Here is a 72089-nt window from a genome sequence, read left to right on the forward strand (position 1 = left end):
CATAGCATTACCATTGGGCTAAGTTATTTAGGGGACTCCTTGCAAGATGGAGTCTCCCCACATGATCACATAGTACGTGCAGTTTTGATGCATGACTGGATAGTATAACTCATGCATCTCATATTTTATGTGACATGATCACTTTACGCCCTAGCGACATCAGAGCTGTGGCCTCCACAGGCATATCGTGAATGGCTAGATGGGACACCGAAAATATTTGGGACTCAGCATATGGGCATGTTTGATGTCCGTGGGTGAAAGCCCCTAAACTCCCGTGGCCAGGGGATGCTCCAGCGTGTAGACCGAGTGGATAGATGAGCGCCCGAGTGCTGAATACCAGTATGGGATATCTCCCACTGTGTCGTGGTTGGTTGTAAAGGGGGTGTAGCCTTATCTGCCCAAGTGAGGGGGCTGTAAGCTAGGCTGAGTATGACCAGGTCGCAAATGGGTCCGCTATCGACGAGCTAGGTAGGTATTGACAGATTACTAGCCATGCGGGTAATGAGGTCTTTTCCACTCGCTAGGTTATGTGGCTAGGGAGGCGGCAGCCAGTGTGGAGTGTACTAGATCCCAGAGATGTACGGTATTGATATTGTGACGCCTCGTCACTATTGCACATGTGGGTGAGCATACGTGGGCAGATGCTAATGCAGGCAGGGCTTGGTTGACCTACCAGTGGTTGGCAGGCTACTGTGCTGGTAGGCTACTGTGCATTCAGTGGGGCGGAATCTTGTCCCACATCGGAAGTGTTGTGGTGGTTATATGTGGACTTACTAAGCAGGAGTTGCGTACTCATCATTTGACTCATCCATTCATTCATTCACTATCCACTCGGGCTGGTGGTAGGCAACTAAATCATTATGTGTACCTTCGCAATGGCCAGGATTTCGGTTGGGCATGCGACCAACTTTAGATCAGGAGTTTGCCACATTGAGTCTAACTATCCAAATTTAGGTATGAGACTGGTTTGGATAGAAATCCCTTGTGATGAGCCCCACAGCTTGCGATACTATGTACTATCATCCCGACTATACACTCTAGCTTTGCATTGCATATTGCATTGCATCCTCTGTATATGACATTTAGCATATTATGTCATACATCACCTAGCCTTGTTATGGTTGATAGTATTCATGAACTTGCCAGTATCTCCACTTACTTTGATATTTATGTGCTTGGCACATGTATTGCGCACACACACACCACCCACTAAGCTTCTTAATAAGCTTATGCATGATCGTTATGTGCAAGTGACGTTAGGTCGTAGCAGCATTGAGGCAGGAGCTTGTGGAAGATCACTTTGGAAATTTTGTTATTTATGTATTTTCCTTTCAGTACTGTAATCTAACGTTTATATTAGTGGATATGTGGTTATGCTCCTTTATAAAAAAAAAATCACACTGAAAATCCTCCTTATAGAATCCCAGGATCAGAATCTGGTGTATGGACACCGGAAGCTGAGAATGGGGTACTACGGATGCTGTTGGCACCAGATTCAACAATTGAAAATTTTGTAAGCCCAGTTTCTGAGTTTGGGGCGTGACAGAAAGAGGAAATCCAAACATATCAAATCAACATTTGTAAAAAAAAATAATAATAATAAAAAATTAAAAAAAATTAAAAAAAAATCCATGAAGAGTGAACAAATCCATTAAGATTCAAGTATACAATCCCAATTCACAGTGTCAAAAAATGATATATATTCAATTATCAACTAATAAGTAAAAATAAAAAAAAATTAATTAATACAAGTTCAAAAAAGTCATTTTTCAATCAGTTAAATTATATTCAGAAGCCACCTAATAATGGATCATATATTAACATTTGTAAACGTTATCCCCTTGGTAGATCCTTATCTTGTTGCTCCTCAATGCGGTCGAAGATTTCCTCAATGCAAACATGAGCATAAGTTGGATTAGGGGCTTTACTATCAACTAAGTATCCCATAGAAAAAGTCTTAGTCATATGAAAGTTATTTAACAAGTACCTACTGCCAATCTCTAGTGGGAGGGAGGGAGAGGATGTTGGTTCTTTGCCTGCTCATCTTTCTGATCAATTTATCTTGATATTTCGGTGGTCTATTTTATGGATTCAAACATGATGGATAGTTAGATGATATGCTAAAAATAGAGAAACTGGATGGTTAGTATCCTGATCATGTTTGTAAGTGGATGTACGGTTGGTTTCGTAAACGGATCACCAGAAATGACCCTTTTTATTATGAAAACATCTTATAGTGTATTTAGTGAGAAAAAGAAGAAAAAAAAATTACATACGTAATAATCTGGACTTTCCTAGTCTCGAATATGAGAAATCTGGATTATTACACCTAATCATTCCATAATTCCAGCACTTTATATTGCCTTTTCCTTTCTACTTGTATCACGATTGAGAATTGCACTTCCCCTTTTACTATTCATTCCCCTGGCAACCAATGCATCCATAGAGTTACCTTCACTACTGTTATTCTTTCTCAATTGCCTCTCATGAAGGGCTGAGATGACAATCTTAACATCGAAGTATCCCTACCATGGATTAGTGTGTTTATCAGTTCTCAAAAAATGATAGAAATGATTTCAAAAGAATTAAAGCTTGATCTTCCTCTCCAATGTCAACCTCCATATTTGTCAGTTTATATAGTAATTCACTAAAAGTGCTCGTGTTCATTAATGTCAGACCCCTCTATCATCTTAAGATTATAGAATTGCTTCTTAAGATACAGATAGCTAACTAAGAATTTCTTCATGTAAAAACTATCTAGTTTCGTCCATACACCTGTGGCGGTCTTTTAATCCATGACATTATATTTAGAATGTTGTCCACTAGACAAAATTGTATCGAGGTTGTAGCCCTCTCGTCTAGCCTATCCCATTCTTCATCATTCATAGATGCAAGATGCTTCGCCTTGCCAAGGAAAGCATGTTGCAATCCTTGTTGAACTAGGAGGCCTCTTGTATTAACCTTTTATAATTCAAAGTTATTCCTCCCAATGAACTTATTCATTTCATACTTAATATTAGATTCCTTTGACGACATGTTTTCATATTCAAAAACTCAAAAGCCCAATGTTTGCTCTAATATCACTTGTTGAGGGACGCACGGAAGCAACACTAAGTTAGAATCAAACAATAAAAGATCAAATAAACTAAGCACACAAAGGATAAAAGGTTTTTATGTGGAATAACCCTCACAGGAAAAAATCACGGCAGAAAGCGACAATGAATCCACTATGATAAATAATGTTACAAGAGATTGAAGAACTTACTGATCCAAGAATTAACCTCAGAAAACATAAAAAAAACCCTAGCTTTACTATCCTTTTACTTAAAAAAAAAACCAAAAACACGTTCTCAGTACCCCAATCCTGATTACAAACCCTTAAATAGAGTTAAAACTAAATCAGGAATAAAAAACTATAATTATGCTAAACTACGCAGTCGATCAATAGGACAGACTTGGTTATAGACAAATTAAAGACTCTGACAACACGGTTTCCACCACAATGTTGGTGAGGCCCAACTTTTCAAATATTTGAAGACCATCTAGCATCGCCTAAGTCTCGGTGACCACCAAATGTCCAGCAATCTGATAAATTAAATAATCGAATAAAAGTAGCTTTGGTACATGATGCCTCTAAGCTGGTACCCATAATTTAGAGAGTTTATTTTGGTTTACTTGTATGCCAAGTATGCATTTTCTCAGTGATTTCTAATTGCCGGAGTATCATCAATCACACTTGCTTGAGTTCCAAAGTATTTCTTGAGAGAAAAAGCAGGCCCTCTACACTTGCTGCGGGTAAAATGCAATCCATCGGATGGCTTTAGATGAGAGAAATCTGAGCCACCCCCAAGCAGGGACACTGGCGATAATTTTATGTTTCTAAAATACCCTCATATTAACTTACAATATGTTTCATGTCGTTTGAATTTTCATTGTTTGGCGCCCTATAAAAACTAACTGTGATGGCAAAAATGTCCAAAGATTACTCATGTTATATATAGTATTAGATTACATATATATATATATATATATATATATATATATATATATATATATATATATATATATATAGTAGAGATATTTCAATGGTTGGCATTCAAAAGTAGAGAGTCCTTTGATCTTGTGGTCAGGATAGAATCAAGAAGGCATGACCAAACCAAGATCCGGCCACCAAAATGACCGGTCTTCATCAACAAAAAGGCGAGCCTAGCATGTAGGCTGCTAGTGGCTAAGAAAGGCACTGTATGATTTGACCATGGCAAGCGTCAATTAGTCAACTTAACTATCAAAACGTTGTCATTCATGGGGCCCACTAATCTAGGAAGTGGTACTCCCTTGTTGGACACCGTTGGATGAAGACCAAATGATCAAATGGTTGTAAAGATGTTGACAGACGTTTGTAAATCAATGTGGTCGACTTGTACCAAACCCTGTGGTGGTTGGACATGGTTGAGATCTTCCAGGTGCTTTTGGGTTTAAGTTCTCACCCCCTTGGACAATGGGTCAAACCCTAGGGAGCTTTACACCATAGCACTATGTATATCTTTTTAAGAATAAAAAAACAAATAATGCTTAAAGACATGGATTCATACGCAACTTGCTCTTGACTAGAATAAAAGAAGACCCCACCCACCACTCACTTTCATGCCAAAGGGGAGAGAGAGAGAGAGAGAGAGAGAGGTGATTCACAGCACAGTGCATGTTCCTACGTGGTCCTGAAGTGTTCATTAGGTGGGGCTGACCCTGAACATGCCCTGGCCCAAGAACTAGTCTGGTCAACTCATCAGGTAGGGGCCATGCGTGTGTTAGAGCCATCATAAAAGAAAAGAAAGCAAGAGTCTACATTCAATGTACACGTGCCATCCATTTGATGAGTGACCCTACCTCAAATTTGGGCTTGTGTATGTTTATGGGAGAACCCACCTGCTGCGTGACCAGGATCTCACACACACACATGCCATATTGGCATGAGAGAGAGAGAGAGAGAGAGAGAGAGAGAGAGAGAGAGAGAGAGTATTTGGGCAATTGATGGGAGCCTAGACTTAGTGGCCAAGCACCGACCATGACCTTCTTTACATGATATGTTCAATATTTAAATGGGACAAACGCTCATTACTTTCATATAATATAATCCACAGCCATGTGAGGGCCAAATCATTCCAATCATTTCATTTAAGTTAGAGATGATTAGTTTAGGTTTTGAGGGAAAATAAAAATATATATATTAAAGAGAATCAATGGACATTAGAAAGTTGTAACATGTCTTGGGTCTGCCATTCAATAATACTTAGCTATGAAACATGTTCACATCCAACTCGTTGGACAAAAGTTGCTGTCCACTCAGTGGAAACCTTCCTAACCGTCATGTTTGTGCAACATCCAACCAGTCCAATAGGTTGGCCCATCATAAGCATCAACTTGTGCAAAAATTGGCATGTTCCATTTATGGGGCAGGTCAGACCAAAGAAATTAATGCAGGGTCACTGGTAAAAACAAAATAAGAGCGTGGCCCACCCGATAGTTGGTGGGCCTGAGTTTTTCACAAGGTGATCCTCATGGTGTGTCCAACCTATTGGACAGGGTGGATGTCGTATGCACATGGTAGGCTGGAAGTTATTGTGTGGATGATAACTTATTGTCCAACCAGTTAGATGTGAGTTTTTCTTATCTACCTGATAATGGAATACTTAGGGGACTATAATGCTTTATTAAATATAAAGGAATACTTTTGAGGTTTAGTAGATAAGTTATTTGATATAAACCGTCCAAATCATAGGACCCACAATAGATAGGTCATAACCCAAAATCATATTAAGATTGATTGAAGTATTTAACCTCTTCTTTTGTTGACATTTATTTGATGAATTCAGACTGTTGACTGATTTTTCATTCTGTCCACTTGAAGTCCTTTATCAGCCAGTAAAATTATTGTGTAAAAAATTTTTACGTGCCATCTAAAGTGGGGGGATAATCTAGACAGCTTAATTTTATTTAAACAAAAAATCGAGTCAGGAGTATAAACCATTGTACTTTAATTTGCTGTGAAAAATCAAACATGCTCTTTGTTGAATAGTCATATTGCATCTTGTAATAAGCCAAGTGCATTAATTCAGTCAATGGCATTGAGAAACTTGCCTTTGTAGTTCTTGACAACAAAACGACTTTGCAACCAGAGATGTGCTTGAACAATACATCAAAGAAAAAGGTTGCTATTGTACTAGATGGTCATGAAAGTGGTGATTGGTTCAGATACTATCACCCACCTATTGAGGCGTTAATAGTTTCGCAGTTAGAAGCTCTTAGTTCATTAGTTTTCCATGTTGGGGTCCATAATACTGTCAGTTTGGATGATAGAACCATGTGGCCTAGTTATAGATACTATAAATGAACACACTGTTGTGGAGGTGGTATATATGCATGTACATGGGCAACGTTAAGTGTACAAAAGCACGTGTGTTTTTGGGTATGAGAGAATCTTGGTGAAAGTGAGGATGACAGAGAAATTCTTATATTTTGTATGATTCCTCTTGATTTAATAAGAAAGAAAGCTCTGTTTGTTGACCCATGAATGTAGGCAATAGTTTTACATCCATATAAACAATATTGTCTTGATTTTGTGACGAATAAATCTTTCTTTTTCATTTTTCTTTTTTTTCATTTTTTTTTTCATTTTTTTTTTCTTTCTTTCTTTTTTTTTTCTATTTTTTCTTTTTTTACTTCCTCTTTTTTTTTTTTTTTTTTTTTTTTTTTTTTTGCTTTTTAACCTAAAGAACCAAAAAAAGACATAAGCAAGATTGTCGAAATAATTATATCCTTTGTGCCTCCTCATCTCCTGTTTCCTCTTTTGCCACTTTCTTTTGCAGGATTGTTTGTTTTACACTCATGTGTGGAATTTTCCACAACATAAACTTAAGGTCTGAGCTTTACACAGTAATCTCTTCAAGCAATTATACCTGAACTGGACCCATTTACTTTATAGGCCAAGAGTTCCTGGCTAGACCTATAACTTATGATGCATAACTAGAATATTAGGTCACAAGTCCCAAATCATTTAAATGACTCTTAAAACCTCTAAGTTCATGTGGTGTCACCTTTGAACTTCATCTTTGAAAAGCTAAACCCCATGAATGGGTTTGATGAAAGATACAAACCATGGTAGCTCCACGCACAAATATGGTTGGCATTCCATCCCCATTGTTCCATGAGGTGTGGCTTACTTGAGTTGTGGATCTAGATAATTTTTGTATAACTCGGCGGATAGAGTGCGTGTCACACATATATATATATATACCTTATTAGACTCTAAAGAGACTGGTTGTTACAGGCATTATGTAAAACAGGTGTTGCAGAGGATTCCAATCCGATATCTAGGGTGTGCTTGTTTCCATTGGCATATGAGAAGTGATAATGGAACCCATGGAAAATGAAAAACAGTGGATTCCATGAGAAATGAGTTGTTTGGTTTGTAGTCAAGTTCTCTACAGTTTTATGTGGCATTCTTTTCCAAATAAAAAAGAGTTCTCTACAGTTTCCATCAAATGGCGCCCAAGCTGTAGATGTTAAAGATCAAGGGATCAAAAGTGCCTTGATTGTCGACGGACGTTGTATTGTCGGTAGCACATGATTCTCACCTCTGGCTAGTAATTCTAGTTTTACTTCCTCTTTTTAGCTGTTGATTGATACATTAATGGATACTTCCACACTAGCTATATACTCTTATTTATATTCACTTAAAGACTCTTACCCTTTAAGGTTTGCAAGTTGTAAATTGAAGATGCCAACCTCAGTTCAATTAGAGCAAAACCAGAGCAATGTGGCCCCATGATGCAGAGCGGGTCCCAGACACTTTCAACTAGACTAAGCGTTTCGACATATTATATCATTTTGGGGTAGGAGAACCTACTTAAACCAACCAAACCTGCTATGCCAGGGTTGCCCATGTTGAAATTGTGAGATTCCATCGGATCGACGGTCAAAAGTCCCATTTAATTTTGTTTTTACTAATAATGTTAAGTTTTACTTCTAGTATGACTTTTGATCCTTTGAGTCATAGAAGTCGTGCCCAACATGAAAATGGCTTAGAAAACTTAGGAGAATAAAGTAGTTGAGAAAAATTGGATACTTACTATTTTTAGCCAAAAACCATGAAGTCTAGTAGGAATAGAGGTTGTTTATAAATAGTATGTTTACTATTTATAGTAAGTCACATTTTAGGGTGTTTGAGTTGGATTCTAAGTCTAAGACTTTGTCCTAGGTTTGGGATCTTGATTTAAAGAGTTGTAATTTTATTTTTTTTATCATCAATCAAATTATTTCAAATTTATTAGGAATTATTCCTGATTTTATCCCTCGTAGATTCGAGGAAGCTCTGAGAGGAGTCCAGAGAGCTTCGTGGATTCGGAGTACTTATCCCCTGCGAAAGACTGTGATTGACCTCATCACATCCCTCCCTGCATCAAGTGGTATCGGAGCGAGGACTTCCCTCGGACTGATGGCAATTAACAACAAAATGGATCAAAATCTTATGGATTATGATACAAGGATTTGTTATCTATCAAAAAGAATGGAATCTTTCCACCAGGAGAGTCAGCTAACCATACAAGGCTACAGGAAACCCTTGATCGTATTGCGCATGTGCTAATTCCGCCCCAAGGCCAAGGCGACGCTCATCCGTCCGTAATAACTGTATGATACAACCCTGTTGTCCGTAGAGCCCTTCCGGAGGTAAATCGCAGGGTTATCCCAAATGAGTCGAGCTCTAACGATAAGGATGTCAGTGACGTCGTTGCCCGATGGTCGATCCATGAAGACAATTGACTATCGTGCTAAAAGATACTATCGACGTAAGGGTAAACTTCCATAAGTCTTATTGTGTGTAGAAGACTTCCTCGATTGGTTAGCCAAAGTAAAGCGGTATTTTGATTATATGGACGTGCCGGAAGAAAAAAAATATGTGAAGTTGATTGTGTTCAAATTGAAATCTAAAAGACCAAGGCGCTCATTCGATCTTGGCTGCGGATGAGACGTCTTCTTCGATCACAATTCATCCTCGGTAATTACGAACAGATGTTGTTCCAACAATACCAAATTTTTGGCAGGGGCATCAAACCGTAACACATTACACTGAAGAATTCCAATAGTTGGCAACGCGGAATGATTTATCAAAGATTGAATTGCATGAGGTAACACAGTTCATAAGCAGTTTATGATTGACAATTTCGGACCGAGATCAGATCCACTCGGTCAGGACTGTGGATGAAGCAGTTCAGTTAGCAAGTAGGGCGAAAATGCATCTTGCAAAAGTTCCTACTCAGCCTTATCCTTCGACTCAGACCCCATGATGGGTCTCACATAGGATTCAGTACTGGCTAAAGGAAATGAACTAGTAGGGGGGGCATCCTTAACCTCCTACAACCATAAACTGTGACACAAGAAGTAGTCCATCTCGACCTCAACGTGTGGCACCCACAATAGCGGGTCCAAGCAGGATTCTAAATCCTTATGGTCTACCTAGGCCGGACAATTGTTACAATTATAGCCAATCGAGCCACTTATCAAATACCTTCCCTCAATACCCCGTAACCTACTTGGCTATTAATAAAGGGGGCACTGAAGGTGAGGCGGCGGAAGAAGGCCCTAGATTTAATGAGGATGAATAAGCCACTAAAGGAGATGATGACGAAGAATGGTTGATTGAGGATCATGGTGAATCCTTGATCGTGAGGCAGTTATTTTACACTCCAAGGATGAAGGTGCACCCGTAGTAGCACAATATATTCCACACACGATATGCCATTAATAACAAGGTCTGTGAAGTAATCATAATAGTGGCGGTACCGAGAACATTGTCTTAAAGGTGATGGTGGACTAGTTACGGCTACCTATTACAAAGTATCATTTCCCTTACTCGATTGGCTGGATTTTTTAAAAAAAAGTGAACGAGACTAAGGTAATTAAATAATGGATGGTCTCATTTTCAATTAGTAAGAATTATAAAGATCAAATACTTTGTTCTGTGGCCGATAGGAAGCATGTCATATGTTGCTCGATCAACCATGGCAATTAGACCGTGATACAACCCATCAAGGACAAGACAATGTCTACGTCTTTATCAAGGACGGTCACAAGACGATCATTGCCCTTATAGCACCAGAGAACTACCCTGAAGCTTCTAAAGTGAATGAGAGTTCCCCCCTAACCATTCAGAATATTGTAGAGGAATTTAAGAAAATCGTTGAGGTGTACGTCGTGGTGATAAAGGAAGAGGAATCGGAGCCCTTAAACATTCCTCTAAGTTTAAAGTCGTTGCTAAAGGAATTCAAAGAAATCTGGCCCGAAGAGTTACTCGATGGATTGCCTCCTATACTAGACATCTAACATCAGATACACCTCATCTAAGGGGCAAGCTTTCCTAACCACCCTCACTATCAGATAAGTCTGAAAGATTGTGAGCTACTTCAGGGACAGGTGGATGAGTTGATCTGTAAGGGTCTTCTATAAGAGAGTATGAGCTCATGCATCATGTCAGCTTTGTTAACGCCGAAGAAAGATATGAGTTGGCGCATGTGTGTCAATAGTCATGCAATTAACAAGATTAACATTAAATATTAGTTCCCAATATCATGATTGGACAACATGTTTGATATACTAGAATATGTCAAGGTGTTCTCTAAACTATATCTGAGGAGTGCTCACAACCCTAAGTGTAGAGTCGCGATGTAGTAATAATCTCGGTAAGACCGAGGTCGAATCCACAGGGACTAATCTTGTGTGTATTCTGAAAGTAACAAGAACTAGAACTAGAAGAAGATGTGAATCTAATTCTGAAGTAATTGAGAGAGAAATTCTGATTAAGGTAATTAAAACTTAAGAATTCAAAGGTGGGAACTAGGGTTTCGAATGATCCACTTTTAGCAATCAAGGTGATACTATGCTTGATTCAAGGACACGACTGGAATCGGAGTCCTATCTTATCCAATTGGAACAAGAGACAGTCAGATCTCTGAACTTTTCATGAATTTAGTCATCAAAGAAGGAGAATTAGAAAGATTGGAAGGGATTCTGTCACCTAACCATGCCCATGGGACGATGGCAAACAATAAGATTTACCAATCCATCAATCTCAAAATAGGAAAGGACGATATTCAAAGCTATCGCAGATCTATTGTAATTTGTCACAACAAACCATTAAAAACTGAAAATATTCCTTATAATCAAACTAGAATCAAAGAGAGTTCAACATAAACACAAATCAAATCAATAGAAACATCCCATCACGCTGCAAGCTTCACCTCTTAAACCTAACTAAGAGGTTTAGCCAACCATAAACATGATTGAACCAAAGTCTCTTAAATAAAACATGAAAGCAACTAAGGAAGAAGAAAAAAAACTCTTGGTGACAACTTCTCCATCCTTTTGCTCCACTCCTCAAACCCTAAAATATGCTTAGGAACATCGTAGGAACTTCTATTTATAGTTGTACAACTCCAACTTTCGCACCGAGTTGAAAAAATCCAAAAATCGCCTCAAATTTATGTAGTTCGCGCAGAATTTGCGTAACCTTAGACTGGTCGAGGACAGCCTTCGACTGGTCGAGGGTTACCTTTGACTAGTCGAGGATGATAGAAATTTAGAGGATTTTGATCACTAGAATTCGAGTCGAAGTTCCTTCGACTAGTCTAGGAAGAGCTTACACTAGTCGAAGCATGAAGATTTTTAAGGCTCTTTTTCTTCACTTCGAGTCTTAAATTCTCTTCATTCCTCACTTGGTTTTCTTGGATATTTGGCATGTAAATTCTTCATTTTTAGTCTCATAAGATCCATCCTTGGCTTTGGTGATTCTTGAGCGTTAAATCTATACTTTTAGCATCCTTTTCAATCTAAGCTCTTAAATTTACCTTGCAACACAAACATGTAGATTTTTAAGGCTCTTTTTCTTCACTTCGAGTCTTAAATTCTCTTCATTCCTCACTTGGTTTTCTTGGATATTTGGCATGTAAATTCTTCATTCTTAGTCTCATAAGATCCATCCTTGGCTTTGGTGATTCTTGAGCGTTAAATCTATACTTTTAGCATCCTTTTCAATCTAAGCTCTTAAATTTACCTTGCAACACAAACATGATTAAAATAGAACATTAAGTATTATCATGTTCATAAAACCAAGTATTAATAAATGGAGGATAATATGCAATATTTGACCCTCAACAAGGAGCGGGTACTCTCAGATTCATATCTAGCCTGATGATGAGTGGAAAACAACATTCATGACCAAGGAAGGATCCTATGAGTGGTTGGTCATGCCCTTCGGTCTATTAAATGCACCAAGTACTTCTATGCGTCTGATAAATCAAGTGTTGAAGCCGTTCATTAGTAGGTTTGTGGTAGTATATTTTGATGATATCCTAATATATAGCCAGGGTGAGGCGAAGCACATGGAACACTCAGGCAGGTGCTAAAGGTCTTAACAGTTAACAAATTATACCTCAACTTGAAGAAGTGTAATTTTTTAACGGACAGCTTATTGTTCTTAAGATTTATTGTGACATCCATAGTGGATGATAAAATGTGTGAGCTATCAGGGAATGGCTAATTCCGACGAGCATTGATGAAGTAAAGAGTTTTCACGGGTTGACAACATCCTATCATCGATTCGTGTGAAATTTTTGAACTATGGTCGCACCCATTATAGATTACATGAAAAAAAATGGTCATTTCAGTAGACCGATGAGGCTGACAAGAGATTTGATGAAATCAAGCATCAATTATCCATAATACTAGTCTTGGTTCTTCTCAGTTTCGACAAGTTTTTGAATAAGTGAGATGCCTCATATGTTAGAATTGGAGGAGTCTTATCACAAGAAGGCAGTCTAGTAGCCTTTTATAATGAGAAGCTCAACGATGCTCGAAAGAAATGGTTGACATATGAGTTTGAGCTGTACATAGTGGTTTAAGCACTACAACATTGGTGGCATTATTTGATTCAAAGAGAGTTTGTTCTCTACACTGATCATAAAGCCTTAAAGTTTATTAATGGTCCGACTAACATGAGCCATGTATATACTAGATGGGTCACATTTTTTAAGAATTCATGTTCATTTTGAAGTACAAGTTAGGGTAGCAGAACAAGATGGTTGATGAACTTAGCCGTCGTGCATCACTACTGGTTACGATGAGCAATGAGCTAGTCAGCTTTGACTGTCTCAAGGAGCTGTATGCCAAGGATGGTGACTTCAATGATGCATTGATGAGGTTCCAAGAGGGTCATCCTAGTGACCTACATATGTAAGACGGTTTCCTCTTCAAAAGAAATTAATCGTGCATCCTCGAAAGTTCTCTAAGGGAGTAAATTATCCAAGAGCTACACAAAGGTGGCCTTAGTAGACACCTTAGGCGAGACAAGACATGGGATTTTGTTGAGGAATGGTATTATTGGTCACTATTGGTACTTGACGTGGGTAAAGCGGTGCAGTACTGTCACGTTTGTCAGACATCTAAGGAATAGTCTTTGAATATGGGCCTCTACACCCTGTTACCTTTGTCTGACAGCCCTTGGGAGGACTTATCTATAGACTTTGTGTTTTCATCTCTCACAAACACAATGTAGTATGGATTTGGTGTTTGTGGTGGTAGATTACTTCTCAAAAATAATGCATTTTATCTCGTATAAGAAGACCCTCGATAAAACACACATGATGAATCTATTCTTAATAGAGGTCATGCAGCTACACGGGGTTCCCAAGAACATTACTTTTGACTATGGTACGAAGTTCATTAGCCACTTCTAGTGAATTTTATGGAATTAGTTTGGTACGCGACTTCAATTCATTAGTGCCTACCACCTGCAGACCGATAGGCAGACTGAAGTTGTTAATCGCACGTTGAGGAACCTCCTTCAGTTTATTTCAGGTGCTAAGCCGAAGCAATGGAATTTTTCTTGTCTCAAGTGGAGTTTGCATTCAATAATATGGTGAACCGCTTGACAGGGAGATCCTCGTTCCAGATTGTTTATGGTCGAGTGCCCCCGCCACATACTTGACTTGGTCCCTTTGTCTAAGCTCTTGGGCATGAGCATTGAGGAAGAATATATGGCGAACCAAATCGTGGGCATTCATACGAATGTGTAAGCCAAGTTGTGAGCTTCAAACGACAAGTACATGGAGCAAGCTAACAAGCATCGGCAGCAAAATGTGTTCAAGGTGGGCGGCAATATTATGAACATCTACACAATGAGAGATGTCTAACCGAGGCCTAAAACAAGTTAAAGAATAAGAAGATTGGACTGCTACCAATCCTTCGAAAGATCAATATCAACTTTTACACTGTTGATATTCCAGATAACATAGAGATCTCATGTACTTTCAACGTTGCGGACCTGAATGAGTATCATGAACTGAAGCTAGATGAGAACTCGAGGTTGAGTTCTTTTGAAATTAAGGGGACTGATGTAGAGTGGGTCACAAACACTTTCATGGCAAAGATGGACAAGAGAATGCCTGATTGAAGGCGAAAGTGATCATGACCGTCATGACCTTAAATCAGTCATATCTCACAAATCAGGATGAGTTTTTCAACATATTATATATGATTTTTGGGGTAGGAGAATCTACTTAAGCCAATCAACCCCACTACATTGAGTTTCCCATGTCAGATTTGTGAGATTCCGTCACATCGATGATTAAAAGTCCCGTTTAGTTTTGTTTTTATTATAAATAGTAAGTTTTACTTCGAGTATAACTTTTAATCCTTTGAGTTGTAGAAGTGGTGCCTAAGATGGAAAGGACTTCCAATAGTTACGAGAATAATGTGACGGGCCAAATTGGACACTTGCTATTTTTGGCTGAAAACCATGAAGTTCAATTAGAATAGATGTCATATATAAATAGTAAGTTTAGTATTTATACTAAGGGCCTATTTGTTAAGGCTGAATTGGGAAAATGTTCCCTATTCAATGGTGTTTGTTAATGCATCGTTAACTCGGAAGAAGGAAAGTGCTAAGTGGTTTTTTACTGAAGTCTTTCTGTGACGGGAGTTTGGCTTAATGGTGAATGTAGAATGCACTCAGTGAATTTTGCACTTAACGTGGAATTGAGAAAATGTTCCCTATTTAGTGGTGTTTGTTAATGTGTCATTAACTCGGAAGAAGGAGAGTACTAAGTGGTTTTTTACTGAAGTCTTTTGATGACAGGAGTCTGGCTTAATGGTGAATGCAGAATGCACTCAGTGAATTTTGCACTTAACGTGGTATTGGGAAAATGTTCCCTATTCAGTGGTGTTTGTTAATGCGTCGTTAACTCAAAAGAAGGAAAGTGCTAAGTGGTTTTTTTACTAAAGTCTTTCTGTGACAAGAGTCTGGCTTAATGGTGAATTCGGAATGCGCTCAGTGAATTTTTCATTAAACAAAAATTTTCGGTTCCAAAATTACCCCCATTTAAGTTACTATGGCAATTTTTTCTCTTTAAATTGTTTGCGGCATAAAAAATCAACTTTTAACTTGTGAAACTTCTTTATACCCCACCATGATGTATGTGTTTCATCCATTCCATTCATCCATTTTTAAATATCATTTTAGGGCTTGATACCAAAAATGAGAATAATATAAATCTCAGGTGGACCATACCACAGGAAAACAATAGTGATTGGATATCCACCATTAAAATTCTCCTAAGGCCCAATGTACTATTTATTTGACATCCAATCTGTTGATTAGGTCATATAGACCTAGATGAATGGAAAAAAAAACAAAGATTAGCTTGATCCAAAACTTTTATGGCCCCCAAAAAGTTTTTAATGGTTGACGTTCATTCAACACTGTTTTCTTGTAATGTGGTCCACTTGAGAATGGGATATACCTCATTTTTGGTCTCATACCATAAAATGATTTATAAACATAGATGGATGGCATGGATGTAACACATACATCATGGTGGGGCCTACATAGCATCGACCATCAGCCATTGGTTGGTGGAAGGGGAGTAGCCAATCTATTTTCGCGGGCGCGGATTGGATACTGACAGGTTGATTAGCGAGACTCGCTACTGAAGTTATGTCACCAAGTTATATGGGCCCATCATGATATATGTTTTGTATCCATGCCATCCATCCATTTGAAAATATAATTTTAGGTAAAGATCCAAAGAATGAGTCAAATCCAAAGCTCCAGTGGACCTCACCACAGAAAATAATGGGGAGAGTGACGCCCACCATTAAAAACTTAAATAGGCCACAAAAGTTTTTGATCAAGCTGATATTTGTTTTTTCCCTTCTTTCATGTCTGTGTTAACTTGTGAATAGGTTGGATTTCAAATAAAAATCATGGTGAGCCTTAAGAAGGTTTCAACGGTAGGCATCAATCTCGCCACTGTTTTTTGTGGTGGGGTCAACTATGTATTTGGATCTGCCTCATTCTTTAACTCATGCTCTAAAATTAAATCTCCAAATAGATGTACGGTTTAGATAAAGCACATACATCATAGTGGACCCACATACATCATAGTGGGCCCATGGAACTTGATGACATCACTTCAGTAGCGAATCTCTATTCAACCTGTCAGCAGGTGATCCACGTCCAATCAAGATGCGGATTGGTTGGTGTACCTCACACCAGCTATATAGCTATTATATCGACGTAAGTAAGTTCTGTGGGTCCCATCATGAGGTATGTGTTATATCCAAACCATCCATCCATTTGGCGAGCATATTAAAGCTTGAGACGGAAAAAAATAAAAATAAAAATAAAATAAAATAAGTAAAAGCTACAAAAAGCAGCAGGGGATTGAACGTCTACCATTGAAACCCTTTTTGGGGTCACGGAAGTTTTGGATCAATATGATTTTATTTTATTTTTTCCTCTTCATGCAAGTATTTGTGACCTTGTGAACATATTGGATGGAAAATAAACTTAAATAGGCCATGGAAGCTTTGGATATGTTTTCACTTCATCCAATTGGGAATGACCTTATAAACGGTTTGGATAGCATATAAATATAAGGTGGCCTTATTTGAAGGTTTTGTTGCTACTGGTGTTTAATCCTATACAACATGTAGTAATAATCTTCCCTGCTAAGAGGAATTGAGGGCCTTATGATGATATTTTAGTTTTTTATTAAGTATTTTAGTTTATTTGAATCAAATATAATGATCTTATTTTCATATAATAAAAAATAATTTCTTTATAATGTAAAACATTTCCAAACGAGAGAGCAAATGCGTCAAATTAACATATTTCACACATTTAAGATGTTTGTTAACAAACAGTTTGTTTCAAATTCATTACTTAATTTTTAGACTTCAGCCATAATTATCAAACAAGTTTTTTTTACTTCTGATTTCATATTTAGGCTTTAGATTTTAGATTTTAGATCTTCAGATTTCAGATTCGATCTTTAGACTTCAGATTTAACAAACGGGGCCTAAGTCACGTTTTTAGGGGTTTGAGTTGGATTTTAAGTCTAAAGTTGTTTGAGGTCCTTATTTAAAAGTTATAATTATCATTAATTAAATTATTTCAAATTTATTAGAAATTATTCATTTGCATTCGAAAAAGCTCTATGCAGAGTGTAGAGAGTTTCGTGTATTCGGACTACTTATCCCTGAGAAAGACGTTGATCGACCTCGTCACGTCTCCCCCTGGGTCATCCCATTTATGTACACAACACGTGCACACATGCGCAGACACACAAACATGTGTCAAGAGATGCCCTGGTCTAAGAATCAGGCCCGTCCACTCAATTCGTTAGGACCCATGTTCAATAAATGTGGAGGTTTAGCCAACGTTTGAAACTGTCCATTTGTTCTCTGCAGTATGGCCCACTGGACTAGTCTGTTCTCGAGGGACGGCTTGGATCTTGCATGGACATAACACACTTGCAAATGTGGAGGCGAGTACCGGTTTGGGTCATGCATGCGTGTGGAACTAGCATGGCCCACTGGACTAGTCTGTTCTCGAGGGACGGCTTGGATCTTGCATGGACATAACACACTTGCAAATGTGGAGGCGAGTACCGGTTTGGGTCATGCATGCGTGTGGAACTAGCAAAACTCTCTCTCTCTCTCTCTCTCTCTCTCTCTCTCTCTCTCTCTCTCTCTCTCTCGTGCATTGTGCATGCCAGTCACTAGTGTGAATAGCAAGAATATCAAACCTAAATTCTTAGAGCTGGGCATGTCTAACCTGATCCGGTGGATCCGACCAGATCTAACCCGTTTTGAAATGAACCGATGGCCTGGATTAGTGCGGTTCAAGTAGGGTCAGTCTGATCCGACCGTTCATCGGATTGAGTTTGGTTCAATGCCAATCTGGACCGATCCAATCCGATTGGATCCGATCCGATCCAATCATATAGTATGAATTTAAAATAGATTGAGAAATAAAGGGTTGAGGTTAAAATAGAGCCATTAGATGTTCGCATCATCAGTGCTTCTACTTTTTCTGATGGTATGGTCCACTTGAACTTTGGATAGGCATAAATTTTGGGTTCAACCCCTAAAATGATCTAGAAAAATGAATGGATGGTGTGGATCAACCACATGCATTCATGGTGGGCCCACGTGCACGCTAACTATACTGTCGTGTGTGGCCTGGATAAATTTCAAATTAATTGCTTGTATCACATGCAAACTACTGACAAGTGACAAGTTGAGTAGCCAACTAGACTCCCTACTAAAGTGACGTCACCAGGTTCTGTGGGACCCACCATGATGTATATGTTGTATCCACACCGTCCATCAATTTGTAGAGATCATTTTAGGCCATGAGACAAAGGAGTCAGATCTAGATTTGGAGTGGATCTCATCACAGAAAACAGTGGGAAGAGTGACTCCTACCGTCGAAACCTTCTTAAGGTCCACTATGATGTTTATCTGAGATCCAACATGTTCACAAGTTAAGACAGACATGAAAGAAGGGAAAACACAAATTTCCGTTTGATCGAAAACTTTTCTAGGCCTTAGAAAATTTTAATGGTAGGCGTCACTCTCTCCACTGTTTTCTATGGTGGGGTCCATTTGAGCTTTGGATCTGACTCATTCTTTGGCTTCTGCCCTAAATTGATATCTCCAAATGAATGGACGATGCGGATACAACACATATATCATGGTGGGTCCCACAACACTTGGTCACGTCGCTTTAGTAGGGAGTCTAGGCTCTAGCCTCTAGCTACTCAACCTGTTAGTAGGCAGTAGCTAATCCACGTACCACGCAAGCTACACAGGATAGGCTGTTGTAGTCTTGTAGATATGTGTCGTGTGAAGATGAGCACGTACGTGCCTCAAGCTCCGAGTTGTACGAACGACTCAAATTAGATCAAAGTTACATGGGCCCCACCATAACATTTATTTTCCATCTAATTTGTTAATAATGTTAAAAATAACTCTGGCCTTCCAGCAACGGACGAATCTCGGTGCATTGATGGTCTTGGGCACACATGGTTGTGTTATCATTAAATTGGAACCGTTAATCTGTGTGACCCCGCCAATTTTTTTACTAATCTACAAAAAAAAATTATTGAAAATAAATATCTTGATGCCCATTTTTCAGTTAAAATATCGGAAAATGAAGAGAAAAATTTTGGATGGTCTAGAATAAAAGGAGAAAATGACTGTTAACTTGATCGATTGATACTTCAATTTGTGTGGATTGTGGAACCTGCGTCGTATGTTAGTAGGGCCCTACCTTCATCGATTCTATGATTACTTGCATTGCACGTTGAAGTGGAAACAGATCGAGACATATGAAATGCACAACGTTCTAGAAACTCCTCAATGAAAAGGAATTATGCTATTCCTCGTTGGAAATGTGATGAAGATGCATATACTTGTCCCACCAATATGGCATGCTTTCCCGAGATCCTCATCGTTCATCGGCCCCGAATAATTGACTGGTCCATTGATTAGGTGGACCACACAACTATGAGAAAATGGGTGGCTAAAACAAATCAACTGGTGTTCCATACTCATCATGTTTATGTAGCTCGATCCGAATGGTATCCAACCCGATTCGATTTGGTTTTCCTGACCGAATCAGACTCGGTTTGGGTCAAGTTAACAGTGCATCGGATTGGATCGAGTCAGATGACCCGAACTCGGTTCCGGATCAGATCGAGTTCGGGTCATGCCATGTAGAATCCGGACCGAGTCGAGTTGGACCCAATCCAATCCGACTCAGTCCGATGCCCAGTTTGTCACGCCCCGAACTCGGAAACCGGGCTCACAAAATTCCCGATCGCCGAATCCGGCGCCGACAGCCTCCGTAGAACCCCATTCTCGGGTCCCGACACCCATTTACCAGGTTCCGATCCTGGGATACTACAAGGAGGGTTTCAAATCATTAGTCTGATTCATAATGAGCATAACCAAAAGCATAACCCACAACAATAAGCACAAGAACACCACCACAAAATCCACTATGATCAAAAACTTTTTAGTACAATGCGACAGAAAGGGGAAATACAATGTAACAAAAGAAGCAAAACTCCAGAAGCTCAGCTGCACGCTCCAACTACAGTGAGACTATGGCTGCGGCTGCGTCCTGGCGTCACCTGCACGCATCAATCGTGCATAAGCTTATGGAAAGCTTAGAGGGTGGTGTAAGTGTGTGCGCAATATAAACGTGCTCAAAATGCAAGGTCAGAGTGATGCGGAATCATGGTGATGAGCACATGAATGCAATCAGCCGTACCAAGGCTATGCGGTGCAAGATATGAATGCTATCGGCCATAACACAGGAATGCGATGCGAGATGCAACTCAAGCATGCCAATCTTCATCATGTATCAGTACAGTTCTCATTCTGGATAATCACCGGGGTTCAATACACTCCAAATGGCACTGTCGCTCTCCTAGCCGCACAGTCCAAGTGAGCGTAAGAAACCTCACTATCCGCCTGGCCAATAGTCTGCCAATACCTATCCGGCACGTCGATAGCGAACCCATTCGCGAGCTGGTCAAACTCAGCCTAGTATTGCCCCCTACCCTCGGGCGAGTAAGGCCACACCCCTTTCCAACCGACCACGACACAGTGGGAGACGCGGCCTCCTGGTATTCGGCCCTCGTGCGCTCATATATCCACTCGGTCTCGACATTGGAGTCATCCTCTGGTACCATCGGGTTTAGGGATTTTCACCCAGGGACATCTATGGTGCCCGTATGCTAGAACCAAATGTTTCCGGTCTCCAATCCTGCCATCCACGATGTATCTGTGGAGGCTATGGCCCTGATGTCGCTAGGGCATACAGTAACTATAATCACACAAATGCAAGTGCATGAATCATACTTATCAATCATGCAACAGCCCTGTATATACCATGCACTTATATGAGGCAACTCCGCCTATCAGGGAGTCCCTAAACAGTCTATCCAAAGGTATATGCTATGATCGGTCATTCCTCACATCAGGCATACATATGGTGCGAATGATCATGACTCATGCATCTATACTAAACATGTAATAAGAGATGGGTTCTAGGTATAATGGAGATGGGCCTAGACGGCCTACTTACCACAAGTTTGGGCCTATCAGAGGGCCTTAGGGAGAGCTATAATGCGGACATTTAACCAACATTATCAATGTGGACGTCAAACCAACATCGCTCCCAAGGAATGGCCTTCCATGAATCACATATTGTAATGGACCTATTTACATCTTATTGGGCCTCGTCCCAACGACCTTAGGTTCATTAAGTGGGCTGCCTCATATGGGCCTTATATAAGTCAAGTGGGCCGCATCAATGGCCTCATGTACATTGCAATGGGTCATACTCCATGGGTCTTTGAAAACATCACAATGGGTCTCGTAACATGGGCCTCGACAACGGGCCACCAATACGTCGAATGGGCCTAATCTCATGGGCCTTATATATATATCAAGGTGGGCCTCCCTAACGGTCAGAAATACATTAATATGGCTCCATCACATGGGCCTAGGGCCCACCATAATATTTATTTGAAATCCAACCTATTCATAAGGTCACTTGGACCTTGGATAAGGCCCACTGAAATGTTCATTTGAAATCCAACTTATTCATAAGGTCACGGGACCAGGGGGCCCACCAGGATGTTTATTTGCCATGCAGCCCGTGGATAGGGTCACGTGGGCCTAGCCCACGGTAATATTTATTTGCCAGCCAACCTGTTTGTAAGGTCACGTGGACCTGGGGGTCCACTGTAATGTGATTTGTAAATCCAGTCCACCCATCATGTGTGTCCCACCTGGTTGACCATCCAAACCAAGTTTCAACCGTATCCAAATTTCAGGTCGGCCCCACCAATTAATTTTATATGTTTTAGGCATATATTCACATGAATTTTGGATGGTGTGGCCCACTTGAGATCAGTATACGGCCGATTTTTTTTGGGGACAGACCATAATCAAAGAGGACCCATCGAATTCTCGGTGTTGATGATCGAGACTCATCACCGTGGGGGCCCACAGCTGGAGCCGTGAGGCCCCAGTGACCGTCCGCTCGTCACTGCAGCAGCAGCAGCGCTGCTGCTTTAAAAAAAAAAATTGTTATATTTTTTTTTTTGTTTTGGGGCCCACCGAGATGTGATTCACAATCCAGCCCACCCATTATGTGTGTCCCACTTGAATGAGGGTTCAGACCAAGTTTCAACCGTATCTAAATTCCAGGTAGGCCCCACCAAGGGTTTTTATGTGTTTAGACATATCTTCACATGATTTTAGATGGTATGGCCCGCCTGAGTTCTGTTTACGGCTGATTTTTGAGATGGATGGGTGGTACGTGGGGACCCACCGAATGCATGGCTTTGATGTCCGAAACACATCACGTGGGGCCCACAGCTGGGGCCGTGAGCCCCAGCCCGGTCGTCCGTCAACAGGCAGCGCAGGCAGCGCCTGCATTCACTGACAGCAGCAGCAGCGCGGCTGCTGCTCGTTGACGTTTGCTATTTTTTTTTTTTTGATTTTATGATTTTGTACGGTTTTTAGTAGATGGGGCCCGCATCAGAAAGATCCACTCCATCCATTGGTCCCTGTGGCTCGATACAAACCCATAGAGTCCAATATTGAGCTTTTTCAGATATACAGGAGCATCAGGGAGTAAATCAAAGGTAGGAACACTGTTTCCTATACCATGGCCCGCCAGGAAACCAAATCAATCTCATTTTTTGGTTCAACGCCTAGAATGATCTGAGGAAGAGGATGGACGGCTTGGATCTAACTTATACATCAAGGTGGGGCCTACTTGAATGGCCTACCCCAAAAACTTCTCTTTTGCTAGCTCGTTAGTACACTCCATGTCAATTTTCACTGCACTGCTCGCCAACGTCCAGCGTCCAGGGACGCTGGACGGCATACATAATCACATCAATTGGTGGGTCCCACGCAAATGTGGCCCACCAACATTTATACATATAATATATATATTATATTATATTATATATATAATACATATTATATAATATAATATATAATACATATTATATTATATATATTATATGTATTATATAAAATATAACATATATTTATATATATAAAGCATTTGGCCCACTTAAACGGTGGATGGTGTGGATCATCACCTACAATAAGATGGGCCACACCGTCTAATGTAGATGGACGGGTAGATGCAACACGTATTGGTGGGATCCACACCATCACAAAGGAAGAGAGAGATAGAAAGAGAGATATACGGTGAGATAGAGGAACCCCGCCACTATGGGCCCTCTTGATTAGATCACATACATCCAAATGGGTCCCACCAACAAGTGGGCCCTAAAGTTTAAAATAATGGCAAATCACCCACCTTATCTTCCTTCTCCTTGCTCCCTTGAACTCCTTAGCACCTTAGCTTCAACTTTGATGGAGGTTGATGGACTCTTGATGGTGGGGATGAGAGATGGGAGGGTGTAGATGGATGATGGAAGGTGGACCACACTTGAGAGGGAGATGGGAGCTTGGACGTATGAGGCTTGGTTGCTTGAAGAGATTTGAGAAAATGAGAGAGAAAATGAGAGGATGGGAGTGATATGAGGTGATGGAGTGATGGGTGTAATTAATGAAGCATGGGTTTGTTTGAAAAGTGTGTAAAAGAGGGATGGGTGAAGAGAGAGAGAGTTGACTTTGGAGAAAGAGGGATGGGTTGTTGTACTTGAGATAAGGTTGTATTTAATGGTTGATTGATGGGACTTATTGCGTAGAGATTCCCTCGAAATCCGCAATGCGCGGTGTTTCTTCGGAATAAACGCTGATCGGCATCTTCTTGCCTGGGTATCGGTTCGGTGCGCAAGTCACGGCGTTGGAACCGCGGCGACGACGCGGTCGCTATGATACAACTTTCGGATCAAGCCGACGTCGGTGCGCGGGACCTGGCTTAGGATCGTGCGCAAACACCGAATACAGTGCGAAGGTTGCCGGAATTTGACCGGGAGAACCGCGGAAGCCAATGGAATGGTACGGATTAGGACACGGGTCTTACACAGTTCCGTAGATTCTTGTCATGGTTAGTACACTTGATATACGAGGCTTGATAGAATACATTCTGAGGTATTAAAATAGAACAAATCAAGACTTTAGTCTCTAGATCCCTGATCGTCTTTTGATGATCCAAACCGTTTATATGATGGGTCGCACGTTGGATGGGCTATAAAAAATAAATAAGAGTTCATGAATTGAATATCTCCGACCTTTGATTATTTGACTCTTTTCCTTTGAATATAGACGGTTTCCTTAGCCTTCGAACAACCTAACCTTCTTATATTTCAATCTGCAGTGTTTTTGGGTGTCAGTATGGCCCATCATGTTAACGGTATGGGTTATTGGAAAAGACAACGGTCCGTCCCACTAAAGTCCCTACAAGTCCTCTGCGATAGGTTGGTATGTGTTCCAGCAAATCTCAAGATACACATGGTCGCCCATATATTTGCACATTATACACGCATTCACAATTCTAGAAACTAAGGCTGCTTGTTCGCTAATCCAGGCCATTGATCTGTTTGAGTCTCACTATTTATGAGAAATTCTTAAAATAAATCCAGTGTTTAAGACCTCTGCGATCAATTTAGGGTCTTTTCAGTTGAATATGGACCTCCGTTGTACTTTTCTTCTTAGCCATCTATCTTTCTTTTTCTTTTTCTTTTTTTCTTCTTTTTTTTTTTTTTTTTTTTGAGAGATAAAATACTTTTTTCCATTAACAGTCAAAACGACATAAGAACATCTACCATGATTCGGGAGGGTGACCACAAAAAACGGGCCTCTCCTATCATAAGCTCTACACTATGCACAAGGAAACCCAAAGGAAACACCCCCATTAATTACGAAAGGATCTCAGGGCCCCCAATCCAGTCCTGTCCAAACAGATCAGACCCCGCATATGCCAAGGGAGGGAATTCTGATGAACATGGAAGGAGGCCTCTTGGGTCTCGCTGCCCATGCGGGCCATGGCATCCGCAGGTCCGTTCCCCTCCCTAAAGATATGGGAAAAAGAAACTGAACAACCCTTAAGAAGGGAAAGAGACCGCAAAACCCAATGTCTCACATTCCACGGGGTACGGGCTTTCTGGTGGATGAGATTTAGGGCGAACTCAGAGTCAGATTCGATAACAATATTCTTTACTCCCCTCGATCGACAGTAATAAATTCCGTCATGCATAGCCCTCACCTCTGCTATATTATTGGAGCACACCCCGCAGCCAGCAGAGAAAGCGAAAATTAGCTTTCCATTTTCTCCCTGGCAAACACCCCTTCCTCCGGCCAACCCTGGATTGCCTCTCGAAGAACCATCCACATTAAGCTTTACCCACCCTTCTGGTAGTTTGATCCACCTGATTAGCCATCTATCTATGGGCATAGACCGTAAGTCAGAAAATTAAGATTATACAATCAATAATATTTCTAAGGAATAGCTCATCTGCTGCAGAAAAGTGCATACTAATGGTGTGGATTACTAAACCATGGGCCCTACTCATCAGAATCGAAAAGACAAATGTGTATACTGTGCAAAGATGCTGAGCAATGTAACATATAGTTCCTGTAGACATGATTTTGGCACTATAATCTATTCAAAGAAGTTAGGTTCATGTCATTCATGACGCTGAATATTCTATAAAATGTCTAGGGAAAAAATAAAATAAAAACTTTAAAAGAGGAAAAGATATAAAGGTGGCATAGGAGTGTCCAACATTTTCTAAGGTGGGCCCATCAGGATCTTTCTTATCACTTCAAATTCAATGGTGTATCATGTCAGTAACTGTAACAATGATATGATAGTCATGTGGAATATGCAATACATGCAAAAGAGAAAACTGGCCAAAATCGCCGAAAGGACGAACGTTTCGATCATGGGTTGGTCCCAAACCAAGTTGATGCTACGGCAGGCCAATCGAAACCAGCACATGAACCCACTCAGTTGGTCATGGCCTAACCAAGTACTAGCCATGTAACGACGCAGCATTAGATTGGAGTGGTTGTGCAAATCTAGCATTAGATGTTACTTGCAACCAGGAAAATCATTCCTAGTTGATAAGCATTTCATGCTATGACGCGGGACAGACGCGGGATGGGCCCGCTTCGAACCAAGTTGACTTGGCCTCATCATGGCCCATTTCACCCGGTGATGTGATGTTGGGAGCGAAAAAGTCAGTCCAATACCACAAGCTTTGATGGGTTAGTTATTAGTTCTCTATTTGGAGAAATTTTCTCATTCTAGTAGTATGTTAATCAAGGTAGTTTAAATGTTAAGCTAGGTTGGAAATGCGGGGGCACTTTCACAACAGGATCGAGTGGGGTGGCCTATGAGATGCAGGGGCATAATCGGGATGGGTGGCCTACAGAACTCATAGATTTGGGGGTCGTGTGAGACAAGTGGCTCGTATGAGGTGAAACTAATGGATTTGGGGCCCACAAGGGAACGAAATCCATAAATTTGGGGCCTACGAGGAGGGTTCAGCCAACGACCTAACCCATCGATTTGGGGCATAGGCGATGATATAAAGGGATTAATTCACCATGATCTATCAATTCAAGCTTTTAAAACAAGTGATTAATTGTCCTGCATCAAGGCCCTGTACTAGACTTGAGGGCCACTAAGGTTCCTTATCCAAAGCACGCGTCATGACAAATAGGGGTGCAACTCAGGTGGGTTGGCCAGGTTGATGGTCAACCGAAGCCCAATCCAACCTCAATAGGACCCAACCCATTATCTCCACAGGACGGAATTACTCTATATACCCAACCCTAAACTGACATGTTGCACTCAACCTGAACTCAACCTGATATTCAAACCAGGTTGGAGTTTTCCAACCCTAACCCAACCCGAGGACCCTAATAGTGGGATAGATCAGTTAGGTTTGGTTAACCTGAGCCCAAGTTGCAGCCCAAATGGCAAATAAGTACTAGGCGCACTAAAAAAATAAAATATAAGACCACCCAGGCCCAGTATATTGAGCCTTAATTAGGGAATTCCCATATAGAGCCCATTAACTCTCTGGCTTTAAGAAGCCCAAGCCCAACACACAAGCTCGCTACATCAAGCCAAAAGCTATGATTTTGTATGAGAGGATGGTTGAATGATGTAAACTAGTGTAGACAACGGTATGGGCCCAAATGTCTCGAATTACCCTTCATATTTTCAATACAAGTGGAAGTAAGTGGGACCATGACTCAGTGATATCAACAGTTGATATTAAGGGCCCACAAGTAGATGGAAGAAGTAGCCGATCCCCTAGATTAGCACAATCCTAAACCTTTGATAGGTGTTTAACGAATCATGGTTTTAAGACAGAGAGTCCGAGACAGCTTGACTCGTCCGAGTTGACTTGGACTCGGACTCAGTGGACCCGTGTTGAGTCAACACTATGGTTCGACCTAACCTTTTCTTTGATTTTATAAAAAAAAAATTGTTACCTCCACATAGATCTATGTTTTCCATATTGTAATCATGAATTTAATTTTGTTTTTAAAGAGATTTAAATAAAAAAGAAGTAAGAATATGTGAAATATCCAATTTAGTATATTCTTTAAATTATTAGGACTATTTTAAATTATTATTATTATTTTTCATTAAACTTTCCAAAAGGAGAATAAGGGATATTTCAAACATTATTATTTAGTTAGACATTGTTCGAAAACTAGGAATCCAACTCAGCTCAGTTGGTCAATGAGTCAAGCTTGGAAAAATAGACCAGATGACTCAGATAATTAAATCAAGTAATTAAACTTAAGTGACTCGGTCAAGTTTGATCTGGTTCAGCCATGTGAATCAGGGTGAGGCATATGGGGTGACTCGGCCCAACTTGCCGACTCAATCAAGTCGCTGCTTGACTCATGACCAAATAAGTTGGTCTGAGTTGTGTCTTAAAACCTTGCTAAGAAGAGGAATGGACCATTGGCACAATGGAATAGGTCCAACTGCAACATCAATTGTTCCAAGCATGAAGTATGTTTTTAGAAGAGAAGATCAATATAGTAAAATAGTCAAGTTGTATATTTCTCTTTGGCCATCCTTCATCCAAAGAGCACAATGGGGATTAGATATGAACCATCCATCTAATGAGCCCTACGATAGAGTGTCCATTCTGTGGTTCAAGGTGGAGAAGGGGAAGATCAACATCTTCTTCCTCTATGAGAAACCTCAAATTTATAAGGAAAACTTGAATCAACAAGTTAAAAAGTCACTAAGGGAGTGTTTGGATCATAAGTTACTTAAAATAAGCTACTTATGCCTGAAGTAGCTTATCTTGGTTTCTACATATTAAGCAGATGAGTAATTTTGCTATATAATATAGTTATCAACTTCTCCTCTCTTTTATTTCTGTTGATGCTTCTTTTCAACAACTTATGAAAAGTAAAAAAGCTATTAAAAAAATAATTAAAGTGATTAAGTACTTTTAAGTATAAAAATAAGTTACATATAACTAATCGTAAATCAAATTATCTGAAATAAGTTACATACTACTGCAAGTAGGAAAAGTAACATATTTGGTGGTATATATCCAAATGGGCCCTAAAGGAGACATTATTATTGAAATAGTAAATAAATTTTGATTAAAAAGACCCTTAATATAACTTATATAAACCCTAAACCCTAAAATAGTAAAGTATTTTTTTCAAAATAGCAAATTCTAAAAATAGTAAATTTATTAAAAATAGTAATAATATAAAACATTTAAATTAACTCAAACTCTTTCTCCTTATTCAAATAATAATTTTAACTATTCAAATCCTAAAGTATCTTTAAAATAGCAAAAATTAACTAAAAATTCAAAATTAACTCTTAAAATGACTTACCTTTTAAAAACTGCTTCGAAGTCAATTGCCTTTGACATTGACACAGCATGTAAAGCTTTTCAATAGCTTTCAAATGACATATTATGTACATAAAATAAATAGTTGATCACAAAGTTATAATTATCCGGAGGTATAGTAAGCGCTAGACCCTTGGATCCAACTCTTTAACCTAATTTCATGTGATTTTCCTTGACCTTGTCCTACATCTATCCATCTCAAAATTCACAATAATTAGGAGCCCATATGTATTTGATGTGGGACCTAACAATTGACATTATGGAAAAGGACAAGAAAAGCAATTGATGTTCAACACGAAAACTAGCTTTGTTATCTTTTTAATATTTTATAGATATTTTAATTTTTTCCTCACAACCAACTCAGCCAAATCACCCAACTTGTCCGATATGACATATGACTCAGCTTAGGATCAAATGAGTCAGTGAGTCTTAAAACCATGGAACAAATAGATGGTTAAAAAAGAAAAATACTTCAATGGTTCACATGCAACTAAGAAAAAAGGCCAAATACCATGCAATATTCCAATTGTGCATAGTCCATCCATGATGAGGCTATATGAATAGTTTGGATCATTTAACCATGGGCCCTACTTGTATAAGCTCAAAAGCCGAATGGGACAATAGGTGTCAAAACCACTGTATGGACACCCAAGTTGGGGTGGGCCAAGATACGTTAATACCACATGATGAGTATTTGTGCAATAACTTGTTCATGGAGAGCCATGGAAATCTATTCTAGTGTCCAATCTCCAATCAAGCATTGACACATCCACCATGTTACAATGTAAAAAAGGTCCAAAAGGAATGTGATGTGGGTCTTCTTTTCCCACCCAAAAAGGTAAGTTTGTGAACTTGATAAGATAATGAGATAGTTGTAATCCAATGCTCATGGCTCTCATTGGTCCACAACCCAAATAGTCTCACCACTACTCTAAGGAGAACAATAGTTAGGTAAGTTCATGTTAATGAGGCTTAGGGTCCTGATGCACCAGAACGTGTCCCACCATGGATGGTGAGCATCCCTAGACCTTTGCAGTCTAGAAGATCATAGGCCATCAATGGGTGGCCTTTTTCTTGGACAATTGTTATCTATATTATATATATTCTAGGTAAACGAACAAAAGGTTAGGAAATTCCAACTTGGGGAGATTTTTGGAGGATATCCTATCCATGGTAAGATCCATCAGATCAACGGTTCGGATCACCTAAACATGGTGCCCACTTGCCCTAACTTGGCACATCAGTGAATAGTAAGTTTGTTTTTAGTAAAGAGGTTGTGATTTCACAACCCTTGATATTCTCGTCCAGATGTCAATGGATGGGTTTTCGTGTTGAAATGTGATAGAAAATTCACAAGAACTTTTAAGGGGTTAAGAGAGCATATGGTCGCAAAAGTAAAGATGTGAACAGTTGAAAGTTACTTTCATGATGGAGTGGGCCATGTGTTTGATTATTACATCCACCACTGTCGTTGAGAGGGACTGAAAGCTGTTTGGGAAATGCTTTCATGTCTCTAAGGTAGGTTGAGGGGCTACTCTTAGGTTCATATGGTATACTATTTGGTGCCCTTGGAGGGTCTCTTGTTCTTTGGACATGTGCGTCACACCCTTAACACAAGTATATATGTATTTTCAACAAGGGTCTCAAGTAGGGCTCCCTGCCCTGAATGAGGTGGGACCCGCTAGGGTGGCAATGGGTCTAGCCCGTGTAGGCACCCCAACCCTGTAGGGTCAGTGCCTGGGCCCCTTAATTCAGCCCGATGAACAGCATGAGCTTGAAACCTAGGTCCTTGTTTGTGCCAAGCTGGGCCGAACCAATGATGAATGGCCCAACCCAGTCGGTTGTCTCTGTCCAATCATCAAGTGGACCACCATGGTAAAAAGGAATGGATGGTTAAAGAAACTTGTGAGTGGATTCTATCAATGCACATGTACATGTAGCGTAAAGACATAAAGCCACTCATGTTTTAATGTCATGATTCAGATGATGTCCAAAGAATATTCAAAGAAAATTCTTAGATTGAACTATTTTAACATTTGTCTTATAACTCTTTTCCTTAAAGGGGAATAGTCCTGACTGACTGGTCTTCTATGCCCAGAGCCTTTCCAATGATTTGGGCCAGGGGATAGGTAACTAGGCTGGGCTAGGGCCAACCCTTGCCTATTGGCACCCCTACGACCAACCTATAGATACCACCTTGGATAGAGTTGGGCATGGGATAACTTGACTCGGCAGACTCGTTTAGACTTGACTCAACCTGAACTGAGTGAGTGAGTTGATCGAACCAAATAGACTTTGTCCAATTCAAACTCAAACCATGTCAAGTTTGGGTCACCCAGTAACTCAACTCAACTGAACTCGACTCGAAATCCAACTCAGTATTGACTCAATCCAAAACCCAACTCATACAAGTTGTGATTTCAGCCCGTGGATACCTGTTACACCCGACCCGACTTGGTGCTAAATTGACCCAATGCGGTAACTTTGACCAGGTCGGACTCAATCCACATCAGTCCAGGCTAGACCAGGACTCGGATTGGGTCAGGCATGTTGCACTCGGTACTGAGTCAAGTCAAGTTCAAGTCAGGTCTATTTCAAAACCGGGTCAAGTTAGTTCAGCCCCAACTCTATCTGACTCGACTCGATGCCCAGCTCTAACCTTATACATGGCTTGGATTTTCTTGCCCTGTGGGTAGAGGTGCTTGTTGTTGGGCCAGTCTGGGCCAAGCCTACACTTGTCCATGCCTGGGGCATGAGATAAATACCCATGTCTAGGTCTGGTCAGGACCATTGGATAACTAGGCCCCGACCCTCTTGATCAAGTCCAATGATAAAATACCCATCTCAAGAGTGTTAAATTAGATGGGACAGATCTGCACTTCCCATTGGGCCTTTAAGCATGCTCAAGCCCAACTCCATCTCAATTGGTTATCACTCCTCATAGCCTAAGCCCAATATGGGCCCAGCACAAGAGGCCGAAGCTCAAGCTAAAATCTATCTATCAATCAAGTAGGCCATACATGCATAAAGAAATAGACATTTCAGAGCTAAACCCCACAGTTTGCATTCAAGATGGATGGGTTGTTTAACCGCGGAATCGAATGGCAAATTTGTAAGACATAAGAAACGTGCATATAAAGCCAGATTGAATTGGGCTAGGCTAATATGATTTTAACCCAAGCCCAACCCTAATATTGATTGAAAGATGAATGTGAGGCCCAAGCCCCACCTACAAGCCTAAGTAGGTCCAAGCCCACCCACAGGCCAAGTAGGTCGTATTGCAAGCCATGAGTATTGTCATGACTGCAAATTGGATGACATCTGACTGCTTAGCCCCTTCAAAAATCAAACTTCATATGCTATCACTGTGGTATAGCCTCCTAAAATTCATTGATGATCCACGTACAAACAAATCAAACTTCAGATCTTTCAAATACCTGAAAGACATTCTTCACCTTTGTTGTATTTGAACTCATTTGACATCACAACTTAGAATAAGTTTTTTGTGCCACTGCCTAGGGACATGCGTAAGTTTGTATAAGGACCTTAATAGCCTACATATATATCTTATATTACTGCCTAGCACAACAGGCATTCAAGTTGGTCTATATACATTGTTTGTTATCCAGTCCACCATTCATAAAAGTGGCTGTAATAACCATTTGATGAATTTAAAATTTACATATAGAAACAATGCAACAAAATATGAACGGATATCATTTTTTAAGTGAGGGAAATTGTGTCAAAGTAATCATTTCCTTCCTTATGACTAAACCCATTACCCACAAACCCAACCATGCATGCTCTATAAAGCCATTATCCTTGTGCTTCTGCTTAATACTTACACCTAAAGAGTTTGATAATGAGAGATAGGTTAATTAATATCGAAGTGTTATTGAACCTTATAGAATGTATCTCATTGCTGTTATTTTCCAAGAGATAACATTAGGATTGTCTAGGTTTGGAGTGATTGAACTAGTAAGATGATTAATCCTACTATAATGACCTCTAAAGTTCCTTTACTAGATTATATTTTGACATTATCTTTAGTACGTGGTTGGTAATTTATAGGCCTTGCTATTTATCTTTAGTGTCTGGTAATCTATTGGCCTTGCTATGAGGCATAGATCCTACCAAGACCTTGGTCTTTTAAGATATGTTAGTCTTACATAAGCTAAACAACTCTAAACTCTAAGATAATAAAGGCTTGATTTTACCTTTCCATAGTTCATATTATATTATAATAGATTTAGATGTGAGAACTCTATTGAGCATATAACATGTAAAATAAAGTGTTTCCCTCGAAACTAAAAAAGAGTTAGAACTGAGCACTAAAAAAGGGTTTGGCCATGTTACTCCTCACTCCCCTCTTTTTCCTACACTACATAGTTGCCAAGCTCGTAGGGGATATGCTTGTAGAAGTGAGTAGCTTCTGAGTGTTTTGCACAATATGGATTGGTTATTAAATTTAATAAGTGGGATCATGGTTCAATAACCTCACTATAGAAGGTCTCGTGCTTTAAAAATCTCCTCGATAGAAAACTAATAACTTTTTCAAGTACGAATGGTCTATTGAGCCTCACTATATTTGGAGATTTTTAAAGCACGAGACCTTCTATAGTGAGGCTCAATGGACCAATGGTCAAGATTATTGAACCATGATCCCACTTATTAAATTTAATAACCAATCCATATTGTGCAAAACACTCGGAAGCTACTCACTTCTACAAGCATTATCCCCTACGAGCTTGGCAACTATGTAGTGTAGGAAAAGGAGGGGACAGAGGAGTAACGACCCTAGTGAGACTCACCACTAAGCGTGGCCCCATGTATGGGGACCTATATAACCCCTCCAACCTTCTCTCTCATTCTCTCTTTCTCCCTCACATTCTCTCACTCTTCCTTATTTTAAGCTAAAGTAGCTCTTTCCCATGAAAAGGTAAGGAAAAGTCGCTCTTCCTTGCAAAAAGGTTGCTCTTCCCTGTTTTAAGGAAAAGCAACTCTTCAATGTTTTAAGGAAAAGCTACACTTTCTTATGAAAAGGTAGTTCTTCCCTATTTCTATAAGAAGAAAAAAATAAAGACCGCACTTCCCTATATGTAAAGCCACACCATTTTATAGCGCGGTTGCACTGACACCTAAGGTGAGGGAACAAGGGGATGAAAATATATGTTGTCACGCCCCAAACTTAGAAACTGGGTTCACAAAATTTCTGATCGCCAAATCCAGTGCTGACAGCCTCTGTAGTACCCCATTCTTGGCTCCTAGCTTCCATACGCCAGATTCCGATCCTGGGATCCTACAAGGAGGATTTTTTTTTTCAATGTACATTTAACTCGTAACAAGCATAACCATGAGTTTACCCAAATCACAAAGGCAACATCATCATCACATATCTACTAATATAATACATTTGAATACAGTACTGAAAGGAAAATACATAAATCGAAAATTAAAGCTCCAAAGGTCTGCTGCATGCTCCAAGCTCAATGCTGCTGCAACCTGACGCCACCTGCACGCATCTATCGTGCATAAGCTTATAGAAAGCTTAGTGGGTGGTGAAAGTGTGTGCACAAGGTAAGTGCTAAGTAAGCAATATCAGAATAATTAGAGTAAGCAGAAAAACTGACAAGCTCATAAATCATACAATATCAGAAATAATGGCGAGTTCATAAATCAGACAATATCAGAGTAATGCGAAAACATACTGATAGGCCCATAAATACCATCAGCCTTATCCAGGCTATGCGATACTGAAATATAATCAAAACAATATCATATACTAATGAAGCAATGTAGATCAGCTATGCAATGTGGAGACAGCAAGCCAAATATCAGATGCCGATGATGCAATGCAATATGCAAATCCTGATGAGTCTACGAATACCGTCAGTCGTATCTAGGCCATATAAATGCAGAAATGTACCAACCCAAATTGTCATATGTCGAGGATGTAATGCAATATGCAATATGTGGTGCGAATCGTATGACCAAGCTACAGTGTAAAGTCAGGATGATAGTATGTAGTATCGCAAACTGTGGGGTCCATTATAAGGGACTTCTATCTAAACCAGTCCCATACCTAAATTTGGATATTTACACTCAATGTGATAAACTCCTGATCTCAGATTAGTTATGTGCCCCAACCGAAATCCTGTCCATTACGAAAGTACATGTAACAAATAGTTGCGCACCACCAGCCCGAGTGGATAATGAATGAATGAGTATACAACTCCTCCTCAATAAGTCCACATATCAGTATTGTACATCTCTGGGATCATCACCGGGGTCTAGTACACTCCAAGCTGACTACCGCTCCAGCCGGCCGCATAGCTCAGCGAGTAGAAAAGACCTCACTACCCGCTTGCCAATTATATACCAATGCCTACCCGACTTGTCGATAACGAACTCATTTGGGAGCTGGTCAAACTTAGCCTAGCTTACAGCCCCTTCACTTAGGCGGATAAGGCCACACCCCCTCCCAACCAACCATGATACAGTGGGAGACGCGGCCTATTGGTATTCGACACTCGGGAGCTCATGTATGCACTCGGTCTAAACATTGGGGCATCTCCTAGCCTCGGAGGTTTAGGGACTTTCACCCATGGACATCCAAAGTGCCCAGATGCTCGAACCCAAATATTTTTAGTGTCTCATTTGGTCATCTACGACATGCCTATGGAGGTCACAGCCCTGATGTCGCTAGGGCGTACAGTAATTACAATCACACAATGCAAGATGCATGAGTCATGTAGTCCAATTATGCATCAATCCTGCACATACCGTGCGCTCATGTGGGATAACTCCACCTATCAGGGAGTCCCATAAACCATCTGTACTATGGCATATGCAATGGTCAATCACATCTCATAATAAACATGCATATATGCGAATTGGCATGTATCATGATGCTATGTTATCTCATACTCATAATCAGTATCAATAACCAGCATCAACAATCGGCCTCGACAAGGTGGACATTTAACTAACATTGCCCCCAAGGAATGACCCACATAGAGCCTAACATATAGTAGACTCATGGTCTCACACAAGGGCCTAATATACAATACCATGGGCCTTACTCAAGAGCTTAATACATATCACGATGGGCCTCTCACCTGGGCCTAATATACATCGCAATGGGCTCCATCACCTGGCCCTCAAATGCACCACGATGGGCCTCATCACATAGGTCTCATATACATCACATTAGGCCTTCAACACGGGCTGAATACATCACAATGGGCCTTAATTACAGGCCGCATATACATCATATGAGTCTCGACAATCAGAATCGGCCTCGACAATTAGAATCGGCCTCGACAATTGGAATCGGCCTCGATAATCAGAATCGGCCTCAACAATCGGCCTAGACAATCGGAATTAGCCTCGACAATCAGAATTGGCCTCGACAATAGGAATCGGCCTTGACAATCGGAATCGGCCTATACAATTGGCTTCGACAATCAGAATCGGCCTTGACAATCGGCCTCGACAATCAAAATTGACCTCAACAATCGGCCTCGACAATCGGAATCGGCCTATACAGTCAGCCTCGACAATCGGAATTGGCCTCGTCAATCGGCCTCAACAATCGAAATCGACCTCGACAATCGAAATCAGCCTCGACAATCGGTCTCGACAATTGGAATCGGCCTCGACAATCGGAATCGGTCTCGATAATCGGCCTCGACAATTGAAATCGGTTTCAACAATCGGAATCGATCTCGACAATCGGCATATAAACAAGTCATCAACCATAATATAAAGATCGGCCCTCGACCGTGGTCATATCAAATCCGATAGCATGGAGCCATCCGTCTAGGGCGAATGGGTCCCACTAATTAAGGTTAACCTATAAGAGAATGATGAGAATGAGACTATCAAGGCCTAAGGGAAGGTCACAATGTGGATATTCAACCATCATCGCTCATCAATGTGGACATTTAACTAACATTACTCCTAAGGAGTGGTGCACGTAGAGCCATACGTACAGTAGACCCATGGCCTCACACAAGGGCCTAATATATATCGCCATGGGCCTCACTCAAAGGCCTCACATGTATCACAATGGGCCATGTCCCATGGGCCTAATGTACATCACAATGAGCCACATTAATGGGCCTATATACACATCAAGTGGGTCGCATCAATGGGCCGCACCAATGGGCCTCATACATCACATCGGGCTTCACCACTTGGGGCTGATATACACCACATATGGCCCTCACATATGGGCCTTAAATATACATCAAGTAGGCCGCATCAATGGGCCATAAATATATCATATGGGCCTGATTTAAAGGCCATAAATACATCACATGAGCCTCTCCATCTGGGCCTCACATATATCACAATAAGCCACATAGCAGGTGGGCCCTGCACAACCAGCAAGGGGGCCTGCACTTCCTAAATGGGCCCACCAGATGAACAACATGGATGTACAACACATACATCAAGGTGGAAAGATCATCTGGACCATACCACAAATAGCAGCGGAGATAATGATTTTCACCGTTTAAAATTTCGGGGCCCACCATAACATTTATTTTCCATCCAGTATGTTCATAAGGTCACAAAGACTGGAACTAAGAGGAAAACAAATTTCATATCCATCCAAAACTTCTGACCCCAAACAAGTTTCAATGGTAGACGTTTAAATCCCACTGTTTTTTACAGTGTGGTCCACCTGATCAAGGGCTGGACACAACACAGTGTGGCCCGCCGTGATGTATTTTGAGATCCAACCAATTCATAATTAACATAGAGATAAATGAAGTGAAAACAAATATTAGCTTGTTGGGAAACTACTGTGGCCTTTAGAAGTTTGAATGGTGGATGTCACTGTCCCCCACTATTGCAAATGGTGGGGTCCACTTGAACTTGAGATCTGACTCATTCTTTCTCTCGAGCCATGAAATGATCTCTCAAATGGTTGAACGGTATGGATACAACACATGCATCATGGTGGGTCCCATAGATGGACGACATGGATGAAACAGGTGGGGCCCACAGAACTTGTTGCCGTCAGTACAGCAGCTATGCAGTTGCTGCTGCTCCACGCAGTGTAGGTGGGTCCCACGTAGGGCCCACCATATCATTTATATTATATTATATATATATATATATATATATATATATATTATAATATAAAATATTAGATCAACGTCCAGGCCTTGGACGACCTGGACGGATACATACATCAAGGTTTAGCCCCACACATGGGGTGGGTCCCACCATCCAAGGACGGTGTGGATAAAACACATACATCAAACTGGCCCCACCGTCCATGTTCTGGATGGTGTGGATATAGTACATGAGGTGGGTCCCACGTGTTGGGCCACCCTCCTTATAATAATATTATATTATATATATTATAATAATATTATATTATTTTTACTTTGTAGCTAGTTAGTACACCCCACTGTCAGTTCACACTTCTCTGCTAGTTCACACTACGCTGTTAGCCACGTCCAGTGGTGTGGACGATGAATCAAGGTGGGTCCCATGTATGGGGTCCACGGCTGGTGGGTCCCACATGTGGTTGTATCACCTCATCATGGTGGGTCCACATCAGTGTGGCCCACCCGTTGGGATCAAGCTTATATGTATGTTTTCCCATCCCTATTAAGGTAGGGCCCACATGGCCGGGATGGTGTAGATCCAATACGTCCATCAAGTGGGACCTACGAAGGTGGACGACATGGATAAGTTACATACACATGGGTGCCATCAACAAGGGAAAAGAGAGAGAGAGAGAGAGAGAGAGAGAGAGAGAGAGAGAGAGAGAGATGGAGGGGACCCCGGCATTATGGGCCCTCCCTTCCATGCTTTACAACATACATCAAGTGGGTCCCATTACTTATGGGCCCACCGATCAAAATCAACGGTAGAGATCCCTTCTCCACCAAAAAAAAAAGATTTATATGACCCTTAATCATACAAGAAAATTAAACATCATGATGGGGTCCATGGAGAATGACCCCATCATGGAATGATCATGTGAATCATGGTGGGCCATCGGCCACACCTAGGGTCCAAAGTGGGATCCATATCATCAATCGGTAGGCCCCACTTGGCCCATCATCAAAATATGAAATCTAGGCCTATAGAAACACCCACCTTTGATCTCTTCTTCCTTCTTCCACTAATGCATGATAGAGCTCCAAAGGGACAATTTCAACGGTTGAGATGGGCTTAGGATGGTGGGATCGGGTGGTAGGAAGGTGGGCCACACTAGCTCTCTCCCATTGAGCTTAGAGAATGAGAGAGAGAGAGAGAGGTGATGGGAGAGAAGTGATGGGAGAGAGGGATGGTGAGTGATGGATGGGTGTACTTGGTTGTAAGAGAGAGTTGACTTTGGGGGAGAGGTGGTTGTACTTGGGGATGGGGTGATGTGTACTTGACATGAGATGTGATTGATGGGACATGTCGTAGAGATTCTCTCGAAATTCGCAACGCACGATGTTTTTCTCGAACTGAACGCGGCGCGGGTCCACATCTCCTGGCCTGGGTATCACCTCGGCGTGTAATACGCGGCGTCGGAACCATGGCGACAGTGCGATCGCTAGGGTATAAGTCTTGGGTCGAGCCAACTCTAGAATATGGGATATGACTTAGGGTCGTGCACAATTACCAATTACATCTCAAGTTACTGGAATTCGACTGGAGGACCGTGGAAGTATACGGAACAGTACGGGCTCGGATACGGGCCTCAGATGTGTGTTATGTAGGACCCGTCCACTCACAAGTTAAGTAGGAGCATGTTGTCGACATACCACTTTCACCATTAGAGTATGAATGTGAATTAGCTTCTCTTCCTGCATGTGATTTATTTGAACAGGCCATCGGGTGTCATATTTTCACTCCCTGAATTGGTTGTCCGCTTCCACTAGCGTTCATTCGCTCCCAACATGTAGAACATCTAGGGTGCATAAGGTGGACCTTGTTTTGACGAGGAAATTGTTCACAATGATGTATCCCATGAAAGATCCAAGTGAGATAATGTGAGATCCGGTTGATAAGAAACACAAAATCAAGCTTAAGTGGTTCATGAAAGGCCCAAGTGAGATAATATGTTTGATAAGAAGCTTGAATAATAACTTCAAAAAAATATGCATGTTGAATTGCTTCAGAAGTATCTTGATATGAAAGTCTTGATATCAAATACTATTAAGATATATGGAGCCTAATCATTAGAGGTGTATTGTTCATCCAGCCAGCACTTTTGTGAGTCGAACTCTATGTTGAGTTCGATGGGGGTTGTTAGGGGCAACTCTCCCTTGCTTGGGGGTCCGAGGGCGTGCCCCCAATCGAGAGAGAAATTTTGTAATTTCACATGGAGTTTTATGTAAACCCTGGTTCTTTTAGGGTAATATATATTTTGTCGTAAGAGAGAGAGTCATCACTGTATTGAGAGCTGCTTCTTCATTTTTACCTTTGAGCATAGTGGATTGATGTGAATATGTGTACGTATCGAAAGGGAATCACGTAAATCTGTGTTATGCTTTGCTTCTTTCTTTTCTAATTTATTTTTATTCTAATATTGTCGTGTGTGGTCGAGAAGGGATCTCTTCTCTCAACAAATACCTATGAGAAGTTTGGAATCATCCAAAAAAGAATCGACTACAAACACTCATTATGAGATGGCTAATGGGCCCACTCATTGTTATGCTCTAAGAAATGCTTCTGGTGAAAGGTTTCGATATACCAAAAACATCTGTGAAGCATAAAGCTAACCCGATGAACAAATCATGTAAAAAAAAAAGGATTGACTATAGGTACGATGACAATGGGGACCGCTTCTTTATTTTACTTTGTGAAATGTAGCATATAAGGATTTCTATGTAGCAAAGGCATGTATAAAATTTGGGATCAATCTCAAGTCTAAATAATGAGAAATGGACCAATATGACTCAAGATATTAAAACTGTTAGGGATTTGTGCTGTGGAATGACACAGATCTAGATCTAGGATAGCAATCTAATAGCACCAAGAAACCACAAGAGAACACACAGATTTAACGTGGAAAACCCTTGCGGGAAAAAAACCATGGCACAAAGCAACAAAATTCCACTATGAATGCATAAATTACAAAGAGAAAGGACTTACCCGATTCGAACAACCTCGAATCTCACCCTTGTTATACCCTTTAGAAACCCTAAAACCCTTTTAGGAACCCTTAGAACACCTTTAGAAAGCCTTAGCATGCCCTACAATAGCCCTAGGGAACCCCTCGATCGGTTGAGCAACATGGTAAGATACAAGATTTAAGACATCTGTTTACAATTTCCACCATGTCTTCAATCTTCAATTGTGTAGCTTCTTGACCTCTTCTCTTATCTCTTCATCACATCATAGCTTTAATCAACGCTTCTCATGCATACTCCGTCCTTCTTTTACGCCATCACTAAGTCGAGAGAAATTGCACAGAACTTGAACTTCTCTATAGGAACAACCTTGGTGATCACGTCTTCTGGATTCCTGCTAATGTGAATCTTCTCCAGAGTTACGCCTCCTTCCTCAAGCACCTGTCAGATAACATGAACATCCAACTAATTGCTCCACTCGCTAATACAAACGAGTAACCTGAAGTTAACTTCCTGGAATCCACACTGCCTACGTAATCTGAATCCACATACCATACCAACTTTGTTCCTGTCTTTCTAAAAGAAAGGACGCAGTCTTCTTACCATCCCACCGCTACCCAATATTGCTTGCTATGGTACTTACTCACAACACTGATAACCTGTGAAATAACCAGTCTAATCCAGACCAAGGTAAACACTGCCAACCTTATTTGAATAAGGCTCATGAGATATCCTATTTTTTCTCATCTGTTTTGGGACATGTCCTGAGGAAAACTTAAGGAAAGACGCGTAGGGAACGCTCTCTGGCTTTACATGGTCATTACCTCCTTGATTAATACCTACCCAAGGTATTCTGCCTGAACAAACTAAAGCCTACACCTTTTTCAGTCTCAATGCTGAGAACCATCTTTGCAGCCCCCCGATCTTTTGTCCTGAATGTCCCACTTAACCGAGTCTTTAGTACATTGATTTCAGACATGTCATAATTGGCGATCTACATGTCATCAACATATAATTCTTGACTCACCATGAAGGAATTAAACCTTTGCCTAGGTGACAGGTCATACCACGACCTCTTGCAAAGTTTTTTCTCAGCCCCTTTAACTTCGAACCACTCTGGTTGCTAGATGTAGATCTGCTCTTCCAATTTCCCTTACAGAAGTGTAAACTCCACATCCATCCTTCCAGCTCAAGATCACTTTAACCAACTAGCACCAATTACGGATCTAATAGAGACCTGTTATACCGTCGGCGCGAATATCTCTGAGAAGCAGATCCCTTCTCTCTGAGCATAACCATTTGCTACCAACCTCGCTCTACATCTATGCCCTCCTGAAGATCCACTTGCATCCAACCGCTTCCCATCCTACTAGAAGCTCCACTGGCTCCTATGTGTCGATCGGTACAATGAGTCCATCGCATCACCCATAATCACCTTCCACTTCTCAGCACCAAGCTCATCTAGAGCTATCTGAATAAAAGATGAATCCCTATAATATTGGAGTCATCCATGTACCTCGCCGATATCCCACGATTATGTTGTGTGATTCTTCCCACAGGTGGCTGCTCCACCTACTCTGTATCCCTGTCTGCGAGTCTCAGCCTTCCTGTCCTGCCTACTTATGTGGTCATGCTTAACATGCTACACACGTGTAGAGGTGGAATCCACTACAACAACTGCAGCTTCATCTTTTGAAGTGCTCCCGATCAACCTATATGAGTTACTGAGTCATTGCGCTTTCATGATTACCCGTGCCCCCTTGGATACCTTAAGAGCACCATCAATACCTGTGAACTTGTAGCTCATTACCTTAAGTACACCAAGAGAAATCAAATTCTTCTTCATATTAGAAACGTGCCTCACATCATTCAGGGTATGCTATCCCATCAAACATCTTGATAAGCACTATACCAACAGCCACAACATTACAGGCGCTGTCATTGCCCATAACTACCTGTCCACCATTGCACTTCCTGTAGCTGGTGAACCAACTCCGATGAGGAGTCATGTGAAAAGATGCCCCTATGTCTAGAATCCACTCGTTCTTTTGATCATCGTAAAAGTATCTGATCGTAGACACAGACAAAATGTAAGCCCCACCCCCACAATACATGATATTGTCCGCTTTGCCGAAGCTCACGGCTTTAAAACGCGTCATGTCTATTAAGGGAGGAACCCAACTTATAGCCACCATAACTTCGGACAACTCTTCCGATGTAGGACAAAGTTTCACCTTCAATGTGGGTACAGTAGTCTGCCAACCACTTGTAGCTCGCTTAGGCCTGTTAGGCCCCGCCCACATCAGCGTCCACCCATGTGTGCCCCCCACATGTGACCACACAGTGATGGGGCATCACAATATCCCCCACTGAGGGCAGAGTCGTTCTCGGCTCTGATACCACCTGTAAGGCCCACCCCCACAGCATATGATATTGTCCACTTTGCCAAAGCTCATGACTTTAAAACACATCATGTCTATTAAGGGATGATCCTAACTTATATCTACCACAACTTCGGATAATTCTTCTGATGTGGGACAAAGTTTCACCTTCACTATGGGTATAATAGCCTACCAACACAGTAGCCTGCCAACCACTGGTAGTTCGCATAGGCCTGCTAGGCCCCGCCCACATCAGCGTCTGCCCACATGTGACTACGCAGTGACGGGGCATCACACAAAATATTACCATCACATCCACTCGATCCATCTGACGTGGCAGCATTGGCCTCCCTGTATGAAGCCTTAGAATCTTCTCTCTTTGATTTAGGATTTTCACAATCCTTCTTCACATGTCCTTCCATCCCACAATTCCAGCACTTTACCTTTCCTTTGCCCTTGCCCTTGCCCTTGGATTTGGATTTAGAACCTGTACCTTGTTCATAATTCCTATCCCCAGTAAATAGTGCATCAGAAGAAATCCCCATGTCGACGTTAAACTTTCTCATAGCCTTTCCCTGAAGGGCTTAGCTAATGGTATCAACATTCAGGGTTTTATTCATGCTACAAATTGTGTCCTTGAATGACTCATACGACGCCAGAAGAGAATTCAACAACATACATGCTTGTTCTTCCTCTTTCATCACTTCCTCCATATCCAGTAATTTGCAAACTATTTTATTAAAGTTGTTGATGTGAGCTCTAAGTCTCCACCCTCTATTGTCTTGAAGTTATACCATTGCCACTTCAAGTGTAGACGATTTTCAAAGGATTTTTTGCATAGACATCCTCTAATTTCACCCATAACTTACCCACAGTTTTCTTCCTCATGACATTGTAGAGAACCTCGTCCGTGAGACATAAACGAATCGATAATAAGGCCTTCCTATCAAGAGTATTCCAATCATCATTAGTCATAGTAGACTTCCGCTCCTCAAGAGCACCATCTTCTCCTTACTTGATTAAGGAACTGATCATCTTGATCTTCCATAACTCAAAATTATTTTTCCCTGAGTACTTCTCAATCTCATACCTAGTGCTTCCCATTATTACTAGTCCCTCATATTCAGATCTGTGCCCCAACGATTGCTTTGATACCACTTGTTGGGGATTTGTGCTGTAGAATCACACAGATCTAGATCTAGGATAGTAATCCAACAGCACCAAGCAACCACAAAAGAACACACAGATTTAACATGGAAAACCCTTGTGAGAGAAAACAATGGCACAAAGAGACAAAATTCCACTATGAAAGCATAAATTACAAAGAGAAAGGACTTACCCGATTCGAACAACCTCGAATCTCACTCATGCTACAACCTTTAGAAGCCTAAAACCCTTTTAAGAATCCTTAGAACCCCTTCAGAAAGCCTTAGCATGCCTTAGAATAGCCCTAGGGAACCCCTCGACCAGTTGAGCAGCGCGGTAAGATGTAAGATTTAAGACATCTGTTTACAATAAAAACAAGCCTAGCCAACTAATTCATAGCGGGTGCAATCCGATTGGACCTGTAGACATGCGGAAACCCAGCCAGATTCATAATTAGGTTGCAACATAACTAAACCTCTAGCTGAGATGCAGTTATTTTAGAAATAATAGCCAGATTGATGCGCTTTTGAAAAATCAATCATTACTCAACTGGAATCAAAATCAAAAGACTGTAAGCTCACTGGTAAGCTTTTAAAGGAAACTAATTTTACTTCCTTCAAACATTGTTTGGTATAGGAAAAGTGAGTCACATGATAAATGACTAGAAACTACAACTAACTATGACTTGGCTAGCTCTACTGCAACCAGAAATAGACCTAGTCAATATAGCTTTGTTAGATATGGGTCAATGGGACCTACTTGTGGGCAAGCACCCACTAATGAGTGGGTCCCACATGAGTTACCCTCTAATTAATTCTTTACTTTAGTTTTCATATTTTGAAGTTGAATTTAAAATTCAAAGTTGAGACCAATAACCCGGGCCACCCCTAACACAACGATATAGCTATATACAGCCACCATCTTACCCAAGCCTAACCACAGGATGATCCAAGAATTCACCAGGTGCACTAGCCGCAAGTTAAGAATGTTGAGGACCTGGACCACCTCTTATGCAATGGAAACATTGCAACAAAGGTCTGGACTCACTTTGCTCGAATATTTCATGTTCCGCTTATACATGATCAATCTATCGAGCATCGAGTCATCCAGTGGAGCTCTCTCACCAACCGCTTCTCGAGATGGCATCCTCTTTCATTGTTTGGGAGATCTGGCTAGGCTAAAACTTTCAAAGGATCTGGTGATCAACAAAGTATCAAGATGGTTGAAAGTAGTAGGAAATCTCCTCATAAACCTGGACAAAAATTCTTTTCTCCATGTTCTCACATTGCAGTCCCTGGGAATAAATGCTAACACAAAGGACATAGGTGGTAAGACCCAAATCATGAAATGGATGAAACCAAATAGGGGATGACTGAAATCAAATGTTGATGGGTCAGTTAGGGGCAACCCGGGGGAAGGTGGAGGAGGGGGAATGTGCAAAGCCCACTGGGGTCGATTCATTTTTGCCTTCCATAATAACTATGGTCCGGTCACTAAGACTGTCGCAAAAGCTCAAGCAATGGTAGATAGGCTAAAATACTGCAAAGCGATGAGTTTATCAAACATCGTAGTTGAAACTGACTCCCAAATCATTATAGAAGTGGACGCTAACCCCCAAGTCATAGGATGGTGGAGTATATGGTACTGTATGGGTATCATTCAAAGAATGATTCGGCCACTCTACATGCTCTTTTTTCGCACCCTCTTGAGAAGGTAATTCGCTAGCAGATATTTGGTAAAGATTGCAAGCGACGGGTACCTACGAAAGATCTATCAGGACAAAGATGACCTTCTAAAAAATATTAGAGGCTCTCTAGTGCTGGACAATGCTAGTGTGGGACTGATTAGGAGCAAGACAGCTAAGAAGGGAATGGACTGAGAATCTTTAATTCTTTTTATATATGGGCCCCTATTTTTTGTACATGATATAGGTTGAGACTGTACTACCTGGGAGTGGTAACCACAAGAGCTATCAGCCACCTCCCACCTGATGAGACGAGTTTGGGCTGTTGATCATACATGAGGCAAATTGGGTAGCTGGGGTGTGTGCTGGATATGGCTTCGTGTGTTCATTGCCTGCTTCCACAATTGCAAAAAAGTATACTGAAAGCAGCCTTTTGAATGGCGGGATACAAACCTGCTACTACTCTTATAAAGACCTTATTTTTAGGCCTATCCCAGTGGGACTGTAGGACTGTCTGTCTGAGATGTCATTGTTGTGGATGACTGGCTATAACAATATTTTAACAAGACTAATGCTTGACTAGGTGTGTGCTGCAAGGCTGATGGTTGATGAAAGTTTGGTTAAGGCTGAAGATTGAGGTGGGATAAAGCTTTGCAGCTAGAGGCATGTAGGAATGTGGCTATCAGCTATGCAACAGGTCCAACCAGTTGTCTTAGTTTCTCCAATTGATGCTTATATGGGGCTATTGTGGGTCCTTAACTTCAGTGAAATTTAGATGTTCCTCCATCTCAACGCTTGAAGCAATTCCCTCTCCTCTAGTTTCTTCTTTTCTTTTTTCTCCCATTTTTGGTTTACCAATTAGGAAAAATGATAAGTGAGGCCCAATGTTATTGTGGAGCCCACTCGAAAGTTCAGACTATACATCCTCATTTCAAATTAACGAAGATACAGGGGGCTAGTCCACATTTTTTTAAAAAAAAAAGAGAGTTGAAATTGAATAGAAACTTTAATGTAGATACAATTGGCAAAAGAAAGAGATCTGATGACATGGGATACCCCCCACCCCCTCTTCCAAGCTCTCTTAAGCCCTCCCTTATAAATTGAGGAAGCATGTTCCTGTACAAGATATATAAATTTTGAAAGAAATACCCAAAGGATAAAAGAGATGAGATAATACTCATTTGTCCATCTAGCCTACTTTTGGACAATCTAAGCCATTGATCATTATTCAGAGGCCATCTAAACTATACAATCAAGGGGGTGACAAGATCCTCTCTACTCCTATAGTGATTAAGTTGACCTCTAGATGTTTATTATCCATCTTTAGTTTTGTACAAAGGTTCCAAGATCGTGTAAACCTTTAATTCTCACAAGCCCACTCATCTAGACTGACTTTTAGTGGTATCATGGCATCATTAGATAGATATTTAATTTAATATAGGAAAATTTGCATTAAGGTAAGTTCTTACCTGTGGAACACGAGAACTACGTGCAGAATGGGTTTGCTCACTTATGCTCTTCTTACTCTTTATATAAATGGGAGTGGTATTAGTTCAAAAGTGATAGTTTGTTTACTCCTATAGTGATTAAGTTGACCTCTAGATGTTTACTATCCATCTTTAGTTTTGTACAAAGGTCTCAAGATCGTGTAAACCATCATTTCTCACAAGCCTACTCATCCAGGCTGACTTTCAGTGGTATCATGGCATCATTAGATAGATATCTAATTTAATGTAAGAAAAATTGCATTAAGGTAAGTGCTTACCTATGGAACATGGACTACGCGTAGAACGGGTCAGCTCACTTTTGCTCTTCTTACTCTTTAAGCAAATGGGGGTGGTGTTGATTCAAAAGTGATAGTTTGTTTGTTGGAGTCATCACTAGCCAATCAAGCTTAGCATTTATGTCGACTAAAAACCATTGAATCGCTTAGGAATTGAGGGATTCAAAGATCCTTCAACCCAAGTGACTCCTACGATTAGTCTACGACTAAAGATTCTAAGGGCCTCAGTGGTGAAAAATGAAGGGGTTAAGCACCATTTTCTACCTACACAGAGTGCGGTCTCTACTTTACAGGATTTTATATTTTTTAAGGATTTGAAAAAGTTCTAAAAATGGCTACATCTAGGGACCAAGTGGACAAATGCCAGAGTAAAAATAAGAAGTAAAAAGACATAAGAGTATGATGCTTGGATGTTATGTGTGGGATGCTAATATGAACTTATGGGGATGTGAAAGTGAAAGGTGAAAATAGAGCACTCTTATATGAAAAGAGCTAATAGGGTGTCCCTGATTATAATTCTATTCCATTAGTTGATGAACTTTTTCTTAAAACCGCAGCATTTTGGCATGGAGGGGATCTCTCCCGCCAAACTTTGCTAAGTGCACTCCTCACCCAAAGAGAACCATCTTGCCAACTTACTTCTCTGTACTCTTTAAGTATTAAAAGGCTTTTAGGCGACAACTTAAATATGGGTTAAACTTTTATTGGGCTTAACGAGATATTTTTTTGGAGCTCTCCACCCATGAGAAATGAGATAAATGAGATGCATTTTTATATACAATATTGGAGTGAATCGGATTCTTGTCAATGATGGTATGGCCTAATTTAGCATTTTTCAAGGTCCTTTAGGTGATAGGAGTTATCGTGCACTAGTAAGTGGACTTTTTGAACCTGTCAGAATTGGATTCCCACCAGCACTTTTTCATATTTTAAAAGGTAAATTCACCACTTCGGTTGTCGTCAAGGCCCACTTGAGGGATTCGGTGGCCACTATGTCACTGATGGGAATCAAATTCCTATCGGTGGCTTTTAACTAATTTGGATCACTGCTGAGCTCCGGGTGGTCCCCAGTATCCCCTCGGTGCAATTTTTTTTCATTTGTCATACTCCTTTAGGCCAATCCAACACTAATTCTGGAAGTTTGCTGCGATCATGCAAAGTATTATCTATGATTTTGGGTGGGGTGCCTACAGATGCCCATCTTTAGTGGAGGTTGCCTGCAGCCGAACACCAAAGTTAGTGGACACCCCACCCTCCTAGTCAAACATAGAAATGATCTGGTCTATTCCCAATAGAGTGTCTTTGTTGAAAGTTCATCTAGCTAAAGAACAACTCAGGTGTCTGAAGAGTTGAGGAAAACATTGTAATTTGTCCTTACACTTTATGTGTACAGTCCATTAAATCACAACCCTTTCATGTCATGGTCAGCAATACACATTGAGTATGTCAAGGATTTTGGATTTTGGTTTATTAGTGCCCCTACACCTTCTGCGAACTTACATGGATCTTCCTAACATATTTTGATTAAGAAAAGTAGTTCCCAATGCAGCAGGATCCCCTACAATCTCCTATAAGACTAGTCATTTGAAATGAGTAGTTGATTTGTGCTTTCTACGGCTTCACACGTCTATTGCACTGCAATCAGTTAGGCTTGTTAGGTTGTGATCCGGTTTATCCCAAGTAGAGTGTCTTTGTTGAAAGTTCGTCTAGCTAAGGAATAACCTGGGTGTCTCTAGGGTTGAGGAAAACATTGTAATTTGTCCTTACGCTTTCTATATATAGTTCATTAAATCACAACCCTTTCATGTCGTGGTCAGCAATATACATTGAGTTTGTCGAGGAGTTTGGATTTTCATGTATTAGTGCCCCTACACCTTCTGCGAACTTATATGGATATGCTTAACATATTTTGATTAAGAAAAGTAGTTCCCGATGCTACAAGATCCCTTATGATCACTTACAAGACTAGTCATTTTGAAATGAGTAGTTGTTTTGTATTTTCTATGGCTTTACATGTCTATTGCACTATAGTCAGTTAGGCTTGTTAGGTGTCCTTGACTAGAGTCACCAAAATTATGGTATCAACTATAAAATCATCTTGGGCAGCCTTCAATATCTTACTTTCTCTCAGTTTGATCTTGCCTTTTCCATCCATCAAGTTTCTCCATTCATGCATTCTCCAACCACTATACACTGGCTCATGGTTAAACGCATACTTCACTATTTGGAAGGCATCCTTTCGATGAGGATTACCGTCATATGCGACTGCTAACCCTTAACTCTCTAAGCATTTTGTGATGTAGACTGGGTTAGATGCCTAGTTGATTGTCAATCTACAACCGAATATTGCATTTCGTGTTTCTCCACTAAATTTGAGTATTGGGTGATTGCTCACATTGTTATTGAATTATCATAAGTATAATCTCTACTTAAGGATTTACATGTTTATTTGTCTAAACCACCTCTCATTTGGTATGACAATATTAGCATTCTCTCCCACGACAAATTCATTCTTTCATGCACGTACGAAACACGTGGAATCTTACTATCATTTTGTGTAGAAAAAAAGTTTTCAAACATTTTTTAAATATTTGTTATATTTTAACTCTTAATAACTTAGCTGATTTGTTCATTAAGGGCCTGAAATCTTCACTATTTCTTCTATTTATGATGCAAGGATGAACGTGATTAGGTCGATCACCATTTTCCTTAAGGATAACTACTCCGAATCCACGGAGCTTCTCTGGACTCCTCACAGAGACTTCTCAAATCCACGTTGAAAGAAAGAAAGAACATATAAATAAATTCTAATAAATTTAAAATTGATTAATTGATTGAAATAAACGAGTTCATAACCCTTTAAATAAGGATACCAAGAAATGGGAGAGAAATCAGAAGCAAACTACAACTAAAACTCCTAGAATTCGTAACTTACTATAAATAATAAATTCACATTTTTTATAGTAAGTTTCTTATGTGGCTTAACCACATTATTCTGTTAATTATTCTAAGCACTTTTCATGTTGGACACAACTTCTAAAGCCCAATGGATGAAGAGTTATAATCAAACTAAAACTTATTATTTATATTAAAAACGGAATTAAATATGGAATTTGACCGTTGATATGATGGAATTTCGCAAATTCTATGTGTAGGAAATCTGGATTTTCTAATATTGGTTGGCTAAAGTACCTCGTCCTACCCCCAAAATCATATGTTTTATGCCTGATAACTCATTCTGGATTATGAGATACACCCGATCTAAGGTCCGACTGTCTGAATCACTTTTGTCATTGACCAGGTCTTTTCTGATCCATCTTGGCCATGAAACTATCCATGACCCGCTCTACATCAATCCCCTCCACTTCAAAAGAACTCATCCTCGAGTTCTCGTCATGCTCTAGTTCATGATACTCGGTTAAGTTTGCGACGTTGAAAGTCCATGAGATCATCATGTCATCTAGAAGATCAACAACATAAGCATTGTCATTGATCTTTCAGATGATTGGGACGGGTCCAATCTTCTTATTCTTCAACTTATTGTACGTCCTGGTCGAAAATCTCTCTTTGTATAGATGGATCATAACGTGGTCGCCCACCTCGAATACTTTTTGTCGCCGATGTTTATCTGCTTGTTCATTGTACTTCTCGTTGGAGGCATGTAGCTTTGTCTACACTTTCACATGGATGCCCATGATCTTGTCTGCCATATGTTCTGCTGTCATGCTCGTGCCTAGTAGCTTGGGTAGAGGGACCAAGTCAAGTGTGTGGCGAGGCACTCGTCCGTGGATAATTTAGAATGGTGATTTCTCTGTCAAGTGGTTCACCATGTTGTTGAATGCAAACTCTACTTGAGATAAGCCCAAATCCTACGACTTCGGTTTTTCTCTTGAAATATAGCGAATGAGGTTTCCCAACGTACGATTCACAACCTCGGTCTGCCCATCAATCTGTGGTTGGTAGGCGCTGCTGAATTGAAGTTGTGTATCGAATCGAGTCCACATAGTCCGCTAAAAGTGGCTAATGAATTTTATGTTACGATCAGAAGTAATAGTCTTAGAGACCCCGTGTAGCCGTATGACCTCCTTGAAGAATAGATTCGCCATGTGTGTTGCATCGAGGGTCTTCTTGTATGAGATAAAGTGTGTCATCTTAGAGAAACTATCTACCACCACGAACACCGAATCCATGCCGTGTTGTGTTTATGGGAGACTAAGTACAAAGTCCATAGATAATCCTCCCAAGAACTATCAGGCATAGGTAACGGGGTATAAAGGCCCGTATTCTGAGATTGCCCCTTGGAGGTCTGACAACGTTATACAACTTTTCCCACATCAAGAACCAATTATGGCCAGTAATACTACTCTTCTACAAGAGCTCGCATCTTGTTTTGCCCAAGGTATCCACCAAGACCACCTCCATGTAGCTCCTGAATAATCTGCTCCCTCAGAGAACTTTGGGGGATGCACAATCGATTCCCTTTGAAGAGGAAACCTCCTGTATATGAAGGTCATTGGGATGACCTTCTTGGCACTTCATCCAAGAATCTCTGAAGTCCTCATCCTCAACATACAGGTCCTTGAGACAGTCAAGGCTAACCACCTCATTGCTCATCGTAACAAGTAGTGATGCACGACGGCTAAGTGCATCAGCCACCTTGTTCTGCTGCCCTGACTTGTACTTTAGAATGAACCTGAATTCCTGTAAAAATGTAACCCATCTAGCATGCACATGATTCACATTAGTCTGACTATTAATAAACTTTAATGCTTAATGGTCAGTGTCAAGAACAAGCTCTCTTTGAATCATATAATGTCGCCAATGTCGTAGCACCTGAACAACTATGTATAACTCAAGCTCATACATCGATCACTTCTTTCGGGCTTCATTGAGCTTCTCACTGTAGAAGGCTATTGGCCTGCCTTCCTATGATAATACTCCTCCAATTCTGATATATGAAGCGTCACACTCAACCTCAAATAGCTTGTTGAAATTAGGAAGCACTAAGACCGGTGTTGTAGACAAACAATGCTTGATCTCATGAAAGCTCTTATCAGCTTCATCAGTCTACTAAAACGGTCCTTTTTTCATTCAATCTGTAATAGGCATGACTGTTGTGCTGAAATTTCACACAAATCGATGATAGAAGGTCGCTAACTCATGAAAACTCCTCACTTCATGAATGTTTGTTGGGATTGGTCATTCCCTAGTGGCTCGTATATTTTCATCATCCACACGGATGCCCATGGACGTTATAACAAATCCTAGGAATAAAAGGTTGTCCATTAAAAAGTTACACTTCTTCAAGTTAAGGTATAACTTGTTAATTTGTAGGACCTACAACATCTGCTTGAGATGTTTCCTGTGCTCCATCTCATCCTGACTATATATCAGTATGTCATCAAAATATACTACCACAAATCAGCTAGTGAATGGTTTTAGAACTTGATTCATCAAACGCATTAAAGTACTTGGTGCGTTCGATAGACCGAAGGGCATGACCAGCCACTTATATAACCCTTCCTTGGTCTTGAATGTCGTTTTCAACTCATCACCGGGTCAGATACAAATTTGATGATACCCACTCCTTAAGTACAGTTTAGAGAACACCTTGGCCCCTTCTATCATATCGAGCTTATCGTCCAACCGTGGTATTGAGATCCGATATTTGATGGTAATTTGTTGATTATCCAGCTATCAACACACATGCGCCAGCTTTCATCTTTTTTTACGTTAATAATGCTGGTACAACATATGGGCTCATGCTCTCTCTCAAGAGACCCTTACGGATCAATTCCTTCACTTGCCCCTGAAGTATCTCACACTCCTTCAGACTCATCTGATAATGAGGATGGTTGAGTAGGCTAGCCCCAGGGACGAGGTCTATGTGATGTTGGATGTACCTCATGGGATGCAATCCATTAGGTAAATCTTCAGGTCAGACTTATTTGAATTCATTTAGCAATAGTCTTAAACTTGAAGGAATGTTTGAGGGTTTTAATTCCTCACCCTTCACCACTATGGCGTATACCTCGCCGATTTCCTTAGATTCCTCAATGAAATCTCGAATGGTTAAGAGCGAACTCACCTCCACTTTAAAAGCTTCAAGGTGGTTCTCTGGTGCCATAGGGGCAAGGATTATTTTTCAATTATCTTTAACGAATATGTAGACATCATCGTGTCCTCGATGGGTCGCATCACGATCCAACGGGCAGGGTCGACCGAGTAACATATGGCATGCTTCCATGTCAACCACATCACAAAGTATTTAATCCTTATAATTTTTGCCAATTAAACATGAGATAGTATATTTTTCAGTTACCTTGGTCTCGGTTACTTTTTTAATCTAGCCAATTGAGTACGGGGAAGGATGTTTTGTCGTTGATAGATGTAACTTATCCACCATCACTCTTGAAATGATGTTCTCACTATTACCACTTTATATGATCACATCACAGACCTTTCCATTGACAATGTACCATGTACGGAATATATTGTGTCGCTGTGGATGTAATTCCTTCCGTGGGGTATACAATAATAGCCTCACAACTAGAGATTCACCACGATCTTCATCCGTCAATTCATCGCCATCTACTATTTCCTCAGTGGCTTGTTCATGTTCGTCAAAGCCAAGGTCTTCTTCTGTGGCCTCACATTCAGTGCCCCCTTCATATATGGTCAAGTATGTTGTGGGACGTTAAGGACAGGTGTTTGGTAAGTAGCCTGGTTGGCCATAGTGATAACAATTGTTCAACCTTGGCCGAACGTAAGGATTTTGATTTCTACTCAGGCTCGCTGTTATGAGTGCTACACATTGAGTTCTAGATGAGCCGCTCCCCGTATCCTGGTTTGCGGTTGCAAAAGGTTGAGGACATTCTCCTACTAGTTTTTTTTCCTCATACCAGCACTAGATCCTGCGCGGGACCCGTTATAGGGGGTGGAGTTGAAGGATAAGGCTGATTCAAAACTCTTGCAAGTTGCATTTCTTCCATACCTACCAACTGAACAACTTCATCCATGGTCCCAACTAGGTGCATCTAAACTCAATCCTGAATTATCGATCGTAACCCTCTTATAAATCACGCCACCTTCTGTGACTCAGATTCTGATAGATCATTTTGTGTTACTAACCGCTGGAATTCTTCAGTGTAATTTGTGACGGTTCGATTTCCTTTTCGGCAATTCTGGTATTGCTGGAATAATATCTGCTCGTAATCACTAAGGTGGAATCATGATCAAAGAAGGCGTCTCATCCGTGGCCATGATGAGATGGGTACCTTGTTCTGGTGGGCACGTGAGAGTTGTAATTGATCCCACCATGCAGAAGCATCAGAGTTTAATTTGAACGCCACCAATTTTACTTTTTTATAATCTGGCACGTCCATGTAATCAAAGGATCTTTCTACTTCAGCTAGCCAATCGAGGAAATCTTTTGTGTGTAATAAATCATTAAAGTTAAGAAGTTCAGCCTTACCTCAATAGTCTCTTTCAGCACGATCTAGATGATCGCCTCCATAAATTGGTCGTTGGCAAAGCCTTCATTAAGGTCCTCATCACCAGAGCTTAAATCATCCGGTGTAGCCCTACGGTTTGCCACTAGTAGTGCTCTACGAAAATCAAGGTTGTGTCATACAGCAACCACGGGCAGTGGAGTATCGCCTGGGGTTCAAGGTGAAGGTAGTGCATCTACAAACAGTCAAGGGTTGTCTGTAGCCCTTGCATGGTCAACTGACTCCCCCGGTGGAAAGCTTTCATTCTTCCCTCAAGATAACGAATCCCTAGATCACTGTCTATAAGATTTTAGCTCATACCTTCGTTGTTTGCCATCGGCCTAAGGGAAATCCCCGCTCTGATACCAATTAATGCAAGGATGAACATGATGAGGTTGATCATCGTCTTCCTCAAGGATAACTACTCCGAATCCACAGTGCTTCTCTAGACTTTTCATAGAGACTTCTCGAGCCATGATGAAAGAAAGCAAGAAAATATAAATAAATTCTAATAAATTCAAAATTGATTAATTAATTGAAATAAATGAGTCACAACCCTTTAAATAGGGATACTAAGCAATGGGAGAGAAATCAGAAGCAAACTACACTAAAACTCCTAAAATTCACAACTTACTATAAATAGTAAATTGATTTTTGTATAGTAAGTTTCCTATGTGGCTTAACCACGTTATTCTCCTAATTATTCTAAGAACTTTTCATGTTGGACACAACTCCTAAAGCCCAACGAATGAAGAGTTATAATCAAACTAAAACTTATTATTTATAGTAAAAATGGAATTAAATATGGAATTTGACCGTCGATATGATGGAATTTCGCAAATCCTGTGCGTGGAAAACTCAGTTTTTTCTATATTGGTTGGCTAAAGTAGCTCGTCCTACCCTAAAATCATATATTTTACACCTGATAACTCATTCCGGATTGTAAGATACGCTCGATCGAAGGTTCGACGGTCGAGATCACTTTTGTTGTCAACCAGGCCTTTTCTGATCCATCTTGGCCATGAAACTGTCCACGACCCACTCTACATCAATTTAGTACCAAGTTAATTACTGGCCCTTACCCCGTCAACTTGAGTGGTCGTAATAGCATATCTCAAGATTATGTTAATCAAAGATTGATTGATTCTCATAAACCCTAATTTTTAGCATTTTACCTATTATACTCTATTTTGGTAAAATTTGACACCTCATATAATTTTTTAAATAGATAAATACACGTACCTTAATCACTAATTAGTATGAAAGGGCTCCTTTTCAAACCGTGTAATTCTATTTATTATCCACATTCTTCTATTCCTTATAAATTGCCCTTTGGACTTTTAGATTAGTGTGATTTTTTGTACTCATGTTTTAACATAAGTAGTGAAAATGATGAACATAATGGATCCATAAAAACATCATGGTGATCTTGTTTCATGGCTCACTATATGTAATGACCCATATTTTTAAATAATTAATAGTGTTGGTTTTTATATTAAGAAAATAAATATCACACCCCAGACTCGGTAACCGGACTCACAAGGAATCCGATGGCCGGTTCTGTCCGCAACAGCCTCTGTAGTACCTCATTCTCGGCTCCTGAGGTAAGTTCCGATCCTGAGATCCTACAAGGTGGATTTGCATAACAGTATAATCATTTTCAATATGAGCATATCGAAGATCACAACAAGTATATCTGAGAATAACAAAGGCATACATCACAAAATCCACTGAGAATTTGAACTTTTACATACTTTCATAAGGTCCAAAAGAACATACATAAGATAATAGAAGAAGGAGAGAAAAGTCTGCAACACGGTGTCCTCAAGGTCAACTCTACTCCAAGCTCTGCCGCCGACGCCTGCCTAGGATCTCTTGCACGCATCAATCGTACATAAGTTTATAGAAGCTTAAAGAGTGGTGAAAGTGTGTAACAATGGTGCACAGAAGAATAGTAGGAGGTATAGGAAGAAAAATATACTCAATGATAATATCACTAGCCTTACCAAGGCTTATCATGAATATTTTGCAATGAGTACTGGGTATCATACCAAGGCAATGCATGAAGGGCTTATACAGCCGAAGCGAATGTGATGCAAAGTAATGCCAGCGCTCATAACCAATCCACATATCAAGTATATTTCCAATCATAAGGAAAGCACCGGGGTCCATTACACTGCTGGATGACTGCCACTTTATATACCCTGCACAGTTAAACAAGCGTAAGAGATCTCACTACCCGCCTATGGACAGCCAATCACCAGAAAGGCCTGATGATAGTAGACCCATTTATGAGCTAGTCATACTCAGCCTAATAATGCCTCCTTACATCAGGCGAGTAAGGCCACACTCTTACCCAACCAACTACACGACAGTGGGAGTCGCGGCCTAACGGTATAAGGCCCTTGTGCACTCATAGTTTTCACTCGGTCACGGCGTTGGGGCAGATCTTTGGTACCATGGAAGTTTTGGAAATTTCACCATGAGCATCCTATACACCCGGTATGCTCAAGTAATATTTTCAATGACCACACATACAGCCATCCACGAACGTCCCTGTGGAGGTAAGGCCTTGGTGAAGTAAGGGCGGTATCATCATGAAATGAGATGCTAATGCATGAGTCACACATATAAATCATGCATAAGCTTCAGGCACTCAATGTGCATAAGGGGAGAAACTCCATCCCTCTATGACCGCCACACAATGCAATCAATTCACAAAAATGATGCATATGTGTCACAATGAAGTAAGTGCGCTACCTATAGAATATATATTCCTCATTCTTAAGGAGGGACAAGGTTTAGATACCTAGTCGGGTACTCTAAGGAGAAGTAAAGTCCTCTAGTGGGGGCCCAATACTTTAGGATAACCCACAAGCTAAGAGAGTCATAAACCCAAGGAAGAAGCGGTCCTAATCAAGGGCCTAAAGTGGACCTTCAACCACCTATAGGAACCCTATGGGCCCACCTTATGGCCACCAAGGAGGACACCCAATCTCAACTAGGTCCCAAAAGGCAGCCCGTTACGCATAAAAGTAAACTCCAAGGCCCAAGCAATCCATGGCCTAGTAGGCCATGCACTAAGCCCAATGCAAAGGCAACATGGTGGGCCCTCAGGTAAGGTTTGGGCCCAACCATAAAGGTCATGGGTCCACTCATTGTGGTGGGCCTAATGGGCAGCCCATTATTTCAACATATGGGCAATCCTTATAGTTAACACAAGTAAGTTGGGCCTCACATCTCGGCCCAAGCATGGATTTATTTTAGTGGGCAAGCATGGGCCCAACTACTTGAGTATTTGGCCCATAAAACTCATCACAATAGCATGATAAATATAAGCCCCAAGGGTCCAATCGGCCTATCAGAAGTTCCAGCCCAACTAAGGCTATAAGGCCTAACAATTAACTAGAAGACTAGTCCAAAAAGAATCCAAACAGAATGGGCCTTTGAATCTACACTAATTAAGCCCAAAAATCTACTTAAAATGGCGCAAGATATGTGTAACAATATTTCTAAATTTGGTGGACCATTCTGCCCCAAAACATCCATTTATGGGCAGCAACCATGGGCCTATTGTTGGAATTCCAACCCACCCACAATCTGGCATTGCTGAAAATTCAAAAATTAATTAAATTATATATTTATTTTAGTTCTTAGTGACCCATACATATCACAGGGGGGTCCACCAGATGAAGGGATTAGATGGAACACATAAATCATATGAGCCATGCTGCTAGACTAGACGTCCAGCAACAGCCCAATGGGCTGGCATCCCATGTGTAGGCAGCCATATGGGCCTGGTTATTTGGCCCAAAAAGTAATCCAATGGGCCCCAAAAATGGAAAACTAAAGAGGGTGGATGATCACTACCCCTATAGACCCCACATGGATGAATGGAGGGATATAAAATACATTAAGGTGAACCCACGAAGTGGCCTGGTCGGCCAGCCAAGGTTGGACGCCCCAGCCTGGTGGTCCACTCCATGTCGCACCATGGTCGGTATAGGGGCCCGATGGCCCTGAAATTTTGGAAGGTGGTCCTTCTATGGGTGGGACACACCTCTACAAAATTTTGTAATTTTTTAATAACTATAATTATTTTAATTAATTTAAAGAAGACAGTCTGTCCAAAAAATTCTGTCTGATCTAGACGTCCCAACGTGGTGGGCAGGTCCAACCCTTGCCACAGTGTGCACAGCGGTCCATTGGCCTTAAAAATATTTAAGTGAGTCCTTCAATGGGTGAGACACCTCTATGTAAATTTTCATGATTTTTGGATACCCAAAAGTATTTTAATTAAATTCAGAATTACAATCTGTCCCGGGTGAAATGTTGCTGAAATTATAATTGTCCCAATTTTTAGGACCACATGGAGTGGGCCTGGACCCACCCAAACCCTTGGAAAATTGGGAGAAAAGGTGGCCCTACATCTAGAAAATAAGTGGGGTCCACTGGGGTGGCCCACATCTTTCAGAGAGTAAGATGAATGTAGTGTTCTCTGCCATATTGTATTACTGAACTGTCCAGAAATTTCTAGACAGTTAGCTATCTTTGGTCCACACACTATAAAAGCCCTAAAGAAATTTGGGATAAAAAGGCCTGCAAATTGCTCTAAACAGTAGCTCAAAACACATGCTCCAACTGGGCCTGAAATCTAGACAGCAACATTAGCTGTCCATATTTCAGCCCATGTAAATAAATCAAGGGGTCTATAGCCCTAATTCATCATGTGAGGTCCACCCTGATAGTTTTAAAAAATTCCAGACCCATCAGAGCTCTCAAGCCTCCATGAAAATCCATTTTAGAGGCCATCTAAACCATGCATGCATGATTGGGCCTGGACGTCCAATCAAGGTGGGCTTGGACGTCCCATCTTGCTGGGGGCCTGAGTGCTGACCTACTTTGGTGGGCCACACATCATCAGAGAATGTACAGAAGAAGATAAGGGAAAGGATAGAGAGAAGGAGCAAGTTCGGCCATAGGTGGGAGGTCCCGCCACTAATGGACCACCCACACACAAATCCACACCATCACTATATCATACACTTACATGCAAGGTAAGATACATAAAAATAAGTTGCTAGATGGTAGGGATCCCTTCCCTACATGCATTCAAAGGCCTAGCTAGCCCATGAGATGTAAGAAATAAGAGGAGATCATCACGGTGGATCCATAGAAAATGGCCCTCTATAGAATGGATTGTGAAGGATCTAGGCCCTTGGCATTCATCCTAGGAACTATATAGGGCATCCACCATGGATTGGTGGGCCCTACATGGTTCTATGCATGTAGAAAAAAGGAAAGGAAGAAAGGAAAGAAGAAGAAGGAGAGATGAAGCTAAGAAGAGCACCCACCTCAAAGATATCCACCAAAACTCCAACTCTAGGCTTCTAAGGCTCCAAGCAAGCAAGATTGAAGGGGTGAGATGTGATTTTGATGGATGGATTGAGGGGAAATGGAGTAAAAGGGGGATGGAGTATTGGAAGCTTCCAAGATGGAGAGGAGAGGGAGAGAAAGAGAATGAGAAGAAAGAGGGAGAGAGAGTTGTAGGAGAGTCATCATTGCTCTCTCCACCTAGGTTAGAGAAAACCATCATACCCTATGGTGATACAAACAATGTTGCTAGGGTAGGGTAGGTTTGGGTCGTGTGGGTGGTGTAAGAGATTTAGGTTTAGGTGGTGTTGGTTGAAAAATGTGTAGATGGAGTGGGCCACCTTAGGAAACGTGTAAACCACTCTAGGTGGGCCACACAATCATGATCAAAGGGCTAAAAGGATGAAATGCCTACAACTTATGGTCTACACATCGGATGGATGCATGGGACGCAGCATCAAAACTGCGGCGATGATGCAAACAAGATGGCATAGGTCTCAGGTCGATCCGAGTTGGGTCTACGTGACCGGACTCAAGGATGACCGCAAACACAATCCGAGGGTTACGGGTCATCAGAATTCGACCGGTAAGACCGCGCGACAACAAGAAATGAAATGCATACCTACACACACATACACACACAAGAAATCTCAGGTCGGGTCTTACAATCCTCCCTACCAACAAAGAAATTTCATCCTCGAAATTGTCAAAACTGGAACAACAAAAATGTATAAACATCATCATATATATATCATCAATCAAAAGAGAAGGCAATACATGCAATACAAGCAATCAATCATCGAACAAATGGGGATAATACTCTCTAATGTCGGTCTTGCGCTCTCAAGATGCCTCGGCCTCCGAATGATGACCCCATTACACCTTTACCAAGGGAATTGTCACGGCCCAAACCCAAAAATCGGATTCACAGGAATCCCGATTGCCGAATCAGATGCTGACAGCTTCCGTAGTATCCCATTCTCAGCTCCTAGCGTCCATACGCCAGGTTCCGATCCTGGGGTCCTACAAGGAGGTTTTTTTTGTACATTTAACTCGTAATAAGCATAACTACAAGATTACCTAATTCACAAAGGCAACATCATCATCACATATCCACTAGTATAATCATTTGAGTACAATACTGAAAGGGAAATACATAAATCAAAAATCAAGCACCAGAAGACCGCTGCACTCTCCAAGCTCAACACTGTTGCAACCTAACATCACCTACACGCATCTATCGTGCATAAGCTTATAGAAAGTTTAGATGGTGGTGCAAGTGTGTGCACAAGTGTTCACTCCCCAAGTATAGGGTTGTGATGTAGTAATAAACTCGGTAAGACCGAGGTCGAATCCACAGGGACTGAAACTTGTACGTTTCCTGAAACTAGGTAGAAATAGAACTAGCCTAAGATGTAATTAAAATCAAATGTAAATTTAAGGAATAATTGTGGAATAATTATCTAAAACTTTAAGGAATTCAGAGGAAGGAAACTAGGGATTCAGAGGATCCACTTGTAGAGATCAGGGAGAAATTATGCCTGCTTCAGAAATCATGGAATTGAACTAGACTTCCTTTGATATAGTTTTCAAGAGGTGAATGGTATATGAATTAGGATGGATTCCATCATCTAACCATGCCCAGGAGACAAAGCAAACAACAGGATTAAACTAATTACCAACCAATCAACAATGTATGAGGATCAGGAAGGGTACTGTCATCCTACCATGCCCATGGAGCAATGATGAACAACAGGGCTTCCTGACTTCATAAACATAAAAGGGGAAAGAAATATTCAGAGCCATTGCAAACCCATTGTAATTTCAGTCACAACAGACCATTAAAGACTAAGAAAAATATTCTTTATAATAATCACTAAATCAAATTCAGTTTATGAAATTTAAAGGCACAAAGTAGAATCTCCCATCTTCCTACAAGCTTCACCTCCTAGCCCGAGCTAAGAGGTCTAGCCTAGCATGATCCTGCTAGAACAAAATAAAAAACATGAAAGGAAAGAAATAAAAAGAAAAAGAAAAAGGAAAAAAAAAAAACTCCAGAAACCGGCTTCAAAATTCGCCTCCACGGCTGCACTTCCTGTCCCAGATGATGGCTCCCTTTCTCTCTTCTCTGTCCTTTTATAACCCGATGTAGGTCGGCTGGGCTGTTTGCACAGCAAGCAAGTCGGTTGTTTCGTAGTTGGAGACGTTTTACGCAACAGAGAAAACCAATAATTTTTCAGTTTGTTTGCACATGCAACCATGATCGAAGTTGGACAGGAAATCCACTCCGTCCACTGAGCTCACCTAGAAAAACCGGTCGTATATGGATGGTTTTGGATCGGATCTTTAGTGGTACGGAATATCTCTCTCACTGCCGTCTATCTTGCGTTTGAACGGATGAAAATATATCTCTGCTGCCTCTTGAAAATTCGTCACCTAGGTTAGGATGATGGGGAGCGTGGGCTTCTTATGGACGGTCCAGATCAGACCGTTGCTGTCCTATGGAGGCCTATAGAGATCAACCGCGAACTCTGTTTGCGAACAGAGCTTCCGCGTCCGCGCTGTGATGGATGGCGGCCCACTGATTGATGTCAGGACGAAAATCCATTCCGTACATTGGAATCTACTCAAAAAAACATTTTGGAAGGGATATTTTTGGAGTGAAATTGGAGTGGCCCATACGATATTTTATTCCGCCGTCCATCCTACGTTTAACGGCTAGGATCTTACAATAGCTTGCATGGTGGTAAAACGACACCTAGGCGAGGGTCTACCCCAACCTCTCGTCACAATGGACGGTCCAGATCTGTCTTTTGAACAATGCCTGGGCTCCACAAACGCCAGCCGCGAGCTCTGTTTTCGTGCTGGCGAAAATTTGAATCGGAGAGGATGACGTCCCTGTGTTGCCATGCAGTGTTAGTGCAAAAAGTGTACTATATACACTGTATGATGATTATGAGAAATCCACACCATCCATCTTGTTCTTCTCATGATTTAAGGCGTTGAGACCGAAGATGAGGAGTATCCAGAGATCAGGTGGGTCCCAGATCAGTAAATTATGGGCTGATCTGTCCGTTGGGCCCCTTCCACAGCGATCCAATGGATGAAAATTTACGTGTACGGTTAATTTATGACCCTCAGGCCATGTATAAAGTTTTGAGCTGATCGGATGGCGAGAACCCCGTGATCTTACATTTTGGACGTCTTTTGGGCCACTTAAGCTTCAGTTTCTCGATTTTCGCGGACCCCTAGTATATAATTCCGTTGCTCTTGGTCTTCTAGAGTCCGTTCCTTGCCTTGGTGCTTCTGGAGCGTCAAATCCATGCATTTACCACCCTTTTTCAGTCCAGGCTCTTAAACACACCCTGCATTACAAACATGATTAAATCAGCCATTAAACGGTATTATGTTTGTAGATCCAAGTAATAACTGGGGTCTAATATGCAATATTTGATCCTCAACAACAAGGTAGGTGTCAAGTATTCAATACAATGCCATGGTCATACAATTCCAAAAATACCGATAATCCATAAATCATACAATATCGGAATAAGCGAAATATTGATAAGATCATGAATTATCAGAGTAAGCAAAAATATTGATAAGATCATGAATTATCAGAGTAAGCAGGAATACGGACAAGTCCATAAGTCAATCAATGTCAGGATATGCAATATAGAACAACTATGCAAATGAGGAATCATAGATAGCCAAATATCAGATGCAGAGGATGCAATACAATATACATTCCTGATGAGTAACACAAATAGCGTCAGCCATACCATATGTCGCGGATGTAATGCAACATGCAGTGCAAGTGGAATGATCATGCTGGAGTGTGAAGTCGGGATGATAGTACATAGTATCGCAAGCTATGGGGTCCATCACAAGGGACTTTTATCCAAACCAGTCTCATACCTAAATTTGGATAGTCAGACTCAATGTGGTAAACTCCTAATCTCAGGTTAGTCGCGCGCCCCAACCGAAATCCTGGCCATTGCGAAGGCATACGTAACAAATAGTTGCGCACCACCAACCCAAGTGGGTAATGAATAAGTGAATACATGAATGAGTATGCAACTCTTGCTCATTAAATCCACATATCAATACAGTTCATCTCTGGTCATCACCGAGGTTTAATACACTCCAAATGGCATTGCCGCTCTCCTAGCCGCACAGTCCAAGTGAGCGTAAGAAACCTCACTATCCACCTGGCCAATAGTCTGCCAATACCTATTCGGCACGTCGATAGCGAACCCATTCATGAGCTGGTCAAACTCAGCTTAGTATTACCCCCTACCCTGGGGCGGGTAAGGCCACACCCCCTCCCAACCGACCACGACACAGTGAGAGACGTGGCCTCCTGGTATTCGGCACTCGGGCGCTCATGTATTCACTCGGTTTTGACATTGGGGCGTCTCCTGGCCTCGGAGGTTTAGGAATTTTTACTCAGGGACATCTATGGCGCCCATATGCTAGAACCAAACATTTTCGGTGTCCCATCTGACCATCCACGATATGCTTGTGGAGGTTACGGCCCTGATGTCGCTAGGGCACACAATGCAAGATGCATGAGTCATACAATACAGTCATGCTTCAATCCTGCGTATACCGTACACTCATGTGAGATAACCTCCGCCTATCAGGGAGTCTCATAACAATCTGCCCAACGACATATGCAATGGTCAACTACATCTCATAACAAACATGCAGATGATGCGTATGGGTATGTATGATGATGCTATGCTGTCACATACTCATAATCAGTATCAATAACCGGCATCGACAATCGGCCTGGACAATATGGACATTTAACCAACATCGCCCCCAAGGAATGGCTCACATAGAGCCTAACATATAGTGGACCCATGGCCTCACACAAGGGCCAAATATATACAATACCATGAGCTTCGCTCAAGAGCTTAACACATCACGATGAGCCTTTTTCATGGGCCTAACATACATCACAATGGCTACATCGCCTGGCCCTTAAATACATCACAATGGGCCTCAACTATGGGTCGCATATACACCATATAGGTCTCAACAATCGGCCTTGACAACTGAAATCGACCTCGACAATTGGAGTCGGCCTCGATACTTGGCCTCAATAATCGAAATTGATCGATAATCAGAATCGGCAAATCGGTCGTGTAAATCAGAATCGGCAATCGGTCATGGCAATCGGTCATGTAAATAAGAATCGGCAATCGGTCATGTAAATCAGAATTGGCAATCGATCATGTAAATCAGAATCGACAATTGTCATGTAAATCAGAATCGGTAATTAGTCACGACAATCGAGGTCGATCGATAATCAGAGTCGGCAAATCGGTCATGACAATCGAATCGATCGATAATCAGAATTAGCAAATCGGTCACGACAATCGAATCAATCAATAATCAAAATTGGCAAATCAGTCACGATAATTGGGATTAATCGATAATCAGAGTCGGCAATTCGGTCACGACAATCGGATCGATCGATAATCAGAATCGACAAATCAGTCACGACAATCGGATCGATCGATAATCAAATCGGCAAATCGGTCACGACAATCGGGATCGATTGATAATCAGAGTCGGCAAATCGGTCACAACAATCGGATCGATCAATAATCAAATCGGCAAATTGGTCACGACAATCGGGTTCGATCGATAATTAGAGTCGATAAATTGGTCACGACAATCGGATCGATCGATAATCGACCTCGATCGATAATCGGCAATCAGCCACGACAAATCAGAATCGATAATCGACCTCGATTGATAATCAACAATTGGACATGACAAATCAGAATCGACAATCGACCTCGATTGATAATTGGCATCGGCCATGACAAATCAAAATCGGTAATCGGCTTTGATCGATAATCGGCAAACGGCCACGACAAATCAGAATCGATGATTGACCTCGATCGATAATCAGCAATCGGCCACGACAAATCAGAATCGATAATTGGCCTATATAATTGGCCTCGACAAATCGAAATCGATCTCGGTGCAAGGCGGGGTCCATAGATGGACGACCGATGATGGACCAAGCAATATCAATGGGGCCCATTCGTTTGGGTTAACCCACTAGAGAATGATGAGAATGGGCCTAACCAGGTGTAAGGAAAGGTCACAATGTGGACATTTAAGCATCATTGTCCATCAAATGTGGACCTTTAACCAACATTGTTCCCAAGGAGTGCCCCATATAAACATCATTACATACATCACATCGGGCCTTGAATACACAACTGGTGGGCCCTGCTCCTGGGCCTCAAATACGGGCCACATATACATTATGTCAGGCCTTGCCAAAGGTCACGAACACTTCATAGTGGGCCTCCTCACGTGGACTTATATACATATCAAGTGGGCCTCATACTTGGGCCTCATGTTCATCAAAGTGGGCCACATCTCATGGGCCCTGAATACATCGCAATGGGCCATGCCCATGGGCTTCAGTACGCAGCAGGTGGGCCCTATCACATGGGCCTTAAATATACAACAGGTGGGCCATGCACATGGGCCTAATACATATCACAATGGGCCTCAAAATATACATCATGACGGGCCTCATAGATGGGCCGCACCAAGGGGCCTCAAGTGGACTTGGACCACATCAAAATCATTTCAATGGTTGCATGTGTAACATGTGTATCACTATACACTATCATTCTATGGGCACATAACACTCTAATGATGATCAGCACCACCCAAACATTGTCTATATAAATCAGCACTGTCCAAACATTGGACAACACTGTCCAAATATTGGACAGCACCGTCCAAACACGTCCAGCACACCCAAACATTGTCCAACACCATCTATCATAATCTGGATGGTGTGGATTATAATAAATAAATCAAGGTGGGTCCCATCCCTCAGGACCTGCCAAAGGAATGGATGGCGTGGATTAACACAGACATCATGGTAGCCCACAGACAATGCTGACGTCAATCAACGATAGGTCCACCATTTAAAATGAATGAACGGTGTGGATACAAAATCCATACACCAATGAGGTCCCCACATACAACTACAGCAGCTGCATAGCACCAGCCAACCACGTCCAGATCAGTGGACGGTTAGGATACCACTCAAGTATCAAGTGGTACCACCGTCCAGTCCATGCATTGGATGGTGTGGTATAATACGTGCATCATGGGGACCACGAAACTTGGTGACGTCAATTCACCAGCTATATAGCAGGTGTGAGGTACACCATCCAATCTGTTTCCAGCATGGGGGTCCCACGTGGGGCTCACCATAACGTTTATTTTCCAACTCATCTGTTCATAACGTAACAAAGACCTAAATAAAGAAGAAAAACAAATTTCATATTCATCCAAAACTTCAAGGACGTGGAAAGGGCTTTCAATGGTATACGTTAAACCCTAACTGCTCCTTGTAGAGTGGGCCACCTAAGTTCCTTGTACTGCTGATTTTTGGGGTGACCTGCTAATTAAATAGGACCAATCAAATGTACAGTGTTGATGTGAAACAACCATCATGGTGGGGCCTAAGGTGGGGCCCACTGAATTTGCATATAACCAACTAGTGGACGTTGCAGCCATGGTGGGGCCCACTGAATTTGCATACAACTAACTAGTGGACACTGCTTGCTGCAGCGTCCTCTGGATGCTAACAGCAACAGCGTCTGCTGTTTAATGTTTTTTTTTGTTTTTTTTTTTTTGAAGATTTTTATAGGTGGGGCTCACATCAAGGGAATCCAGTCCGTTGGCTGGGTTCCTTAGCTCAAGATGGGTCTAACTAGTCCGAAGTTGGTAGGTTTGACACATAAAAATTTTATAGTGGGCCCTATAAAGTCCTCACTATTAAAAGTGATGTTTAGATGGTGTGGCCTACTAGAGTTTCAGATTGGCTCCATTCTTTAGCTCAACGCCTAAAACGGGTTGAGAAATAGGATAGATGGCGTGGATTATATACATACATCAAGGTGAGGCCCATAGGAGTGGCCCACCCAAAAGTTTGGAATTAAGCTAATGTTTTGTTTCCAGTTCACGTCCAGCGTCTCTGGACGCTGGACAGATGACTGATGGTGGGCCTCACATGCATGGACTGTTTGATGCAACACATGCATCATGTGGTGGGGTCCACATTCACCAGCTTGGTGACATCAATACACACTCCATGTTAGACATCCCCACTAGAGATCGATGCCAAGAGCTCAGGTGTTGAAACGAGATATCTCTACTCAGTTTGCCAGTTGAGCTATGGACCTGGGTGTGCATTGCACGGTGGAGTCCCACCACCTATGATGGATGGTGCTGATAAACTACAAATTAGTGGGGCCCACTACATTAGAACAGATGGAGAGAGAGAGAGAGACGGTGATAGAGGGACCCCGCCACTAAGGGCCCCTCATGGATACAACACATACATTAAATGGGTTCCACAACAAGTGGGCCCTTAAAAATTGAAATTAATGGACGATCACCCACCTATGGCCTCCTTCTTTAGCTCCTTAGACTCCTTGGCTCCTAAGCTCCTTCTTTAAGGGAGTGAGATGAATTTTGAAGGGTTTGATGGTTGGATGAGGGGTTAAGAAAATGGGCCCTTTCTTGCATTCTTCTCTCCTTAAAGATTTCCTCTCATGGAAGCTTGGAATGGAATGAGATGGAGAGAGAGAGAGATGAGATGAAAATGGGTGGGTGGAATGGGTGTTATAAGAAAGGGATATGGATGGTATGGGCTTATTTAAATTTTAGTAAAAGAGTGATGGGTAGGGAGAGAGAGAGTTTGACTTATGGGAAAAGAGGGAGTAGTCATTTGTACTTAAGATAGGGTGAGGTGGCATGGGGTATGGGTAATGTACTTGACTTGATGGATGTGACATGTTGTAGAGATTCCCTCGAAATTCGCAACGCATGGCGTTTTCCTCGAACTGAACGCGGGCCCATATCTCCTGGCCTGGGTCTCGCCTCGGCGTGCAAGATGCGGCATCGGAACCCTGGCGACAGCGCGGTCGCAATGATACAAGTTTCGGCTAGAGCCGACCTCGGCATGCAGGACTCGGCTTAGGATTGCGTGCAAACGTCGGATACAAGTCGAGGGTTGCTGGAATTCGACTGGGATGGCCGCGGAAGCTTATGGAACGGTACGATCTAAGATATGAGCCTTAAAGGAATGACCTTGGTCTTGAGGACTTGCTCCTTCTGATCAAGAATATGAATTGGTTGCTTAATGTAGGAAACATCCTCATGGACCTCAAGTGGCTGCCAATTAATCACAGGAATAGTGTCCGACCCACATTTTCTTAACATAGATACTTGAAACCCGTCGTAGATCGTGAACAACTCAGGAGGTAAGGCAAGCTCATAGGCCATAGCGCCCACGCTCTCGATACTCTTAAAAGGTCTAATGAATCTCGGGGCAAGCTTGCCTTTCACACCAAAATGAACCATGCCTTTCATAGGGGAGACCTTGAGATATACCATGTCCCTGACTGCGAACTCAAGGGGTCGACGCTGACGATCAGTAAAACTCTTCTGCCAGCTCTGAGTTGTGCGCATCCTATGCCTGATAACATCAATAGCCTTCGACATCTGCTGCACAAGCTTGGGACCTAAGAGATGACGCTCTCCAACCTCAGTCTAACAGCTAGGAGATCTGCACAGTTTGCCATAAAGTGCCTCAAAAGGAGTCATGTCAATAGTCACCTGATAGTTATTGTTGTACGTGAACTCGGCGAGGCACAAATGCTCATCCCAACTGCCCGTAAAGTCGATCACACAAGCTCTAAGCATATCCTCAAGGATCTGGTTGACCCTTTCGGTCTACCCATCCATCTGTGGATGATAAGCGGTGCTGAAATGTAAAGTGACCCCCATCGTCTGTTGAAAACTCCTCCAAAACTGAGACGTAAACCTGAAGTCTCGGTCTGAAACGAACGAAACTAGGATGCCGTGTAGTCTCACTATCTCTTCAATGAACACATATGCAAACCGGTCCATAGACCAGGAGGTACACACTGAAATGAAATGAGCAGACTTCATCAGACGATTGATGATAACCCAGATGGTATCATGACCGCACTGAGTCCTCGAGAAACCTACATTGAAGTCCATCAATATGTGCTCCCACTTCCACTATAGAATGTTCAACGGCTACAAGGGACCAGGGGGTCTCTGGTGATCAGCCTTGACACGCTGGCATGTGTCACACTCAGCCACAAAACTTGTAATCTAGCGCTTTATCCCCTGTCAGAAGTACTGTCATCTCATATCACGATACATCTTCGTAGAGCCTGGGTGAATAGTAAGTCTCGATCAGTGTGCCTCTGTCATTAGATCACGACGCAACTCTGGCACGTCCGGGACACATAATTAGCCTTTGAAGCATAATCCACCATTGAAACCAATTTGCCAGTCTAACTACTCCACAGATGCGGCCTCTGCTTGGTACTCCCAAAGTGACTCGTCCGTTAGCCGAGCCTCAATCACCCTAGCCATCAAAGAGGGTTGAATTGACAAGCTCAAAAGCTGAACGATAGAAGAATGCAAACCAAATTAAAGTCATACTCTGAAACATCCTCGAGCATCTGCCACTCTCGCACCATCATCTGTGCCACCAGGCCTCGTGGCTGACGGCTGAGCGTGTTCGCCCCCACGTTCACCTTACCCGGGTGGTACTGGAGATCAAAATCATAGTCCTTCAATAGCTCCATCTATCGCCTCTGACGAAGGTTCAACTTAGACTGCGAAAATAAGTACTTCAAGCACTTGTGATCCGAGAAGAGCTCGAACCTGACCCCATATAGATAATGCCTCCACACCTTTAGTGCGAAGACAACCGCCGCAAGCTCCAAATCATGGGTGGGGTAGTTCAGCTTGTGGACCTTGAGCTAGTGCAAGGCATACGCCACTCGCTTCCCATGCT

Source organism: Magnolia sinica, chromosome 8 (genome assembly GCF_029962835.1).
Source record: "Magnolia sinica isolate HGM2019 chromosome 8, MsV1, whole genome shotgun sequence".
NCBI lineage: Eukaryota > Viridiplantae > Streptophyta > Magnoliopsida > Magnoliales > Magnoliaceae > Magnolia > Magnolia sinica.